This window comes from Silene latifolia, chromosome 7 (genome assembly GCF_048544455.1).
Source record: "Silene latifolia isolate original U9 population chromosome 7, ASM4854445v1, whole genome shotgun sequence".
In the NCBI taxonomy this organism is placed as follows: domain Eukaryota; kingdom Viridiplantae; phylum Streptophyta; class Magnoliopsida; order Caryophyllales; family Caryophyllaceae; genus Silene; species Silene latifolia.
Genome location: NC_133532.1, coordinates 34,933,770 through 34,986,271, shown reverse-complemented (window position 1 = coordinate 34,986,271; position 52,502 = coordinate 34,933,770). Strand labels below are relative to the sequence as shown.

Below are 52,502 nucleotides of genomic sequence, written 5' to 3'. Positions count from 1 at the left end.
ACTTCCCCAAACCGAGTTAGACATTATTGCTAATGTCCTAAGGATGGGTGTAGTTCATGCACACACTATGTAATGCATGAAATTAATTTGTCATTTTGGATTTTGAAAAATGGGAACAATAAAATGAGAACACCTCAATGGGGCCGAGGTGTTAGTCCTCTATGGTTCTGGGACTACTCGACCAATGATCAAGAAAAATAGTTAAAACAAAGAAAGAAGTAGAACAAACCTCAAGAAGGTAGGAGCCTCCAAAGCTTGCTAATCTTCCATCATATCATCACTATCATCATCTTCCTCATTAGAAGTGGACTCATCGCCACTTCCCTCTTCACTTTCTTCTTCACCTTGCTCATCATCCTCTTCTCCTTCTTCACTAGCTTCTTCATCAATGTTATCATCAACATCTTCATCACCAACAACCTCATTGTCACCCGGAAGCTCACCCCTAGATGCACTCGGAAAGAAGACTTCCCTATCCGCCCAACTAGGTAAAGCACATGAAGGATCAAGTAGTCCTTGCCTAGCTAAGTGTAGGAGGGGTGGATATTGAGCTAAGTAAGTATCTCTCCGGTCCTCGAAAGCTTGCTTGTGCATCTCTTGCATAAGAAGAGTCAAATAATCATTTTTTGCTTCAACACCTTCGGGCTTGAACTCTTGGTACTCAAAAGGATAGGGTGGTGTGACAATGGAAGAGGAGGGCATTTCAATTTCACCCTTTTGTTGTTGGATGATATACTCGGCCTCTTTTGATAGGGGAAGGAGATAATTGGTCCGGTGGACACTTAAACGACAAATCTTCGAAGGCAAAGTAAAAGATCTAGCCTCACTAGTGAGCCATCCATACTTGGTGTCAAGAGGGTTATGAGAGACCCACTTGTACTTGTGCATCATAGTATCAATATCAATGAGATGACCACCCTTCTTTGCCTCATACTTGTTATCCTTGTTGAAATTCCGATCAAAGTATTTAGCTAGAATAGTGACTAGACCGCCATTCACAATAACGGTAGTGCCTTGCTTCCCACAATCAATGTTTAGCCATCTATCCACCAAAAGCCTTAGAGAGTTGAAAGGCTTGGTGTGTTCCCTTCCAATGTTCAAAGCCGACTCAAGAAGAACAAAATCAAGTTTGGTGAAATGGTTGGTGTCTTTTCTTGCAATGATGGTGTTTTTTATGACCTTGTGCCATACTCTAATGCCCGGATGAAGGACTAATAAAGCACGACTAGCATGAAAGCTCTCAAATTTCCTTCCGGAAATCGCCTCCCAAAGAGGAGCGGGGTCATACTTGCCAACATTCTTAAAATAACTCGGTGAATCATCAAGACCCAAAGCTTCACCCATTTCCTTAAAGGAGATGCGCCTACTAACATTAGCTAGGCGGAACTCGATGTTTTCCATGGTCTCAACCTTGTTAACTTTCAAAGAACTCAAAAATTCTAAGGTAAGGGAGGGGTATGTCATTTCTTTTGACTCAAACAAATTTTCCAACCCCATGGCTTTAAAGAAGGCTCTAGTTTGCTCAAGGACACCCAAATTATCTAAGGCATCTTCACAAATAAACTTGGTGGATAAAAATGCTTTTCTAGCATACTTGGCAAAAGTGTCCCTATGGGATTTGGAAATGAAAATTACCTCCGGATAGTTCGAAAGTTGATCAATTTCCGGAGTAGTAGATGTTGTTGTTCCCATGGGAGGTTGTTGTTGTTGCACTTCCAAGTTTGGGCTAGCTACCACCATAGCCAATGCTTTCTTTGCTTGAAGACTCTTTTGCCTTGATGAGAGAGTCTTTGCCTTTGGTGCCTTTGCTTTTGTTGCTTTTGTTGCTCCCTTTGTCCTTGCCATTGATGATTAAACCAAGAAAAGAGTGAAAAATCTTCAATTTGTAGTGTACCCAAATCGATTCAAAGATGAAAGGCTTTGCCTTTATGAATTCAAAAATCGACTCAAAGGTTGAAGATTTTGTGCTTGGTTTTGATTTTTATTGAAAGAGGAGTGATTGATTTGTTGTTAAAAGGATGTTTTGATTTGATTTTGGTGAATGTTGTTGAGGAATCTTGTTTTTGTGATGGAGAGGATGAGGGTTTTGGGGTTTATGAGTAGTGTTATGAATGAAGGAATGAAGAAATGAATGTGTGAGGGGGTTTATAAAACCCAAAAAATTTGAAATGCAGGGGAAGACGGCCGGTTTTTGCTCGGGACGCCCGGATTTGGCCTGTTCTGGGTTGGGAAAAACTCGCCTAAAGACGGGCGTCTTTCAGTGAAGACGTTCGGATTTGAAAACACGGACGGGCGTCTTTTACAGAAGACGGGCGGATTCCTTTACAGGGATTTTTCTTGTTTTCCTCAGCCAAAAAGACGGGCGTCTTTCAGTGAAGACGGGCGACTTTCTGAAGACGGGCGGATTCCTTTGCAGGACGCCCGGATTTGTTTACAGTCAAAAATTTCAAAAATTCAGCTTAGTGCAGGACGGGCGTCTTCTACCCAATATGCCCGGATTGTCTGAAGACGGACGGATTCTCCTGAATCCGCTCAGATTCTGCCCCTTTTACCCGGATTCAGTTCCATCCGTGTACTATGCATATCCCTTGTCATTCTTCCATTCTTCTTCATATCTCGTGTTCTTCATTGTGGGGGCACTACTAAGGCATGGATAGCCTAGGCAATTGCTATCCCCACACTAAGCTAAAGCACTACACATCAATTGAAATCATTAGTCCCTCCCTCACTTCTCTCAATCTAACAATTATCTTGATCAAAGTATAAAAATCCAAAAATAACAAGAATGCAATACAAGAATTGAAATGCGAGTTAGGGAGTTAGAAATATTTACAAATGGTGGTTTAAGGAGGACTCCACCAAACTCTCATTTTTGATGAGATGTCAAGGGGGCATGTCCAAGGTGTTGTTGATGTTGCTCAACACCTTGAAGAAATAATCAAAAGCTTGTTCATTATCGTGATAAAGATCTTTAATAGACCTTGGCCCTTGTTGTCGGTCTTGATCAATAGCATTGCCAATGTAGGGATTAAAAATCCCTTCAAACTCGTCGTCCCAAAGACCACATACTTCATCCACTTGATCACTAAAGAACTCTTGAGTTGATAGAGACAACTCTCCCAATTTCTTGTCTTGGCCAATGAGGCCATCCTCTTCTTCTTTGCTTGACTTTGATGAGCTTTGCAAGCTCTCCTTGTTACAATTCACTTGCTCTTTGAATGGAGCATCTTCAATTTTCTTCTTCCATTGGAGTTCCGACTTCTTCCTATCATCCTTCCGGCTATAATGATCAATCATGAAACACGGTTCATGCAAACGTGGAGCTCTCATAGTCTTGTCAAGATTAAAGGTTATACTCGCATCTCCCACTTCTAGAGTGAGCTCTCCATGTTTCACATCAATCACCGCACCCGCGGTGTGTAAGAAAGGTCTTCCTAACATGATTGGAATGTTGGAGTCTTCTTCCATGTCAACAATGACAAAGTCCACCGGGATGAAAAATTTCCCAATTCGTACGGGAACATCTTCCCATATCCCTAATGGTGTCTTCGTCGATCTATCGGCCATTTGGAGTGTGATATTGGTGCATTTAAGCTCTCCCATCCCCATCCTTTTACTCACCGAGTACGGCATAACACTCACACTAGCCCCTAGATCACATAAGGCTTTGTTGATCGTGGTGTCGCCAATGGTACACGGTATTGAGAAGCTTCCCGGATCCTTGAGTTTTGGAGGTGAACTCCCTTGAAGTATTTCACTACTCACCTTAGTGAAGGCGATAGTCTCAAGTTTCCGAATCGACTTCTTCTTTGTGAGGATGTCTTTCATGTATTTCGTATAGGCCGGCACGTGATTGATTAATTCCGTGAAAGGAATCGAGACTTCCAAATTCTTCACAATTTCCATAAACTTTCCAAGTTGGTCATCAAATTTGGGCTTGGCTTGACGACTTGGAAAAGGAAGTCTAATCACAATGGGCTCCTTCTCCTTGACCTTGTCTTCATTTTTCTTTGAAATTTATTCTTTTGATGATTCTCCAACCTTGGAGTTTTGCACAATTTCTTCCTTATCACTAGCTTCCACAACTTCATCCTCAACTTGCTTCCTCGGTGCTTCATACCTTGTACCACTTCTCAAGTGAATGGCACTAACCGTTTCATGTCTTGGGGGATTACTTTGAGGTGGTAATTGCCCCTTTTGTCTTTGTGAGCTTGAAGATGCTAGTTGAGTCAATTGGGTTTCCAACATTTTGGTGTGAGCTAGGATGTTGTTGATGGTGGTTTCCTTTGCTTGACTATCTTTTTGCATTTGAGTGAAAAATTCTTGTTGATTCTTTTGCATTTGGAGGACTGCTTTTTGAACATCAAAGCCTTGGTCATTTTGTTGATTGTATTGAGATTGATTTTGGTAACCTTGGTTTTGATTGTAAAAGGGTCTTTGATTTTGGTTTCTCATGGGTGGTGGGGTGTATGTTGTTTGAGGATTTTGAACATTTTGGCTTTTGTATGAGAGATTTGGATGGAATTTGGTGTTTTCATTGTAATAGTTGGAATAAGGGGTACCACTCTTGTATGCTTGGAAAGCATTCACTTGTTCATTTGTTCCCCTATATTCACCTTGGTCATGTCCCAAAGTTCCACAATTCTCACATATCCCACTTGGGATTGATGAAGATGCCGTCATGGCATTAACATGATGCTTTGGTGATTTTGAGACTTCTTCAAGTCTAGCCATTGCTTTCTCAAACTTCAAGTTGATAGTATCGATATGGGAGCTAAGTTGAGCACCTAATTGAGTAACGGCGTCCACTTCGTGCTTTCCTCCTCTAGTAGCCTTGCGAGGCCTACTATATTGTGAGTTATGGATTGCCATCTCTTCAATTTTGCTCCAAGTTTGGTTGTCATCAACCTCGGTGAACATCTCATTCGATCCCATATTAAGGATATTTCTTGAATCTTCATAAAGACCATTCCAAAATTGTTGTACCAAGAACCATTCGCTAAGTCCATGGTGAGGACATGAGCGACAAATTCCCTTGAATCGCTCCCAAGCTTCATACATAGATTCTTCATCCCTTTGCTTAAAACCCGTAATTTGAGCTCTTAGCATGTTAGTCTTTTCCGGTGGATAAAACTTTTTGTAGAAAGCTAGAGCCAACTTCTTCCAAGAATCAATTCCGAGAGTAGCCTTATCAAGGCCTTTCAACCATTGTTTGGCGGTGCCAATTAGAGAAAAAGGAAATAAGACCCATCGAATTTAGTCTTGAGTTACACCGGTTTGTGAAATCGCATCACAATAGTCGCAAAAAGCCTCCATATGAGAATGAGGATCTTCACTAGGCATCCCCCCAAATTGGCTCCTTTCAACTAATTGGATAAATGCGGATTTGGCAATGAAATTTCCGGTTAGATGTTGTGGTGTGGGAGTACCGTTGGGTAGGTTCTCCTCGGTGGGTACGGAATGTGATGAAAACTTAGGCATTGTGGGTTGATTTTGTGGTTGATTTTGTGTTGGGTTCTCCTCGCCTTCTCTTGCAAAAGGGTTGATGAACTCAATAGTTGGTTGAATATCTACAACCTCACTAATACCTCTCAAATTTCTCCTAGCAAGTCTTCTATTGATTGTCAAAGGTCTTTCAATTTCACGATCAAAAGGTAACAAATCACCTTGTGACCTTCTAGACATGCAAAATATCAAACAACTCGAAAACAATTGGAGCAAACCTTGAGGAGTTTTACTTCCCCAAGGCAAAGAAAGACACAACTAATAACAATATAAGGAAATCTAAATCAAGTTAACACCGTCCCCGGCAACGGCGCCATTTTGATACGGACAAGAGTTGGTCGTCACACATCCAATCAAACACAATTTATAGCTTCACAAACAACTCTACAATTAGTAAAGAGGCAAGTAAAGGTCGGATCCCAAGGGACGGGAATTGAGATGAGATTTCTATCGTAACTAGTGGTGTCTTAGGGGTGTCACAATTTGGGTTGATGTAGAAGGTCACTAAACTAAGTATTAATGAAAGTAAATAAGCAAGATGAATTGAAAGGGTTGTAAACAATTGATAAAAAGCACTAGGGTGTCATGGGGTCATAGGGGAATCATGGGAATTGATCATACAAACATGTTCTCAAATTATAAGCAAGCAATTATTGTTGTGATGGATTGAGTTGGGTTATATCTTACAATCCTAGGAAAGTTTGGGTCCCGGAGCCGAATCGATTAGATTGTACAACACCTACAAGTCGACTTAGTCTTCCCTACTCAACAACATGCATGGTCTAATGATACTCGAGTTGGTTTATGTCTTACAAGTCTCATTGAAAAGATAGGTGATGGGTAAAAAATGCAAGGATTCATAGGCTCGCATTTCATCAAACATAACATGTGCATGAGTCGAGATCAAAACAAGCAAGCAAATAAACCATGAAAGCATATTAATTTAAGCATGAATCATTCCCTATGTTGGTTTCCCCTAATTACCCATTAACCCTCGCTAGGTGACTACTCACTCATTATCATGTTGATCATGCTAGCAAGGTTGTCAATCATACCAACAAAGTAAAACATGATGAATAAATGAAAGTAATTAACAATAATTAAAAAGGGATTAAGAGAATTATACCTACTAATGATCCAATAATAAAGCAAAGATAAAAGAAGTACTTGATGCTTGATTGAGAGGTTGTCAATCTCCCAATAATAACCCAAATAATCTTCAATTACCCAAAATAAAGGATGAACAAATGAGAGATTAAGGAAATAAAACTTGTATTAGAACTTGATTAATTGTTGATTACAAAACTAAAGAGAGATTTGATTGATATTTACTACACTAAAGATTGCTAAGAAGAACATGCTCTTCTAATTAGACTAATGGGGTATTTATAGTGGAAATTAGGTGGATGCATTAGGGTTAACTAAGGGCTAAACTAGTAATTACACTTTTTAGATTTGAGCAGGGAAACGCCGGTATATTTCGAAGGAAGGGCATCTTTCACGGAGGCTTGAAGAAGACGAAATTGTGCTGGACTGGAATCCGTGCGTCTTAGGCTCGGGACGGGCGGATTCAGGGTCTGGAGGACAGGCGTCTTTGGGAGAAGACGGCCGTCTTCTGGTGGTTGCTGCCCGGGCGTCTTTTTAGGAAGACGGCCGGATTGTGGAGTGGAGGACGGGCGGATTCAGGGCAATCCGCTCGGATTGTAGCTCAGCAATGTTTCTTCTTCTTTTCTTCCCTTTTCTTCATAAAATCCTTGGGGATTTCCTCGGGGATGCAAGGATCTTTCCTCAACATTGCCCATCTACTATAATATGTACAAAGGCCTTCTAATCTTGTCTCTCCTTGATGCTTGGTCATTGAATTCAATCAATTTAGTCTCTTTTTGCCATGAAAATGCAAGATTCTTACTCCTTTCCTACTAAGGGATCAAAATCTCAAAGAATATGCAAAACAAAGAACTAAAGACAATAAATGACCCAAATATGCACTAAAAAGCATGGGAACAAGGCTAATTCGGGGGCTAAATATGCGCTAATTATGGTCACATCAGTGAGGTAAACAACCTAGTCCTAAACCTGCGCAGACCTAGCGACATGCGGAAAACTACCGCATCCAAGACCCATGATAACAACACATGAGTACCCCTAAGGAGTCCACCAAAGGGTTGGCTAGTATTTAAGCTGGCCACATACTTCTAAGAGTACGTCAGGAGGTCATGCCCTAACTTGGATAAAGCTGACCACATACTTCTAAGAGTACGTCAGGAGGTCACGCCCTAACTTGGATAAAGCTGACCACATACTTCTAAGAGTACGTTAGGAAGTCATGCCCTATCTTGGATATAAACCCACCAAGCTCGGACACAGAGGCTATTAAGCCGCAAACATACACTCGTCAAAGACTATAATGTCCTATCTATGACGAAGGCCGAAATACTCACCTAGGACCTAGTCCCAGCTTGAATACTTTAGCCCACGCCACACAAGACAAGTAGGACACCCAATTAACCATAAGAGGGGCAAAGAGTCCAAACTTGCACACACAAATGATCATACACACCCAAGCATATGAAAGGCTACACAAGAGCATATTCAGCTGACAATCCAACAATATCTCCAATATCAATAATAATCCAAATTCCAGCTAACCAACAGTACCATAATCCATGAGAAAAAGCTAAAATGGCAAAGAGGCAACAAGACTCAAGCATAAGGCATCCAAAACATCCAACAACCAACATGTGAAATAATAATCACAAATATCAAGGCATCAACATAAAACATCCAATAACAACCAATCTCACCTCAAAGACAAACCCTCGACCCGAGTCCCGCGACGGGTCATCGGTCAAATCGAGGCTGAACGGTTTAAACCTAGTTTGACCAAACTCGTTCGGTCAATCTGGCCTAGCTCAGAGTCTTGGCCTACTTTGGCCCAAATCACAAAATTCATCACAATATCATTCTCATGCCATTTCCAATTTCTATCATGTGAACACTATCAACATCAAGAAAACATTCCAACTTACAAAATAACTAATTCCACAAGATTCTCGCATAATAAAATAGCATAAATAACTGTCTCACACAAGGGTAAAATTTTCTATAAATTTTAATCCATAAAACGACGCCATTTACTCATACGGACTCTGATTGAGTGATTCAAGTGGCTAAACCACCTAATTTTTCGATGCCGTTCAATCTGTAATATTTTTGGAAACATTGGAAATCATCTCGGTCCAAGATCTTGACGTTTCCGGCCAAAACACGGACTTGTCACAACACATAATTCCTCATCCAAATTTGTTCCAAACAATAATATACAAATGGGTAACATAAATTAAACATAAGCATACTCATCTTACTCCATTCATTCATTTATCAACAAGATCGTCTCAAACAACAACAAACAACAACAAACGACAACAAACAACAACAAACAACAAATACAACTACTAATGTGACATTAATTCGTAGAGTGACTCGGAATAGTTACCTTAAGCTAGAAAGAGAGAACAATAACACTTGAGAAAGAGCCCTAGAAACCGAAATCACTCATCATCTTCTACAATATATGAGTCTCCTAACTCATCTTCAAATTCTTTACCTATAAGAACAACAAAAACACAATTATTAAGCTTAAATTCGAAAACCCTAAAAGATGAGCCTTAAAACAAAATTGGGGGAAATGAACATAAAGCTTAATAGTAGATGAGGATTGAAGAGAGGATTCCAAATATATAATTTTTATGAGATTTGGTGGAGAAATGAAGGATTTATGGATTGTAAGGAGGTTATTTTGATAGATTTTTGGTGTTTGATGAAAGGAAGAGAGAGTGTGAATTATGGAGGAAATGAGAATTGAAAGAGGGGACAATGGAGGGTAGGTGGCCAGCCAAAAGGCATGGGGAGATGGGTCATTTGTTTACGTTTTGGGGTTTATTTCGACGGTAATTAGAAATATTCGTCGAACGCGATTTCCGAGAATATTAAAGTTCTTAAACACGATTTTACTAAAAGATTAAGTACTCATATGCCCAATATCCAAACTCGTTTACCCAACGACCGTAAGAAATGGGAAAATCCCAATTTTACGACTTTTATCCGAAATCTATTTTATCAAAGGAAAAGGTTTAAATATAGTTTAAATCACTTTTAAACATTTCTAAACTATCAAAAATAATTACATTTCTTCAAAATAAAATAAGATTATATTTTATCAAATAAATTTTATTTCAAATAAATTAATATTAAATTAAAATAGATTAAAATATTACTTTTAAAATATAATAAAGGTCTTCAAATTTACGGGGTGTTACAATCATCCCTCCTTTTAAGAAGTTTCGTCCTCGAAACTTGCAAGTAGAAAACGAAAATATAATAAGGACGAACTCAATTTTCCAAGGGCGAAAATCAAAACATTCAAAACAAATTGGAATTTCAAAAGATGATCCTTCAAAAGGGCTTAAGAAAACTTTCAAAAGCACGATGTCCATATCAAGGGAATGAGAGAACTCTTGATGCATGCAAGCGCGCTATCATTCCGAATCAAGGACAAATCAAAATACGAAATCATTCGCCGATAAGTGCAGAACTAGCTATCAGACGTCTCCAATAACGAATCCTGACAACGAATCAACGCCAAAACAAAATGAAAGCGAAAGGTCAAATGCAATTGTTATAGAAAAATGTTAAATCATTTTTCAAACTTGACCAGAAGTCATGTTTTCCAAATATAATACAAATTTTAACAATGAATCGAAAAGTTAACTCACATTGGTCCGAAATTACACAAAACGAGAAATAGCTTAGGTATCAAATCGAACACCAAGGTTGAAAGAGAGTGAGAAATCATTTTCAAATGTTATAGAAAGAGGTCAATTTGTAGATTTAACTCCAAATTTAAAATAATGAACCAAAAGTTTACTCAAACTAGATAGAATCTATGCAAGATGGAAAACAACTCGGGAACGAGAAGTGCAAGTCGCGATAGGGAACTCACACCCAACAGACAAGAAGGAATTGAACTCTTAAAGGTGGAATTTTGGGATGAAGTCAATAAAGATGTCAACGAACAAGAAGCTTTACTCAAAAGGTCAAATGAGTTCCAAAAAGGCGAACTCAACGGAACAAGCCAGAATAGCAAGAATGACAATTGTCGGAGATCGGAATTAGGAAGATCGGTACATCGAGAAAGGTTACTCACTCAATTTTCCAACCACAGAGTCATCCTACTAGGTCCTCCGAACATCAACAGGGCAACAATCAGAGGCCACACTAATCCAAAGAGCCATCTGAACCACTCATCAACAAGTCTACTTATAAGCTAATCCTTGAGACAATCCTATCCTCTACAATTATAACTAACAATTTCCCAATCAAAATGTTTCCACCAATATCCTCCACCGAACCAAATCAAAATCCAAAGTCGAAACTAGTAACAATATTATACCCTTACCAAGATTCAATATTCCCAAACGCATTCATGCTTGAAACCAACCCACAAGCAACAAGTTGCACTATCCAATCCATAATTAGCACTAACTATAAGATAAATGGGTTCATCACACAAATCATCTGATCGGTTTACTCAAGATTCACTATCCTACTTCCCAACAATATTCCAATTCCAATAGAAAGATTCCTCAAAGGATTAAATATAAGGTCCAAACTTACAATAACATTCCACAAACTTAGCTATCAATCCCCAATACCGTAAAGTAAGGCTCAAATGACAAACGAACAATCCCCGAACGAACAATGCCCAAAACAAATCCAAAATAACCATAGAAATACTCCACCAAGGTAAACTAATCCCATTAGTCTCATCATCAAATCGAAACCAAAGTGAGTCTTATACCACCAAATTACGCGAACCTCAAATCGCAAGGAGACTACAACATTGCCATCATAAGAATTCCATCAAAAATCTAACTCTCATATCACATGGTCAAATACAAATACAAACTCCTACACCAATTCCCGGCAAAAATCAAAATACAAAAATCCTCAAATCACATCCCACTAACTCTGTAAACATGGTCAACAAGGTACCAACTATACTAAGGAGGTAAGGAGTGATAACGGGATTGAGAAACGGTAAAATATTTTTGAAGGGTGCATGAGCATGACAAGTTAGGCAACTAAGTAGTCAGACCGTAAAGATAACGGTTGACAAAAATAAGAGGTACTCGAGTTAAGAAGATATCTCGGGCAAGAAGAAGATACGTAAACTTCGGCATAAAAACAGGGTACAACGAACGCTAAAGAGAAGGAGGGGAGAACAGAAGCGGCATAATGAAAGGGTTACCGCTTAACCAAACACTCCTCAAAGCTTATGATCGCTATGATAAGGTTACATCACTAAGGTGCTCAACAAAGCCTCAAAAGTCTACCAAATCATAGGACTAACAAGGACTCCACAATGGTAGGTATTCCTCAACTCAATTGGTTCCAAGAGCCAAAATCAATTCACCACACAAATTCATTTGTTACCATCCAAGTCCCAAAGTATCTCCTTTACAATTCTCGTCATCGAACTTCACTTGCTATGTCATCCCCAAGTACCATGGCTTGTTTACACTATCATCTCACCACTTCGTACTTCTAGTCTCCGATACCATAAATTAGAATCGCATCTTTGAACTCACGAACTACATCGAACAACTTTCCACCAAAGTTCCCAAATTCAGATATGATTAATAAGGTCAACCACGTGTTCTCAAATTTCAAAAGGTCAACAAGGGCTACTCTATACTAGATTTGGTCAACTCAAAAGGTTTAACAAACTAACTAATTCCAAAGTACGATACCAATCCATTAAGCAACGTCAATGTCCTATTGTATTCCTTTCGAGGCCTACAAAGATTGGGGCTAACTATCATTCCTTTAATTCTCCACAAGAAACATCGAGACTCTCAAACGAAGTAGCTTAGGTTCATTCCAACTTATGTGCTAAGGTAGTACCCATGCTCAATCACCTATAACAAACAAGCTCTCAATAGACATAAATCCCAAGGTGTTTCTCAACTCACTAGGCTCTCACATCAAGCACAACTAACAAGACTAACCAAAGGATCCCAAGTTATCTTCTCATATACAACTCAAACCTTAAACAATTAATTTCTCAACTCGTTCACGCCCTCCAATGATACATTCACTCACCCCAAGGTACGAGGCTCAGTTAAAAACATTCTCTCAAAACCGGGTTCTCTTGAACAAGGGGACTATCCCGCGGAATAAAAGGAAGGTGTCCACAAGTACTCTTATTATAAGAAGAAAACGAACCAAGGATGAATCGGGAGAAAGAATATAAGAGTAGTTACCAAGGCGAGAGAAGAGGAATTCGAAAGACGAATAAACTACGAGATTGAAAGATTAAGGTAAGGTACACTGAATACGAAAAGAAATATCGAGAAAGTGGAAGCATTCATCATTTGGCATAACCAATCTTCAACATTCGGCAACGGCCACTCAATCTTGGTCACCAACGAGTAAGATCACGGTCATAGCTTCAACGGCACGAAAATTAATAACTAACAATTAACAAACCTAGCTTGTAAGATTGCATTATCTACGTTTCTTGGAGGGGCCATCTTGCAAAAGAGAACATTGGTTAGCACCTAACAAATAGCAATCACAAAGAGGCTACAACATAAGGTCCTACGTCTACCATCCTACCCATCTCTCAAGTTTATTATTTTAAGGTCAAGTTATTTATATTGGGGTGCACAAACGTGCGTCGGGAGCAAGGTAGCTCTGATACCAACTGTGACACCCTCATTCATTGCGGAAAAGTAAACACGTAATTCTAGATAAAAACTGCATGGATATGTTTGTAATAGGTTCATTTGGGTAAAAACCTGTAATTTTTAAAACCGAAAACGAAACCTGAACCTGTTATAAAAATATCCAAATGGGAAGGTGTCAACCATGCAAGGTCCAAAATAAATCTCATACATAAAACATCGCTAGAGTCACGAAACAAAGTTATACAACCCAAATATGAAAAAAGGGAGACATAAGTCCCTAAAAAGTATATGACATAAAAGTGTTTAAGGGTCACAATAATATAAAGCCAATCTAGGTCCCAAGGTTACTTTGCTCGCTAGCTCGTCCATGTACCCCATATATGCATCACCTACCTGTCAATCGCATTTTATACAAATACGAAAGCCACAGTCAGTGGGGAGTAACTCCGAGTCCTCCCAGCCACGAAATGTCATAATTAATATAACATGTAAACATAAGAATATGAATATGGATAACACATAGCCTTAGCATATAGATGCTAGACAATCGTGCTTATCATGTGAACAAGAATATAAACAACACATAGTCCTAGCATGTGAATACTAGACTGACTCATACTACACTATCATGTGAATCACATAACATCCAGGAATCCAAACTCTATCAACCATAGCCGGCTTGCATCTCACCTTCTATGATTCATAGAATCATCAAACAAGAAAGGACAATATATCTAGAGACAGGCATAAGTTCTTAGGACGGTCAATAGTCACTCTGTAACTCGAGTCTATACCACGAGGTAAGGTAAACGCCCTAGTCCTAAACCTGCGCAGACCTAGCGACATGCGGAAAACTACCGCTTCCAAGACCCATGATAACAACACATGAGTACCCCTAAGGAGTCCACCAAAGGGTTGGCTAGTACTTAAGCTGACCACATACTTCTAAGAGTACGTTAGGAGGTCATGCCCTAACTTGGATAAAGCTGACCACATACTTCTAAGAGTACGTCAGGAGGTCACGCCCTAACTTGGATAAAGCTGACCACATACTTCTAAGAGTACGTCAGGAGGTCATGCCCTATCTTGGATATAAACCCACCAAGCTCGGACACAGAGGCTATTAAGCCGCAAACATACACTCGTCAAAGACTATAGTGGCCTATCTATGACGAAGGCCGAAATACTCACCTAGGACCTAGTCCCAGCTTGAATACTTTAGCCCACGCCACACAAGACAAGTAGGACACCCAATTAACCATAAGAGGGGCAAAGAGTCCAAACTTGCACACACAAATGATCATACACACCCTAGCATATGAAAGGCTACGCAAGAGCATATTCAGCTGACAATCCAAAAATATCTCCAATCTTAATAATAATCCAAATTTCAGCTAACCAACAGTACCATAATCCATGAGAACAAGCTAAAATGGCAAAGAGGCAACAAGACTCAAGCATAAGGCATCCAAAACATCCAACAACCAACATGTGAAATGATAATCACAAATATCAATGCATCAACATAAAACATCCAATAACAACCAATCTCACCTCAAAGACAACCTAGTTTAACCAAACTCATTCGGTCAATCTGGCCCAGCTCAGAGTCTTGGCCTACTTTGGCCCAAATCACAAAATTCATCACAATATCATTCTCATGCCATTTCCAATTTCTATCATGTGAACACTATCAACATAAAGAAAACATTCCAACTTACAAAATAACTAATTCCACAAGATTCTCGCATAATAAAATAGCATAAATAACCGTCTCACACAAGGGTAAACTTTTCTATAAATTTTAATCGATAAAACGACGCCATTTACTCATACGAACTCCGAATTGAGTGATTCAAGTGGCTAAACCACCTAATTTTTCGATGCCGTTCAATCTGTCATATTTTTGGAAACATTGGAAACCGTCTCGGTCCGGTACTGACGCGTTCCAGCCAAAACACGGACTTGTCACAACACATAATTCCTCATCCAAATTTGTTCCAAACAATAATATACAAATGGGTAACATAAATTAAACATAAGCATACTCATCTTGCTCCATTCATTCATTTATCAACAAGATCGTCTCAAACAAGAACAAACAACAACAAACAACAACAAACGACAACAAACAACAACAAACAACAAATACAACTACTAATGTGACATTAATTCGTCGAGTGACTCGGAATAGTTACCTTAAGCTAGAAAAAGAGAACAATAACACTTGAGAAAGAGCCCTAGAAACCGAAATCACTCATCATCTTCTACAATATATGAGTCTCCTAACTCATCTTCAAATTCTTCACCTATAAGAACAACAAAAACACAATTATTAAGCTTAAATTCGAAAACCCTAAAAGATCAGCCTTAAAAGAAAATTGGGGGAAATGAGAATAAAGCTTACTAGTAGATGAGGATTGAAGAGAGGATTCAAAATATATAATTTTTATGAGATTTGGTGGAGAAATGAAGGATTTATGAAGGATTTAGGGATTGTAAGGAGGTTATTTTGATAGATTTTTGGTGTTTGATGAAAGGAAGAGAGAGAGTGAATTATGGAGGAAATGAGAATTGAAAGAGGAGACAATGGAGGGTAGGTGGCCAGCCAAAAGGCATGGGGAGATGGGTCATTTGTTTACGTTTTGGGGTTTGCTTCGACGGTAATTAGAAATATTCGTCGAACGCGTTTTCCGAGAATATTAAAGTTCTTAAACACGATTTTACTAAAAGATTAAGTACTCATATGCCAAATATCCAAACTCGTTTACCCAACGACCGTAAGAAATGGGAAAATCCCAATTTTACGACTTTTATCCGAAATCTATTTTATCAAAGGAAAAGGTTTAAATATAGTTTAAATCACTTTTAAACATTTCTAAACTATCAAAAATAATTACATTTCTTCAAAATAAAATAAGATTATATTTTATCAAATAAATTTTATTTCAAATAAATTAATATTAAATTAAAATAGATTAAAATATTACTTTTAAAATATAATAAAGGTCTTCAAATTTACGGGGTGTTACAATTATTCTCAATAACTTTACTTTTAACATTACCTTGTATCAATTCCATTCTAATTTTACCTTTTTAAAACCTTATCCTTTTCTTAACGGTTTAAGAGAATGCTCCCACTCATTTCAATGAGTCTTTGCTAAGAGAAGCAAAATTGAAATTCATGAAGACTACTCTTCATTCTTTTGTTTAGTCTTAAAATTTCATTGAAGTGGTTGCGGTATTTTGGTCAATTTTGATTTCAAACAAATCTAGTTACCAAAATGATGTAACGTTTCAAAGTACTTAACTCAATTAAGCATATGAGAAACAATTCATTGTAAGTATATATGTTAGTCAAGAATCAAAAACCCTTTTGATCACGAATAACTTTTATCTATACTCTTCACAAGAGATCCTTAGCAATGGTTCATATGAGGTTTTAGAAGCAAATTCATATTTGTCTTTAGTTACGATGTTTTAATGGAGATTTGAATTAAAATCGAAATGATATCGTATAATTTGAGGTCAAGAAAATAGAACAATATGATTAACGGAATAATGAAAACAAAACATTTATCGTTATAATGATACTTGTAAATAACAAGTAAAGCATTTACATAGTGACCTCTACCCAACTATGATAAATGATTCCAAGATCCAAATTCATATTAACTTGGGCATCGGTAAAGCCGAATACAACCCTCATCAATATAACTCGGTGGATTAACTCTTTAATCGATTCTACTTTTAGAACTCTTGGTCGATAAAATTACATTAATATTTATCTTTAGCTCAAACACATCCGAATCACGAGAATACTTTCGTTGAGTTCAACCCAAATTTCGAATAAATGTGTCCATGATCCAAATTTACATCAACTTGGGCATCGGTAAAGCCGAATACAACCCTTATCTTTATAAATTCGGTGGGTAGACATTTATCACCCACTTCCCCTACGTAGCAAGGTTTGTACCCCGGTAAGGCCGAACGCACTCCCACACGAAATAGGTTTTCATGGTTTCTAATTTTTGGTAAGGCTAAGTCTCAATTGTTTATTTAGCGAGAGGTCATGTCAATTTATTATCTATCACGTTTTAAGTGAACTAAAGCGGTGAACTACGATAATTATAATTGACACGGTCGATTTACTCGATTAAATAAAATGCATGTTTTAGTTATGGCGATTTAGCGATGCATGCAACATATAAATAAAATGCAAAGCATAAAAAAAAATCCTAGTATGGCCTTCCTAAAATAGTAAATCTAATAAACTATTACAAATTCGGAAACCAACTCCTTTGGTCCCTTGAACTTCGGTCTTGGCACGCATTTCAAGGCAACGCTTTCTTTAATGGATCGCCTTCTCGAGTGGCACCGTCTTCAAGGTACTCCGGAATAAATAAATTACAAAATGAATTACATAATTTCCTATTATACATTTGTAATAAAAATAAATCTATTAAATTACAAAACGGTGATACGAGATCACAATAACTACAACCGAATCGATATTCCCATACATTTTGGGTAATATCAATTAAAAGTAAGGCCATACTAAGTAAAATTACATAATTCAAAAATTACATAAAATTAAAATATGACAATCATAAATAAAATGCAGCATTATAATATGTATGAGCATGCCAAAGTTTATGCTAAATCGCCTTTAAGAGCCAATATCGAATATTAATCGGTTTTTACGGATTTGTGTGATTTAACTTATTAAAATCACAATAATTACATAAATTCATATTTATGTACAAGTTAATTACCCTAACCATCTTAGGACTCAAAATTAGTCTCCACTAACATTTGACAATAATTAAACTTGATTTCTTAAAATTGTTCATAAATGGACCCAAAAATACAAAATTTATGCTATAAACCTCAAATTAAATCATAAAAATTTCAAATAATTTCAAAATTTGAAATTTAAACTCATGAACATTCTGGAAAAATTCCATGACACTCATAATGTTCAAAACTTAGGTTAAAAATTTCGCAAATTTATCGAGAAAAACAATGTTGCGGTTTATCGGTTTTAACAATTATGACTATAAAAAAATGAGAAAAATTATATTCATCAACTTTTCACTTTTAGATCTGAAATATATGATAAAATGCAATATGTGACGTTTTTCCTTAGTCATGAAGTATGTTTTAGCATTATTACTAATTATAGTCACTATTTATGTGATTTTTCATCAAAAATTCATAAATCATGCAAAATGATTTCATTATAGCCAAATATTTTACACACATCTTGTAAAATTGCATGTGACAACATACTAAATTTCCATGCTAGATTCGAAATATAACTCATATTAACCTATTTACCCATTTAAATACGATTTTAACTTGAAAAATACATATTTCGAGCAAAACACCTCATTTTATCATGAAAATTTACAGGCCATCAGTAGATAATATATGTGAAAACATATCCAAAAACCACTAAAAAATTAGAAGTCTAGCTATTTTTCGTCCAAAAATGACATTTTTATCATAAAAATCACATTTTAATGCCAATAATATATAAAATGAACAATAAAATCCATAAATTAACCAAAATGTCCTAAAAATCACTTAGGACCAGAAACTTTTAACATGCAAAGTTATTTTAAGGTTTATCTTCATAAAACCAAATTAATTAGTTTTGTATGTTAATCATATAACTCGGAAAAACTATGAACCGATTTGCATGCAAACAACCTAAGGCTCATGATACCTCTTGTTAGAATTATTTAATCTCATTAATATACATATTCACATATGTTCAAATATTTATGCATGCAAACTAAAAACAAGATTAGAGAAGAAATCATTAATCTTACTATATGATTTCGGATTAATGGACACCAACAAATTCACGTATTTGTTAGTTCTTGAGCTTTCCTTAAAATGGATGAACCAGGTTCAAAGTAGAACCTCTCCCAAAAGTGAATACCCAAGGAAACCTCTTAATAACCAATATTATTTTGTACTAGAAATAATACAAGTCTTACTATAAAATTGACACAAAAATATTTTGTATTTCCTCTTGAATAATTTCGGTCAAGAGGAGAGATTTGTGAGTTTTATTTCTCTAAGTTTTCACAAAAATGGTAGAGAGAAAATTTTCTTACACTAGAAAAATGTTATGAAAAATGAATGAATAATTAGAGAATAACCCTTGGCTTCTTGTGGGGAAAAACCGGTTAGAGGGAGTAAGAGTGCCCAATGCATGGACTAGTTTTTCTACCCAAGAAATCATAGGCATGTAAGGCTACAAGCAAGGTCTTATCATTGTGTTTTCCACTTAAAAATAATTAACACAATTTTAAAGACCCTAACCCTCCCATTTCGGTACACTTAATAAAATGGGAGGTCCATTTTATTTTTTGTCATTTGTCAATTGTGACATATGTGGAATGTTACTTGACATGTGAAATTGTAATGTATTTTTAACATATTAAAAATCAACATACTCATAAAATATGTCATTTACAAAATCGACAAGTAATTTGTAATTGCTTGTACCAAAACGGTTTATCAAATTATAAATTACAACGTCTTGTATTTATAATAAATTATTCATTCAATTTCAATTCCAAATTGTTTCGTAAACAATAATTTTATCTAAGTAATAAAACAATTCAATTACTTAGACCGTATCTAATTTAATCGAATTACAATAACACACGTTAACTTTACTCACAAAATCATCCGTCAATTTTAAGCAATTTAATTAACTCGTATCGGCATACGATTAATTAAATAATCAATTAAGAGTATTTCCCTATAGGTATGACCTAAGGGGATCAACTGATCACCACCGTCACGCACGACGCAATGTCAAACTCTAGACAGCCCAATCATTACCGATATGTGTGGACCAGTTGACTGTAAAATATTACATCCCACATGTATTCTTAAAATGAGATTTAAACATGTGATCATTTTGATCAACAGTTGTGATCGCATTATTGTCGGAGGACACATATTCCAACAATGCTAATCCAGGTAGTACTAAGGGGTATTTATACTAGAGATTAGGTACAAAGATTAGGGTTACTAAGGGCTTAAATGACTATTAAGACCCTTAAGAAAAGTTGAGGAAGTGCTCCTCTCCAAGGAGATGCTCATCTCCGTTTTGGTGGTCTCCAAGAAATATGCTCGTCCCGAGCGTCTAGGCAGCATGGACGGTTGGTTCTGCAGGGCAATCCGAGCGGATTGTGGGAGGGACGCTCGGATCATTTGGCCTCAAGATGAGCGTCTTGACATCGGGACGCTCGGATTGTAGCAGGGCGACGCTCGTTCTGAGCAGGGAGACGCTCAGATTCCTTTACAGTCACTTCTCTTCTTTTCTTTCCTCAACAATCCTCGGGGATCTTGTTGGAGATGCAAGGATCCTTTCATCATTGCCCAAGCTACTTTATTTCATACATAGGCCTTCTAGCATTGTCTTCCCTTTGATGCTTGGTCATTGAATTTGATCAATTTAGCTCCATTTTGCCATGAAAATGCAAGGTTTGCACTCCTTTCCTACCAAGGGAACAAAACCTCAAAGAATATGCAAAACGGGAAACTAAAGGTAGTAAATAACCTAATTATGCACTAAAAAGCATAGGAATGAGCCTAATTCGGGGACTAAATGTTCTCAAATATGAGTCACATCAATTGACGAAGTATATCTCTCATCCATGTAAAAATTCTCGAAAAAGCCTTGCCATTGTCATCATATTTGATTGGAAAATTGTGTATAATACAGGTAATAGGATGGACATAGCGGGTATTTGATTGTGATTCGGCTGGTGTTGAAGACGACGACGACATGGTGATCGAAGTGTAATATTTTTAATTAAATTATAGGCTATGATTAATTGAACTTCGAATTGGTGAATATGGTTAATTGATCACATTATATAAGTGATATTTATAGGAAAATATGTATGCATGTGTGAGTATAATAATGGACGGATAGTAATAATGCTCAAACAAAACAATGCATGCAACAGTTCATTATTTATCATACATGCATTGGTTGAATATTAAACATTGAAAAAAGTATATAACGGTTATTTTTAACCCGTAAATGATAAAAAAACAACAGGTACAGAGGAACCGTTTTTTAATAATAGAAAATGATAACAGTTACAAGAAACCACTAGCTATAACATAACAGCGGGTACCAAAAAACGGTGTTAGTGTTAATTTAGTAACGGTTTTCGAAACACCGTTTTCTTAAACTGGTAACGGTTGTCTAACAATCGTTGATAAGGGTGACTCTATAACGAGTTTTCGGAAACCGTTAAACGTTTTTGATAACGGTTTGTTAAACAACCGTTGTCACATTATAATAAGAACGGTTTTCGACGGAAACCGCTATTCTTATTAGCGCGGTCAATGTTTCTGCCAATATTTTGAAAACGGTAATCTAAGTGTCGTTATTAAATGCATTAAACCGTTGTGATACGCTCATTATTGATGGTCAGATTTGGCGTAGTGCATCCAACCGGGTCCATTGCCGAACATCATGTCTCAACTACACAAGTCCCTTCGTACTTAAGTCATTAATGTGCACATCCCACTTGGAGTGGGAAGCTCTAAGAGGCGACCCGAGCGTGAGACGGTCTCCCAACCGCCTCACGTCTCCTCAACAACAAGTAACCAACAAAGTACAAATCGTCATATCCTCCAATATGCATGATAAACACCATAAATGTAAGATAATACACAATATGCTAATTACCGACTAATCATGATACACATTCCCAAATACGATATGTAATACGACTCATCATATAATGCAAGAATGACAAACATACAACACATTATTGAAATTGAGTAGGATAAACCTACCTTTTAGCAAATCTCCATAAACTACTCGACACAAGCAAGATCTATCTCATAAAACCGTCTCAGAAAACCGTCACCTAAGTAAATATAAATAATTAGTAACTAATCTAATTACTAATTAATCTAAATAAATTAAATACGAATTCAATTAAACAAAACCCGTCTTAAACTACCCAAACACTCAACCTATGCCTATCAACCACGACCAAATAGCTACCACTGTGGGCCACCACCACCACATTGGTCACGGCTTGGCGCCACCGAGCCCACACGCCACTCATTGCCACCAGCAGCGACGGCAACCGCAGCAGCAACAACAACACGACAGAACAACACCAACACAAACACACACACCCATACCAAACACCACCAACACCCAACCAAAAACCACCAACGTGGTCTTCCTTGACCATGGTGCGCCCAGCAACCCGTGACCACAACAATGACACACGACCAACGAAGACCAACAACAACATATGACAATAACACCACACGACACCCTCCCCAAAACATCGCATTTCCGACCACCTAGCGCCACCCATTCCACCACCCATGACCACGACCATAACCCCCACTCAACCCATGACACAACCACCCCACTACCACTCTAGGTCAGTCACGGTAAAAGGGGTAAAAACCTGTCTTAAGACGGTTTCACAACAACAACCAAAACCCTAGATCTAGTTCGGGCAACTCGTTTTTGGGCGGTCAACGGTAGTCCCATGGTGGTCAACGACGGTCCTAGGGCGGGTCAAGGTCGAGGCGGGTCAACGGTATTAATTAAATAATAAATAAACTAGTGTAGGACGGTCTTACCTTTCCATCTCGAGGCGGAGGGACAAAATCTCCCTTGAAATCTCCGTCTTTTCTCTCCTCTCATTTGTGTGGATTGTGTTGAGATTTTGTGGTGAGGTGAATGGATTAGATGGGTGGATAAGGGATAGGGTGGGTGTATATATATGGGTAGTTATTATGGTAGTATACGTATATATACATGTATCGTATATTATTATTATTATTATTATTATTATTATTATTATTATTATTATTATTATTAGGGTAGAGTTCCGGTGAGAACGGGGCTTATCGTGGGAACCGTGAGAACAGCTCTCAACCGTCCATCAAATAAGACTGACGGCTGAGATTAGACGCGCGCTTCTCTTAGAATTTCACGCAATACAAAAAATAAGATTGTACATGTCAGCAATATCAAGCCTACGTAACAAAATCAAACCACACGAAGCAAAATCAATCGATTTCATCATTAATCCTTCCTTAATTTGTAAATTTTTGTCTTTCGATATCAAATTTAGTGATCTAAAATCGTTTATTCATCATCAATTGCTGTGTTCGAAGCGCAAATCAGAGTCAATTTGTTCAAACTTTTGCATTCATCAGCTATTCAGTTATTTCAAGATCAAAACTTTGTAAGGAAAATCGGAATTGATTTCGTCATTCATCTGGAATTATTGTTTTCTACAGTCAATATTGAGGTATGTTCATTCAATGTTATTTAATTCCTTTCTGAATCGTTGTTGAATTGATTTTATGATGATGTTAAAGTTGAATTTGATTAAATTCAACTTAATTTCGGATTTGATTAAATTTAGTTAACTAGATTTAATGTACAGAACCACAAAAACATTAATTTTATAATGAAAAGAGTTAAATTAGGGTTTATAGTTTGTTTGTTGATTTTAGGAGGATGATAAATGCAAATGTACTTTGTGGTGAGAAAAAATGTACTAAAAATAATGAGAAAGGAAAAGTTTGCAATTTGAAGTAACTGAAAAGTAATTTTGCATGTAAAAATAATGTGTTGTGTTGTGTTGTACACGTTTCATAAGGAAATGTCCAATCAGTCTTAGTGAAATGTGCATTATATATAATAAGGATGTGCAAGTAATTATTACCTTTTGCAAGTGGTCTTGCAACTGTTCAATATGTCAAATGACGGTTTGTAACTTGCTTAAGTGGTGAAAAGACACAACTATTCACATTAATTTGAATATTAATTCTAAATGTACATTATATTAATTATAAAAAAACATGTTCCATCAAATAAATTGTCCACTATCTATATTCATAATTTGCATTTTTTGATAATTAGGTGCAACTAAAATATCATTAAGCACTGTTTGGAAAATGTACATTATATTATATTTAAAGGTACATTAAATTATTTAAAAAAGAGCATGGAACATTATTTGGAAAATAAATGTGCTTTCAGTTTAATTCAAATGTCCATTACGTATTTTTATAGTGTGCATATACTGTTTTATGCAAGAGATTTAACTAACATAGTTAACTTCACCCAATTTATTAATTACCATAATTATGTTTGTGGCAGTTGAAAAGACACAACTGTTCACAGAATTTAATCTTTTATACTGAATTAATCCACTATATAAACCAAGGAGTACATAATTACTTTTCCATCTTACCTTCATTTCTAAAACCTTTTCCAATAACCAAAACTTTTAATCTCTTCAGAAAAGTATTTAATTTTCTTAAAAAAAAAAAACAATGGACTACTCAAAATGCACGATAGTTGCCTACAAGAATGATACTCACAAACAAAATTTCATGGACCATTATAGGGAATGGAAAGTAAGCCAGTTTTCTTCAAACTGGTTTGATGGAGATGACATTCCTGTGGAGATGGATGTACCATCTCCCAGTAGTCCTTTACATTATTTCCTTACTACTCAGCCTTTGCTCCGAATTTTGTTTGAGCGACTTGGGAGGGAGGAAAAGAAAAACATGGCAATGGTGTGCAAGGGCTGGTCAAGTGGTTCCTTATAGGGACGGAGCCACGAGGTAAAGGAAAGGGATTATTACCGAGGGTGGTTCGGGAACAAAGAAAATGGTATAATCACATCACACAAAGGATCATCGGCTCCTTGAAAGATTCTCGCTTTGCACGACTATGTCTAGTCGTGCAGAAATAATTAGACATCATAAACAACAAGCACGATAATTTAAAAACCGAAGAGAAGAATATGAAATTGAGGAGCATCAACATGAGGGTTATTATGACTCTAGATTGTTAGATTGGTTAAGAAATATATTAAGTTAGTTTTCTAGTTTATTGTTATTTTGTATTATCTTGTGTTTTTTTTTCAGTATAAGCCTTAGTAGGCTTTATCATTTTGAAAGCCTTAAATGGCTTTTGTAAATATTTTACTAATATTAATGAAATAGTATTGTGTCTATTTGTTTGTTTACTGTCATTAGCATTCAATACATTTTATATATGCTCTATTAAAATGGACAACAATATTTCCTATGAACATTAGCAGTAAAATAAATGTTCCTTTAAAGGCATGATAATGGACATTCGAAGGAATACATTATATATGAACCTTTATTGGTACGAAATAACTTGCTTATGTGGTGAAAAGACGCAATTATTCACATTAATTTGAATATTACTTCTAAATGTACATTATATTAATTATAAAAAAACATGTTCCATAAAATAAATTGTCAACTATCTATATTTGTAATTTGCATTTTCTAATAATTAGGTACAACTAAAATATTATTAAGCACTGTTTGGAAAATGTACATTATATTATATTTAAAGGTACATTAAATTATTTAAAAAAGAACATGGAACATTATTTGGAAAAAAATGTGCTTTCAGTTTAATTCAAATGTCCATTACGTATATTTATAGTGTGCATATACTGTTTTATGCAATAGATTAAACTAACATAGACAACTTCACCCAATTTATTAATTACCATAATTATGTTTGTGGCAGTTGAAAAGACACAACTGTTCACAGAATTTAATCTTTTATACTGAATTAATCCACTATATAAACCAAGGAGTACACAATTACTTTTCCATCTTACCTTCATTTCTAAAACCTTTTCCAATAACCAAAACTTTTAATCTCTTCAGAAAAGTATTTAATTTTCTTAAAAAAAAAAACAATGGACTACTCAAAATGCACGATAGTTGCCTACAAGAATGATGCTCACAAACAAAATTTCATGGACCATTATAGGGAATGGAAAGTAAGCCAGTTTTCTTCAAACTGGTTTGATGGAGATGACATTCCTGTGGAGATGGATGTACCATCTCCCAGTAGTCCTTTACATTATTTCCTTACTACTCAGCCTTTGCTCCGAATTTTGTTTGAGCGACTTGGGAGGGAGGAAAAGAAAAACATGGCAATGGTGTGCAAGGGCTGGTCGAAGTGGTTCCTTATAGGGACGGAGCCACAGGTAAAGGAAAGGGATTATTACCGAGGGGTGGCTCGGGAACAGCAAAATGGTATAATCACTGTCACAAAGGATCATCGGCTCCTTGAAAGATTCTGCCTTTGCACGACTATGTCTAGTCGTGCAGAAATAATTAGACATCATAAACAACAAGCACGACAATTTAAAAACCGAAGAGAAGAATATGAAATTGAGGAGCAGTCTGGTGATGAGGGTTATTATGACTCCGACTGTTAGATTGGTTAAGAAATATATTAAGTTAGTTTTCTAGTTTATTGTTATTTTGTATTATCTTGTGTTTTTTTTTTCAGTATAAGCCTTAGTAGGCTTTATCATTTTGAAAGCCTTAAATGGCTTTTGTAAATATTTTACTAATATTAATGAAATAGTATTGTGTCTATTTGTTTGTTTACTGTCATTAGCATTCAATACATTTTATATATGCTCTATTAAAATGGACAACAATATTTCCTATGAACATTAGCAGTAAAATAAATGTTCCTTTAAAGTCATGATAATGGACATTCGAAGGAATACATTATATATGAACCTTTATTGGTACGAAATAACTTGCTTATGTGGTGAAAAGACGCAATTATTCACATTAATTTGAATATTTCTTCTAAATGTACATTATATTAATTATAAAAAAACATGTTCCATAAAATAAATTGTCAACTATCTATATTTGTAATTTGCATTTTCTGATAATTAGGTACAACTAAAATATTATTAAGCACTGTTTGGAAAATGTACATTATATTATATTTAAAGGTACATTAAATTATTTAAAAAAGAACATGGAACATTATTTGGAAAAAAATGTGAATTCAGTTTAATTCAAATGTCCATTACGTATTTTCATAATGTGCATATACTGTTTTATGCAATAGATTAAAGTAACATAGATAACTTCACCCAATTTATTAATTACCATGATTATGTTTGTGTCGTTGAAAAGACACAACTGTTCCTGTAATTTAATTTCTTATAATCAATTAATCCACTATATAAACCCAAGAGTACACAACTAGTTTTCCATCCTACCTTTTCCAATAACCAAAATTTTTAATCTCTTCAGAAAAGTACTTAATTTTCTTAAAAAAAAAAAACAATGGACTACTCAAAATGCCTGATAGTTCCCTACAAGAATGATGCTTACAAACAAAATTTCATAGCCCATTATAGGGAATGGAAAGTAAGCGCTTTTTCTTCAAACTGGTTTGATGGAGATGACATTCTGTGGAGATGGATGTACCATCTCCCAGTCGTCGTTTACATAATTTCCTTACTAATGAGGCATTCCTCCGGATTTTTTTTAATCGACTTGGGAGGGAAGAAAAGAAAAACATGGCCATGGTGTGCAAGGGCTGGTCAAAGTGGTTCCTTATAGGAAACAAGCCAGAGGTAAAGGAGAGGGATTATTACCGAGGCGCGGTTCACGGAAATGAAAATGGTTTAATAACTATCATAAAGAATAATCGGGTCCTTGACAGATTCTGCATCTGCACGACTATGTCTAGTCGTGCAGAAATAATTAGACATCACAAAAAACAAGAACGACAATTTTTAAAGGAAAGAGAAGAAGAATATGAAATTGAGGAACAGTCTGGGGATGAGGGTTATTATGACTCCGACTGTTAGATTAGTTTAGAAATATGTTGTGTTATCTTTTGTTTATTGTTATTAGGTATTATTTTGTGTTTTTTTTTTCAGTATAAGCCTTAGTAGGCTTTACCATTTTGAAAGCCTGAAATGGCTTTTGTAAATATTTTTCTAATATTAATGAAATAATATTATGACTATTTCTTTGTTTAATGTCATTAGCATTCAATACATTATATATATGCTATATCAAAATGGACAACAATATTTCCTATGAACATTAGCAGTAAAATAAATGTTCCTTTAAAGACATGATAATGGACATTCGCAGGAATACATTATATATGAACCTTTATTTGTACGAAATAAATTGCCAATCTTTGTAGAGCATATTAGAATTGGATTACTGCATTATTGATGCAATAATATTCAATATACTTACTTACTTAACTACTGTTGAACCAGACAATGAGTACAAGTGATGCAACTACGTCTTCTTCTACAAATAACAGCTTTAAAACACCAAGGGCAAGAATTGAAACATTAAATGCACTCCAGTACATTCCATTCTGTCCAGAGGAAAAGAAACCTAAAGTAGGACAAGTATTTGAAACGCTAGAATCAGCAGAGTTATTCTACAAAGAATATTGTACAATCTGTGGGTTTACGCCAAGGCTTGCAACAACAAAAAGGATTAAAGGCAATGAGTTACCAAACAGTTTTGCATTAAGGAATGTTGTCTGTAATAGGCAAGGTGTAAAGGAAAGTAGGAAAAGGAAGAGGACTGATACTGATACCGATCTCGCCGAGAATGATGCGAACGGTGTGACATGACATAAGCCGTGTGAGGCCGATTACAAGAATTGACTGTCGTGCATTAGTGCGGTTTAAATACCAAGAAAATGGAACTTATATTGTTACCAGATTCGATGAAGCGCATAACCATCCACTTGCTTCGCCCGAATCTACAATATTCTTGAAAGGAAACCGAAAAATGACAGAGGTACAGAAGCAATTTGTCACAAAGATAAAGGTGCTAAAACTAGGTGGTGTGAAAGCCTATAGAGGTTGGAAGGAGCTGTGTGGAGGTTACGACAACATTGGGGCTACTGAGGTTGATTTCAAAAACTTTGTCGTGGACATAAAAACCTACATTGGTAATTTTGATGCACAAATGTTTGTTGAAAATCTTATTGGGAGAAAAGACACATGCAATTCATTTTACTTTGATTTTATAGTAGATGAAAACAAGTGTCCGTGGCCGGAGTGTTTTGGGCGATCCGATCTGCATAAAGAACTACATGTCTTTTTCGGTGAGGTTTTATCAGCAGATGCTACATATGGAACAAACAAATACGATATGGTGTTTGTGCCTTTCACAGGAGTTGATCACCACAAAAGGTGCATAACGTTTGGAGCTGGGTTGATAGGTGATGAAAGTATTGAATGTTATACATGGCTGTTTAAGATATTTTTGGAAGCAATGGGCGGGTGGCAACCGAGAATTATAATTATTGATCAGGACAAATCAATGAAGTCGGTAGTCCCGGAAGTGTTTAAGGAGTCAACACACAGACTGTGCATGTGGCACATAATGAAGAAACTAAGAGAGAAAGTCAGTTATCAACTGTTTCAAGATGAGGATTTTAAGACCAGGCTCAATAGGTGTGTTTGGAACAACCAACTTTAGCCTGATGAATTCGAAGAACAATGGGGGAAGATAATGACTGATTATCAACTTGTAGAACACGAGTGGTTTTCAGATTTGTACGATCTCAGGGAACAGTGGATCCCTGCCTATTTTAAAGATGTTTCAATGTCTGGCTTGATGAGGGTTACTTCTAGGTCTGAGAGTGAAAACAGTTTCTTTGACAGGTTCCTCACACCTCATTTGACCCTTGTTGAGTTTTGGGTGTGCTATGAGAGTGCCTTGGAAGCACAGAGACACAAGCATCCAAATTGAACAAAGTGACAACAAACACTCTTAAATCCCACGGAAAACAAAGTCAAACCTTGAAGTCCATGCTTCTGAAATGTACTCGCACAACATTTTCAAAGACTTCCAAACAGAATTGGTTGCGCTTTGTCGATTGCCGTTTTAAAGATGTGGAGAAGATTGATGAGACAAAAATATATATTCTAACAGACTTGCAGATGCCAAATAAGTCATGGAACGTAGCATATTCACCGATAACATGGAGATTACTTGTTCTGTTCTATGTTTCGAGAGAATGGGCTTCTTGTGCGAGCACGCCTTTGGATTCTACACAACCAAGATTTTCGAAAATACCGTAACAGTAAGACATAACGCAAAGATGGACAAAAGCTGCAATGACTAAGCCTGTCTTTGACAAAGATGGCAAACGATAGATGTCTCTCAAAAGTTTTCTCGACCGGAAAAGTTTGAGTACCGAGCCGTGGCAAGAGGTTTATTCTTGTGTCGGGCCGTAGCCGAGTGTGATGATAACGACATGAAGCTTTTGATTGAAAAACATAGAGATATTAGATTGGATATGATTAGTAATGTAGTGTACCAGAAAGAAGAAAGACAAGATGAAAGAAATAGAAAAGTACGTGGGCTGCAAAATACCTGAGAAGTTGGTGATTCATGTTCCTAAAAAATCTAAAAACAAGGGTAGGACCAAGGGCAAGAGAATTGAATCACAAATGTTAAAAGCCCTAAAGAAGAGAGGAAAAGAGAAGAGGTACTGCAAAACATGTGGCCGCCAAGGACACAACTCTAGGACTTGCAAAGAAACAAACCATCTGACAGGTAGTATAATTTGGTTTCTTGTTAAAGCATATTACATTAATGTTAAATAATTATTAAATTATACATGCATATCGCATAGTGTTTACCTTCCAAAATAATCAATCTTATATGGAGGCACATAAGCTCTTTGTGCAATGAACATTATGGTTGTTCTAGAGGAACAGATGAGAATTTCAGCAATGTATATTTGGTTAACATTAAATCTATTATCAATTTAGTTGTTCATTTTGGCCATTTTCTCCTTATAAAATCTGATATTTAATTTACATTTTGTTGCATATTCACCAAATACTACCATGAAGATGACGACGATGAAGGAGATGAATCTGATGATGTGGAGGACGACGATGAAGAAGATGAATCTGATAACGAAGTGGAAGGTGCAAATTTTTGATTCAAGGATAGACATCCATAATATATACTACGAGAACATTCTTAAAGGCTTGTATGCACAATTCTATTTTACTGCCAATGTACATTACTCTTATAGGGAAACTATATTACATTTGTATTAAAGGATCATTATTCTTGTTCTGCAAGGAACATTCTTAAAGGCTTGTATATACATTACTCTTATAGCCAAAGTACATTACTCTTATAGCCAAAGTATATTACATTTGAATTAAAGGTTCATTATTGTTGTTCTGCAAGGAACATTCTTAAAGGCTTGTATGTACATTACTCTTATAGCCAAAGTACATTACTCTTATAGCCAAAGTATATTACATTTGTATTAAAGGTTCATTATTGTTGTTCTGCAGGGACATCATCAACTTGATTCGAATTGTTTTCCAAGAGTACAATAATTTTAAGGCGTTTTGCACAATAAACATTATTGTTGTTCAGCAAGAACATAATAAACTTTATTGAAATTTGTTTCCGCAATATAACACTCTCTTGAATTAAATTTTTTTCAAACTTCAGGTTGTACGTCTCGCAGCTTCCTCTATATATGTTACATTTCTCACACAAATGTCACAAACGAAACTAAAAAAAGTTTTTACAGCTTCAATTCAGCATCTTCCTCATCTTCATCGTCATATTCTTCCCATGGCAGTGGGTTTGAACGGAAATCCATTGCCTTCTTTAGTACAGCATCAAAACATACATTGCCTTCTGTTGAAATCATATATGAAATGTATTTCTTCCGCAGAATCAGTAGGGGAGCATCCTAGCAAAATAAAGAAAACAAGGGGTTAGAACATGTACAAATGTGTACTGAATTATGTATTAAAAATAATTGTATTACTTCTGAAACTCACATCGCCTTTTTTAAGCCCACAAGTCCAATTTAGATTACCCTTAAATGTCTCCATATGTCTCATAACGTAAACACCACAATCAGTCTTGTTAGTGTTGTTTCTCCACTTCATCTTTGCAAGAATAGGCTGCAGTTTTTTAATGCGATCAACTTTTACCTTTGAAACACCGATGTCTTTCAAGTATTCTGCTAGAACATTACGCTGGCGAAGAAGGGGTGCAAGAAAACATTAGGACACTAATAATTATGAGGTACAATATCACAAAAAATAGAAAATTAAGACAGACACAAAATTTTTGGGGAAGGTACACTCTATGTAAAGTCATTGTACATTCACAATAATGAATAAGAACAAGATGTAGTGTCTTTGTTAAGCAAAAGAGAGCATAGAATCTTACAAAAGACAGTGGTCTATCGTGGAAAAATTCTTCTGGTTTTCCGTCACGATGCACATTATCAATGATGATGAACTTATACTTGTTGCTGTCAATGACTAGTAAATTGTAATGCCTTTTATATATAACTGGGAAGAAGAACTGTAGATTTTAAAAGATTTAATTAGGCAACAAGCAAATTAAATATAACATGCAGAAAGAGTGTATATTGTCAATGCTAACCAAATCAATTCTATCTGGGTTAACCGAGAATTGGGTAAACTCTTCTTTCATTATATCCCTAATCACGATAAAATTTTCAACAAAGTGTCCAGCTTCTCCATGAAGCATCATCTCGATGCAAGACAAGTAAAGTTTTTGATGTTAATCAAGGGAAAAACATTACAAAATTTACTTGTTGAAATAAGTTTATATAAATATTTGACTTACGTATTACACTGTGGTGAAAAAAATCGATAAGGCTCGGAAGAGTTTCTTCTAGATTCCTTGGCATTCAAAAGTTTTGCCCAACAATCGATCACATCACTCGTTAAATATTTAGACTGTCGTAGCGTTGCCATTTCAATACGCCGAAGAGAAATTTCACCCACATGCACAAGAAGTTCCCTAGTTCAGACTACCAGTGTTAACTCAAAACAGATACGAACATTTTAAATTTAAATATTGTACATTAGTAGAGATATATATATATATATATACCTGGCTAAATCGGTATGTTTTCCTCTACTATACGACACATAATCAGCAATGCAATTCGAAACTCGCAAGAGGAGTAATAATGCATGTATCTGTGCTTAGTAAATTACGATTTGCAAGGACGCTAAGAGACTCTGTTTGACTTCTTTCATGTTCATGAACATTTTCATTGTTGATGAGTTCGCCCTTGGTAGTGTCACCACTGTCAACCAGATTATGCTCATTTATACTCTTGTCGTTTGTATTACTCACATCTGTCATGTTCTCATTCTTCTCAGAAGCATCATAGCCATCTGGTATAATATTCCCTTCTGTACAACCTACCTCCATTCTTCTTTTCTTAACCCTAACAGTCTCATTGTTGTCAGGGACACCAATATCATCGGTACTCTTCTCTTTGTTTCCAACTACCTCATCTTCTATCTTCACATCCCCAACAGTCTCATCACCCTCGTAGAATTCTTCATCAGACGAATCCAGTTTCTTTGGGAAGGGCTTCTCTTGATACTGCTTCACCTTTGTTAAAACGTCATCACAAACAATGTTGCACTTGGATGAAACCAAAGTGCAAAGATATTTGATTCTCAATATTCGAAGTCCATCCATCTACAAAAGTTAAAATATCTTGAGGATAGGTAACTTATAAACAAGAATGTGCTTTTAATACTTTAAGAAAGATCATTTAATTAAACCAAAAGTACATTTACAATTATTGGATATAAATTGTTTAGAAACTTACGTTGTTTTTTGTCAACCCATAAGTCCAATACTGACCCCCCTTGTACGTTTCCATGTGTTTCATTGTGTAAATACCACAGTCAACAACATTTTGATGGTTTCTCCAAGGCATTTTCAATACAGCAGGCTCCATTGCTCTTACTCTTTCCTTCAAATCACCAATGTCATTGAAATATTCTGCCAAAGCATTACGCTGCATGGAAAAATTCAAATCAAACTGTATAGAGAGAGACCGTGCAAAAAATATGATATTGTAAAAGAAAAAATAACCAATGAAAGGGAACTGAACAATTACCATATTCCAAGGTTTGTTTCCATAACGAGTTTTTGGGGTTTCATCATGCTGTTGATTATCAAGAATGACAAACTTGTTCTTCTCCATATTGAATACGAACAGGTAAAAATGCTTGTCGGATATTATTGGGAAAAAAAACTGTTTTATATAAGAAATGATTAGAAGATACAACAGACATAAAATTTGTTACGAGAGTAAATTAGCAGCAGAAAACACTTTGTATTGACTATATATATTGTTTGAGCTAACCATATCAACTTTTGTCACATCAATAATCCCAGGATGATTTACATCATTTCTAAAATGCCTCTTGAATACTTCCAATTCTCTTTCAAATTTGAATTCTTTCCTTTGCCCTTGAAATGCTTGCTGCACACACAGAACATAATATTCTTCTATTAATATACACTTGTATAACATAAAATTATTGTAATATAGAATGAAATAAAATTTTACATACAAATACGAGGGTTGAAGCAAAGAATCGACGTGGTGTTGAAGATTTTCTTTCAAGTTCATTGAAATTCAAGTAAGTTGACCAACAATCAACCACAGCATCTGCTATATACCGAGGTGGTTTTAGATATGCAAAAAGATATCGGGTACCCACGACATTCTTAAACACAAAGAGCTTCTCACTTGTTCAGACGTTACACAAAACAAGTCAATTAATTACACATATGTACATTATCTTTATTAATAATGCAGATAATACCCAAACGAAATGTACAGAATGATTAAATAAAAGAAACATAATGAGTAGAATAAAATATACCTAGCAAGAACAGTGCCTTTTCCCTTGGTGTAGTAGACGTAGTCAGCAATATATGCTGAAACTTAGATGGCTCTGTACATGGGTCAGTGTCTCCTCTTAGTAGACGTAGTCAGCAATATAGTGATACGGTTTTAATGACAACAGTTGATCCCAACCAAGGACATTATTTTTGAACTCAAATAACGTATTACTGCACAAAAAACAGTAATAGAATTATGATTAGCAGCAGATATGTAAAGATGAACTATGTAAATGAATATAAAATATTAAATCTTCTGTATGTAATTACCAACTGTTATCCACAGAGCTGTGGCCAGTGAAAACATAATTTGAAATCTGATATTGCATTGATGTCAAAGGTATGAAGGGATTCGTGTCGTCAATAGCATCAAGGAGAGGTTCACAAGAAGGACTCTTACTAAAATGATATTGATTCCCTGTTTTCGGATATAAAGATGGACGATCAGCAGACAATTTCTTTCTTTTTTTACCCCGCTCTGGTGCTGCATAAACAGAAGAGTCCTCATCTTCTGGGAACACACCTAAACTGAATGACACAAAGAAATGCGTTTGTAGGCGCATCCTTATTCCTTTCAAAGAATTAATTTTCTCACTTTACGAAGAGCCGCTATGTGTTTGCTAGCAGAAGTGGGTTGTTTGTTGAAAACCTGGTCTGTTTGATATGACGTTTGAATTGGTGTTTCAGTTAAATGAGCAAGAATTTCTATCGGTGGCACTTCTGCACAGCTTGTTCCTAAGGTAGCCCTAACAATGTCATGTTTGTCCCTCACAGTCTGTTTAATGCGTGGCCAGTTACAAGATGGATCAACAATCCCATCTTCAATGGGGCTGTCAGGAACATCAATCAACAAAGGATAAGAGGAGTTTTTTAAGATGCTACACGAAGTGCGGCGAACTCTAGGACGATTAACAATCTCGTCTATTGTAGGGCTGTCGGGAACATCAATTATCGCAACAGAAGAATATTTTTTGTCAACTGTTTGTAAAGTATGACAAATGCTAGAATGATGTACTACTCCTATTGTAGGACTGTCAGAAACTTCAATTATCTCAGCAGAAGAAGAGTCTGTGGTGAATCTTGATGGAGGTTGACAAACAGTAGGTGAATCAGGACTGATTTGCACAACCATAGTGAGATATGTGTTCTTCAGTTTTAAATGTTGTTTTTTTAAAAAATTAAAAAGAAAAAAAAACATATAAGACATAAACATAAATCCTTTAAAAATACAGATATCCATAAAGAACATGCTAAACATTAAGAAAGTACATGAACAAAATACATCCTAAATATTAAGCCACAGCAAAGAACAACAAAACTATTAGGAAATAATGTGTACAAATTCCGACATATTAATATGAAGCACAGGTATCCAGAAAGTAAATGCTAAACATTAGTAACAAACTACATCAAAATCATTAGCAAACAATTCGTATAAATTCCGACATATTGATATGAAGGACACGTATCCAGAAAGTAAATGCTAAACATTAAAAAAGTACATGAAGAAAATACATCCTAAACATTTAAAAATATTAAGCCATAGCAAAGTACATCAAAATCATTAGGAAACAATGCGTATAAATTTAGACATATTGATGCACCTGAGAAATAATATTAGGACTGATTTATAATGAACATCTTCGAACATTAACAGCTAAGGAAACTATGTAAAATTCGAAGCAGGTGAAAAGTAAACACAGTTGTTTTTAGCAAATAATTAAAGGCAAAGAGTATAACCTTCATTCCGATAGAGAGCGATAAGAGTAAATGAACGATCTGAGAATGAGAAAACGTGTCTGTGTACAATTTAATTGACAGGTTTATCAAAAAGTAATAAGATATTAAAGAGAAGAAGTTTAAAGTGGCGGTTTTTTTTAAAAAAATTGGGTCATACTATAATTCCACAAGTCCATTTTTTATTTTATTTTTCTTTTTTTGTTTATTCCAACTACTAGAACCATTTGAAACTGTACTTTTATATACCCATTTTATAATTTAAAACTTCAGATTAGGTCAAATTAGGATATATGGCCATTTAACACAATGGTAATGTTATAATTTGTCAATGTATTTTTTAAAAGTTCTAAATGTACTTTTTCGACATTCATAATGTACAAATTAGATCAAGTTGTTGGATTACGAACGGCCACAAGATCAAAAGACACCATAGAGGGGCCGAGTGAACGCTTGTTGGGGCGGGATTAAAACTAGGGGACCAAGTATCCTAGAACGGCATGTGAAAGGGTTTACGGTTGGATTATGAACGGCCGCAAGACCAAAAGACACCCTAGAGGGGGCGACTGAACCCTTGTTGGGGACGGGATTAAATCTAGGGGGTCAGGTATCCTAAAATGGAACGGGAAAGCGTTTAGGGTTGCATTAGGCAGACCGCTACCGCGAATCCACCTAATCCAACTCTAAACCCTTTCCCTTATGTGTGGTTTGTATAGCCGCAAGACCAAAAGACACCCAACAAGGGGCGAGTGAATCCAGTTTTTGGGAAGGGATTAAAAATAGATCTTTGACAGTTTATTAAACAGGTTTTCCTGTTTACACTCTATATATTATGTAATTTATCAAAACAGTTTAATTAAAATGTCCATTATCTATATTCATAATGTGCATGTTTTGATAATTAGGTGCAAATAAAATATCATTAAGCACTGTTTGGAAAATGTACATTATATTATATTTAAAGGTACATTAAATTATTTTAAAAAGAACATGAAATATTAATTAAATTGTAATGCATGTGATCGTTTAATAAGATAGAAAACTTCAAAAGTTCATTCATATACTTAGATTATGATGTCGCTATAGATAGATCTTTGACGTGATTTTAGACCTATTTCCCTGTTTTCAATGTATAATAGAAATAAATGTGCTTTCAATTTAATTCAAATGTCCATTATGTATGTTTATAATGTGCATGTACTGTTTTACAAAAGAGATTTAAAAGCAGACCTGAAATGTACATTATATTATTTTGCTAATTCAGTACATCATAAGTCGCTATTCAAGGAGATAATAACGTTCAAGTAAATAGCACACCAAAAATAGACAAAAAAGTACTTTAATTAAGTGCAACAAAACATTGGTACACAAATTCAACATTTTGCTTATGCAATTACAAATCATTACACATACTAATGTACACTAGAATTTAAAACATCATACTACATGAACATGGATGTCATCAGACAAATTCTAACATACTGCGTAGATAATATCTGAACATTAAATGTAATCACTAGCTTTAGAGAAATGACCCTTCTTCGCATGATCAACAACAGTTTCATGGCAATCGTTGTGCTCGAACATAAGTAATGTGCATAGATATTTGTATCGTAACACTTTAAGCACGCTCCGCTGCAAAACAGAAGCCAACAATTAACAAGATAGGCAAAACACAATGAACATGAATTTCTTTAAAATAAGAACCAACACTCACATCATTTTTCATCAGGCCACATTTCCAAGAGATTAATCCCATAAATGTTTCCATGTGTCTCATTGTGTATATACCACAGTCATCAACATTGTAGTTATTTCTCCAACTAAGCTTTGCAACAATGGGATCCATAGCCAACACAATGTTGCTAGAGTCAGAAGTTTTTGGGTTCTCACCCAAAAACCTTCCAAAAGCATCAATCTATGACAAAACATTGTAAACCAGTGTTAAGCGTGACTAATAGTCAAAAGTCAATAGAATAACAAAAATGTGTCAAATTCAAACATACTCATTAACAAAGGAGATACACCATATTTCTTGATGGCATCTTCATCTGAGAGTGAGTTGTCAAGAATGACGAAACGCTTCCTCACCAGGTCAACCACGTATAAGAAAAAGTGTTTCTCGTGTACAATTGGGAAAAAAAAATGAAATTACAAAACAAATGACGTACAACCATAAGTACAATCAAACTCTTCAAAGGGTAAATTTTAACTAATCATGAGGCACATGTAAAAAATGAGAACAAAGACATTGCAATATAAAGTGACCTTATTTAATACAAATGCAAAGAAAATTCCCTTTGACAACAAGCAAGCGGTTGAAATAAAACAAAAGCAGAATGCAGACATGGAATGATAGTATGACTCATGGTCTATGTTCCCAACGTGTGCATATAGTTGCAACTCCTCATGCATATTAGATATTCCCCACATTGAGAAATTACAACATTAACATTGTAAATGTTTAAAAAGTACATTTAGTACGTTTAGAAAGTACATTGAGAAATTATAGCATTAACATTGTGTTAAATGGCCATTTATCCTACTTTGGCCTAATCTGAATTTTTTTAATATAAAATGGGTATATACACGTTGAGGTTCAAATGAGTTTAGTAGTTGGAATTAATCAAAAAAAGAAAGGACTTATGCGATAATAGTATGTCTCAATTTTTAAAAAATGCAATACAACAATGGCAAAGAAAATTGCAAAGTATGTCAAGCAAACAATAACAACTTACGAGTGCGATTGAAGCTATGTCTATTCCCGAGAAAAGCTGCAACTCCATTTTTACACGAGCCTCGAATAATTTATAAATTTTTTCATCACTTAAACCTGGGCTGGGTTTCGCTAATACAGACTGCATGGGAAAGTAACGAAAGATGGAAGTACAATATTTCAAAATACATATTACACACAGCATTTAAGAGTGTATGTAAATGTACTTACATGCACAAGCGTGGTAAAAAAGAACCGCTTCGGAGTACGAAGATTGTTTTATTCCTCTTTACAATTCAAATATGATGACCAACAATCAATTACAACAACATAAACATGTTCGTACGGCTTTAATGACCACAAATGCATTCGCGTTGCAAAATAAGTCTTGTACGAATATAAGTGCTCACTAGAGCAAAAAATATAACAAATTACTTGTCGGTGTGTGAAACACTGAAAATGACATACACAAAATGGTAATTTAGGCAAGACACATTTTAGATTACCTGCAACGACGATTGTTAGTGCCCCGGTCATTGAAAACATAATCAGCCACTTGAAGGTGCACCGCAGTAAGAGGTGTTAACACATTGGTGTCATCTTGGATAGCAGAAAACAACGGATCAAAACGAGATGACTGTTGCTTGTTGCTGGATAGAGTTTTATAAGAAGGACTTGCCATGAAATGAACCCTTTTGGTAGCTGAAGAAGATTCACCAGTGACACGGCGATCCCGTTTAACCCCTTTAGCTACGGCTAACCTTGCCTCACTCTGAGCAAAGTCTTTCTCCACCCCTAAATCGAATGAAAATTCACCAAAGGATGTGTACAAATGAATTTCTCCACTTAGCACATTGTTCTCTGTGTTTAGCACGAGCAAGTTTCAATTTGTACGCTTTCTCAGCTGCATTTGCTACAGCAATAAACTATTCATCCTCATCTAGTGTGCTGGATTCCCACGGTGGTGCACACGACACATCTTCGGTACCACCACCATATGTCAAATATACAAATTCAGTTGCCGAATGGGCCTGTTTGACACACTCTTCGCCTGGGAAACATTGCAAACCAACCGTGTATTTCTCATCTAACACAACCATATCTTCCATAACTCTCTTTGCTGAAGCAGTGTAGTCATCTGCAAACTCCTGGATAAGGCACAGTATGAAGGTACATATTTAGTACTATGAAGGTACATCTTTAGTACTATGAAGGTACAAAGAAAATATTTCAAAGTGAATCTTGAAAAGGAATAGTGAATACTTCGAGAATCAATGGATATACCTCCGGAGACGAGTATGAAATTGGAGATTTTGTATCAGTACTAACATCCCTCGACACTCTCCGTACTTTTTCAACCACTTGTCTACATGGATTAGAAAATCTAATTCTTTCCATCAATCGACCTTTTACACGACCAAGCCCAAACTGACCAGCTTCCATCTCCTGCTTTTCCCTTGAGAAAAGTGCAGCAGATGTCCAATTCAAAAGAGTATAGTAATCTCTTTCTACGAATCGTTTTTCATGGACAACACGGTCAACATAAACAAGTGCAAGTAAGTGAAAACAGGATTATGATCGAAAATGGCAGGTTTTTAAAACCATAATAAATAACAATAAATGTAACCAGGAAGATTTGTACCATTAGAAACAGGAGAGGTCCACCAAAGTGATTCTTCTTCCCCTTCTTGACCCAATCCTTTGTGTTATACCGCAAACTCTCCATGACAAATTGACACCAATCAAGCCGACCAATGGCGGACACATTCCTCGGCGATTTTAGTACATGGTGATTGACGAACGACTTCTGATTGTTGCGCATTAACAAAGACACATCAAGCACCACAAAATTAATCTTAAATTGATCACTGTAATCATCATGACAAATAATATGCTCTGCAAGGGTCTTGATATCCACTTGACCATCAACATGAAATTGAGCTTTCCAATGCGCGTAAAACGCATCACATTCTCGCATCTTCATCACTACAAAGATGAAAGTAAAACAGGTTTTCCTCCAATTGGGAGGCCAACAAAGATCATGAATACAAGAAGCGAAAACACGAAAGCGCTGTTTATCAGGTAGAATGATGAAATCCGAATACGGGTTGTAGTTCTCAATTAACCAATAACCAAGGCGTAAAGGAAGCCTTGTAACCCTTAGCCAAAACAATGAAGAAAAACCAATCTCTTCCAGAGCACACCATTGATTGTAATCAAGGTATCGAAGGACATCAACAAAACTTTTAGGTGACATCCGGGTGGTAATACGGGAGAACGTTGGAGTAGGATCATCAACAGTAGGACTGAGGTTGTTCAACCTCGGAGAAATACGGCGTGTAACAGTTCCAAGATCGCCTTTGCGCTTCAATAACTGAAAGTAGTTTTGCATGTAATATTAATCAGTTCTGTTGTGTTGTACACGTTTCACGAAGAAATGTCCTATCAGTTTTATTGAAATGTACAGGATCTACAACAATAATGTGCACGCAATTATGACCTTTTGCATGTGGTCTTAAATTGATGCTACTTACGTTAAAAGTACTTAAAATTCAACAAAAATTCAAAAAAGCACAAATTAGATCAAACTAAAAAACAACAAACAAATCGAAATGTATAAGAAAGTTACGAAATCAACAAACAATGTGACAAATACAAATTCCGATAGCATGCAAATGAAAACACAAATTTCGATTTTAAAAACAATACTGAACTCAAAATTCATCAATAAAATGAATAATCCGGCAAAATGAACATAAGAAACATTAATTTAGATTACAATAGAATTACATAAATTAAGGACGAAATCGAGAAAAGCTTGAAGCTAAACAGTACTCACCTTCATGACGAAATAGGTAAGAGAAAATCCAACAGAAAGACGAAAATGCAACTCCACAGAGAATAAGGAGAGAGAAATAGTTGAAAGCTTAACAAAGAAGGTCGGAATCCATGGTTGAATAACGAAGAAGCGCGAGGTAAATTTCAGTGAAAAAGAAAGACAAAGCCCTCAAGTTTTGGTAAAGCAAAAATACGTTATAGGCCCTTAGATTAGCCGCGTCAGACAAGATACAACGACTGACGCGCGTTCTCACGGTTCTCACGCTTGTGTCATTCTCATATGATCCGAAATCTTATTATTATTATTATTATTATTATTATTATTATTATTATTATTATTATTATTATTATTATTATTATTATTATTATTATTATTATTATTATTATTATTATTATTATTATTATTATTATTATTATTATTATTATTATTATTATTATTATTATTATTATTATTATTATTATTATTATTATTATTATTATTATTATTATTATTATTATTATTATTATTATTATTATTATTATTATTATTATTATTATTATTATTATTATTATTATTATTATTATTATTATTATTATTATTATTATTAAGAATAATCAAAATGTTTACAAGAAATTAATGGGCAACCGAGATACAATCTGGGCCCCCACTCCCTCAGCAATAACAAAGCTAAGTCTAGTAAAAATATAAGCGGCCGCGCGAGCCCCTGCATCCTGAGAAACAAAGAATTTCTGGATCCGCTTGAGCAAAGCCACAACATCCGTATCAAGCTCTCCCAGCGAAGAAAAAGAGAAGGGTAGGAAACCATAACCAACCGTCGTGCACAAATCCCGATACTTGGCACACTTTCGCTGAGCAGCATCAGCAACAACCCGACCCGACACAAAACCGGACAACCCAGTCTAAGACAAGTGTAATACTACGGTTTTATTTGTCTTTGGGTACTCTATCGAGTGGGGCTTACTCTGTCGAGTAAGTAGTTTTTGACGCAAAACAGTAGACTGTCTGTAGGGTACTCGATCGAGTAAGCTTGGCACTCGATCGAGTAAGGGTCACTCGATCGAGTAAGTGACTTACTCGATCGAGTAAATGAGTTTTAGGGGCTGAGTTTGACGGGTTTTGTTAATGACGCGAGATTAATATAAAAGGGTTTGTTATTATTTCTTAAACACTTTTCAACATCATAAACTTTTCAAGTGACGATTAGAAGTTACGTACTTTGCTTCTCTCGCATCATTGGCAAATCCCTAAGCTACGTTCGTCGGATCATCTTGTTCTTTACATCGTTGCAGTCGTCATGTCGAGGGTAAGTTTCTTGTATATTTTATGTTGGGTTTCGTTGAGTTTCTTTAAAACCCTAATATGGTGATATTGGGGGTTTTGGGTGATTTGTATGGTTGTGGTAGTAATTGAATGTATGCATGTTATAGGAGGAGGATTTGTTGAGGAAAGATTCTGATTAGCTGCTAGACCGTCTGTGGTGTTTGCCTTTCAGGTAGGGTTTCCCTACTCAGTATTGGCTACATAATGTGTTGGTGATTGTTGTTGTGATTGTTGATTAACTATAATATTGGATTGGTCTTGGTGATTGTTGATAGTATAATGTTGATTGATTGTGTAACTGTCTGTGATCTTCAGGGTGCGTCCCTGGGTGAGTGCAGTCACTTGCGGGAGTCGCTTCACGCCCTTGATTCGCCTTCTGTGGAACCCGCCACAGAAGGGATGTGCACATTAATGAACATGGGTTTATCGCTCGATGGAGATGAGCGGGGTTTAGGAGGGAATGGTTGCGGTCCCCCACTGGCAGCGAGGAGTACTTGTTGCGATGGGTACTCTGGCAGGGCTACACACTTCAGTGTGTAGTCAGATATGTGGAGATAGGGTAGAGTTGTGGAGATTGAGATTGTGTGTTTGAGTTGTTTACGTTGTTGTTTCTTATCAGATGTTGTTTTTATGTAATTAGTACTGACCCCGTTTAAATGTTTTAAAAACTGTGGTGATCCATCCGGGGATGGTGAGCAGTTATTGAGCAGGTGTGAGACAATGCGCATGGGTTAGCTTGGATGAGTCACCACGCTGCAGTTTTAGAAGTCTTCCGCTGTGTTGAACCCTTTTTGTTGTTTAGTAGTTGACAGTTTTGAGAACCTTGTATTTTCTTTTAACAGTTTTGGAGTTTGGTTGTATCACTTAAAACGTTATTATCATTTAAGTATGTTTCGTTATTGTCTATTTGAGTATCATTGCCTCGGGAAACCGGGTTGGTGGCGTTCTCATACCTTAAGTGGTCCTGGTAAGGCACTTGGAGTATGGGGGTGTCACAACAAGGGAGAAGACCCCATCAGATCGATAAACACATCACACCCCCTGTCCCAGGAATAAACAATAAGGTGTCGCAACTAGGTTATCCCGATGCTTAACGCCCACAGTACCTATAACACCCCCATATACCAACGAGCCTTAACAAAATCTTCCCTAGCATATAAGGGCGTTACCATCTCTGTTGCCCGAGGACAGTAATAATCAAATGTCGATAAAAGAACAATTAAGTTATGTTACAAGTGATTAACAAAACTACTGATATAAAAAATACAACTCAAAACCACTATGTGAACTACTTCCGTCGTTACTCGTGAAAGACTCATCCCGCCAAGCACCCAGCTAATATCCAGATCACAACCTGCTAAGACTGACTGCTCACCATAAGGGATCACGGCAGACACAACAGAAACAAACAACAAGACAAAACCACACACGATCAATAACTGAAGAAACACACCAACAACCACATATACAACACGGGCACAACAAAACATACACACATCACATCTCCTCCAACCAATCACCGTCACCGACTGTCCACTGGACCAGCCCTGCCAGTGGGGGGCCGCAACCGTTCCCACCTAAGCCCCGCTCATCAAACTGAGCGATAAACCCATGTCCATTAATGTGCACATCCCCTCCCGTGGTGGGTTCCACGCAGGGCGAACTATGGGCGTGAAGCCACTCTCGCAAGTGACTCCACTCAGCCGAGGACGCACCTCGAGAACCATAGCAAACAATCACAATCAGCTGCACCACAACAACGATAAACAAAATAACACAACACCAACAAACTATCACAATCAGTCAATCACATCGACACTACAACAGCCAAACCACATCAAAAGAAACTCTAGACAACCAACAGTACTGAGTAGGCGAACCTACCTTCAGCGCACCGCAGTGATCCCGCTTCCAATCACGAGACACCAATCAACCAAGCAATACACCTATACAAACAGTATAACCATCTATCACTATCGCTACAACCCTAACAGAAATCAACGATGACGATGATGATGACGATAACATACCTAAGCATAGCAATCCAGCGTCAAGACCTCTACCCGACTCAAGCAACCCATCCCCATGGCATAAGCATCTTCAAGGACTCCTATGGAAGGAACTATGGTGAAAGGGAGAAGAAGAGATGGCATCTAGGTTTAGGAAATGAAGTGCGGAAGTGATTTGAGGTTTCACGAAACACGATTTATAATTCCTCGCTGCAAACCCGTTACTCGATCGAGTAACTGACTTACTCAATCGAGCTCCCTAGCTACTCGATCGAGTAGCCTCCGCTAGATCGAGTAACTCACAAACTAAGGCTCACACCGTCACCAGTCATCGCTCATAAGGTTTCCGAAGGTCAAGATATGTGTCTAAGGTCGGTCAACGTCTGTCAACGGGTCCCTAAAAGGGCGGGTATTACAGTACCAGCACCGGACACATCACGATCGCTATAAACATCCCCATCAAAAACTCGAGAACAAGCAGGACATGGCCTAGACATCGTGAACAACGGGACGCCGAGTCGATAGCTAAGCACACTACGATAGGTCCTCCCATTTATAGTCTGGCCTAACCCAGAAATCGAAACCACACACAACCAAGCAGAAGAGTCAAACCAAGGTAATTATTATTATTGTTATTGTTGTTATTATTATTATTATTATTATTATTATTATTATTATTATTATTATTATTATTATTATTATTATTATTATTATTATTATTATTATTATTATTATTATTATTATTATTATTATTATTATTAGGGTTATTTAATAGAAATACTCTAAACTATTGGGGTGCTACTCAAAATACTCTAAGTTGTAATTTAACTACTAATATACCCAACTATTGCACTCTTTTCTTTCACTAAAACAGGTGGAAGGGCTACCTGTCGAACTGGTTTCTTTTTCTTTTTACCCTTCTCTTTCTTTATCTTGTTCCCTTTACTTTTACAAAACACAATTGCTCTCCTCCAAAAGGCCATTACCCATCTGATTCAAGACACCCTAATTTAACTTTGGCAAAGTAGGTTTTCCGTATCAGCTATATAAACTTATTTGATGGCTTTACATGTATTGTCTCACACCATTAGTCCAAAAAAAATCTCCGGAATGGAGTTTGCTTCATAATTGGATGAAGAACTAGCTCAAATATCTTCAATGGTACAATAAGAAGACCAAAACGTAGCATTCTAAAGAGACATCAAAATTGACAAAATCAAAGTTTATTCATAAACGATTTTATATGAAATTAAATATATCCCAGAATCGGATTTGCAGCTCAACTGAAAACCAAAAACATTAAGTTCAAAAACCAGAAAACAAATTCAAATTGGAAATGTCATTAGAAGAAAACCATTTAATTTGCTAAACAGTAATATTTGTGGTGATAATGATATGTGTAATGGCTAAGGTTCTAGTCTTAATGGTTAAAGTTTTATTCTTTTCTTGAAAAAAAAAGTAAGCATATCAAAGTGAAACAATAAGAGTGAAATTTGCCAAAAAAAAAAATTAATAAAGAAACCCCCAATTTAAATTTGAAAAAGAAAACTAGAATTCATTATTCATTCCTAGATCCAATATTTGACAACAGCTTGCGAAGAACTGAGTTTAATATCACTCTTTCAAGTAGATATGAAAATTCTTAGCCAATATTTGACAATATCACTGTTGTTTGATTGATTGTGTTGTTTATTCGATTATCTGGGTGAAATTGGTGATTTGTTATGTAATTAAGTGTTAATTGGGTATTTGTGTGCTTTTTGATTGATTTTTGGGTAATTTGAATTGGGGTTTTTCTGAGTTTTAGCAAGGAAGCCAATGTTCAGTGCTTTGTACAGGAAGGGGGGAAGATGAAGATCATAGGGAGCAGAGATGGACCCGTACTTGAATTTACCTGCTATTACAAGTTAATAAAGAACTAATTCTATTCAAAGCGCAGGGGTGTAATAGTTGAGTATATTGATAGTTAAATTATGGTTTGTAGTATTTTGAGAAGCACCCCAATAGTTTGGAGTATTTTCATTAAATAACCCTTATTATTATCATTATTATTATTATTATTATTATTATTATTATTATTATTGTTCTTATTAATAATAATATTATTGTTATTGTTATTGTTACTGTTATTGTTATTGTTATTGTTAATGTTATTATTATTATTATTATTTATTATAAGGATGCGCGCAGCTTTCATTAAATGAAAAATAAAAGTTTACATGAATTTGGTGGGGAGCCGAGAGACAATCTGGGCTCCCACACCCTTAGCAACAGCAAAGCTAAGTCTAGTAAAAATGTAAGCGGCCACCCGAGCCCTCGCATCCTGAGATACCGAGAATTTATGGATTCGCTTGAGCAAGGCAACAGCATCCGAACCCAGCTCCCCAAGTGAAGAGAAAGAGAAAGGAAGGAAACCATAGCCCGCTGCCGCGCACAAATCCCCATACTTAGCACACTTTTTCGCCGAGCAAGATCGGCCGACAACCCGGCCAGGCACAAAATCCGTCATCCCAGTCTGAGTCAAAGGAGAAGAACTTGTCAAGTCAACGCACACATCACGCCCCCTGTCCCAAGAATAAAGCAACAAATCCGCAGGACGAAGAGAGCCACCATGTCCATCAACCAAACCGATATCAACCTTCTTTCCCACAGTAATACCAGATCTATAACAGATGTCGAAAAGAGTGTCCCGGACGAGGTTATGCCGATGTTTAACGCTCACAGTATTAGTACAAGAAACAGCGTGGTCCCCAAAAACATCCTCAGCAAAAACCCGAGAGCAAGCAGGACAGGGCCTAGATACCGTGAATAACGGAACACCCAGACGATACCCAAGCACACTACGGTAAGTCCTCCCGTTCATAGTCTAACCCAACCCCGAGATAGGAACCGCACGTAACCAATCAGAGAAGTGAGAACCCTGCTGAGACTGCTATAAAGCAAGCTGGCGTGGTGTCAAAGAGAAAACAGACTCTGAGGCAGCAACAACCGTCGCGAAATAAATGTCTGCCAATTTCTTCATATTATTCTTATTATTCTTATTATTATTATTATTATTATTATTATTATTATTATTATTATTATTATTATTATTATTATTATTATTATTATTATTATTATTATTATTATTATTATTATTATTATTATTATTATTATTATTATTATTATTATTATTATTATTATTATTATTATTATTATTATTATTATTATTATTATTATTATTATTATTATTATTATTATTATTATTATTATTACTATTATTATTATTATTATTATTATTATTATTATTATTATTATTATCATTATTCGTATTCTTATTATTGTTATTGTTATTGTTATTGTTATTGTTATTGTTATTGTTATTGTTATTGTTATTGTTATTGTTATTGTTATTGTTATTGTTATTGTTGTTATTATTATTATTATTATTATTATTATTATTATTATTATTATTATTATTATTATTATTATTATTATTATTATTATTATTTTATTATTATTCCGTGTCAGACATAACTCGTATATATGCAATATAATATAATTTTATAAAGGGTAATTTGATAACTTATACCTTGAATAAGTCACTTTTTCAAATCTTATACCTAAGATAATTTTCTTTAAAATCTTATACCTAAAATAACATTTTCTTCTAAACTTGATACCAAATCTTAAAAAAATCCCTAAATTAACGATTTTGCCTTTACTAATTTGATGGTTTTTAGTGGTGGTAATGGTGGATATGTGTGTTAATAGATGAGGCAAATGATGACAGTGTTTAATTAGTAAGGGTAAGATTGTCAATTCAAGGCCTTTTTTCATATTTGGTATCAAGTTTGGAAGAAAATGTTATTTTAGGTATAAGATTTTAAAGAAAGTTATCTTAGGTATAAGATTTGAAAAAGTGACTTATTTATGGTATAAGTTATCAAATTACCCTTTTATAAAATATATTTACCTATTTACGGTTAACTAGCCTTTGATCAAGGTAATAAAATACTGGGTATTACAGTCTCCCACCTTTAAAATGAACTTCGTCCCCGAAATTCGCCCCACTCTCTCCTTTACTCAAGTCTCATCACTGATTCTCATGCACTGTCTCCTTTATAAACATCACACTTGTAACACTCCCATTTATCCAAGAGCCTTAACTAGGCCTTCCTAGATAAAAGGAACTGTTACCATCTCGGTTGCCCGAGGTAAATGATACAAATTAAAACAAACCAAAGTACTTTAATAACTTTAACTAAAATAACGGTTTTATTACATTGCCAACCGTTTAAATTTAATTCTTAACATTACAATTTACTATGCAGCGGAAAAAACACAAATAAAGTTGTATAAGTCAACTAAGTGATCTAGACAGCAACTATGGTCCAACTCGAGCTCACGTCCCAATGCTCCCAAGTCATCAAGTCTCAAGCACCTGCAAGTCTGCTCCCTATTTATGGTTCATCACAGGTGTTCACGAATACACTGTCAACCACGAGGTTGAGTAGGATAATCACACAACATTATATTAAAATACAACATAACATATGCAATCACGTGGAATAAATACCACCACCAATTCTCCCATCATATTCACCCAAGTCGTCCCGGTCCTTAACCGAGGCTCCACCACACCGTCGTCCCGCCAACTCCTGGCCCGGGGATAAACACAAATTTCGTCCCAGTCCGAGACTGAGGATACCTCATAACTCATTGTCATCCCAGTCCGAGGCTGAGGATATCCAATAAAATAATATGTCAATACGAATATTCTCGTCCAATAATAAACAACCACAATAATCCAACAGTAATAATAATTTATGCATCCATTAATCCATTCAATTACACAAAAGAAAACGAGTTGAGTAGTTATCCTACCTCGCAGCAAATATAATCTGATAGCAAATCCAATTAAGCAGCTCAAGCACGACTCAGAAACACTTCACCTCAAAACCGTCACCTAATAGCAATTATAATAATAATTACAATTACTAACTAAACTAATTATAAAATAATTAAACTAATTATAAACTACTTATATTAATTATATTACTCCCTCCTATTCTATATATTCTTCCCTATTTCCTAAAACGGATTATTCAGGTTTTTTTCGCCTTTCTTATTTTTGAAACTTTTACTCTTATTTTATTCATTTCTCTCTCCTATCACCAAACCCCACCCAACTCTTTTACTCATATTTTATTACTTTCCTTAATGTTTTGGCCCCACCATTTCTTATTTAACTCATAATTATTCATCCCTCTCTCCAACTACCAAACCCCACCCAACTTTTTTACTCTTATTTTATTATTCTCCTTAATTCCCGTGCCCACAAACAAGGGGAAGAATACATAGAATTGGAGGGAGTATTACGTAATTTAATAATTATAAACTCGTCTTAAATCAAACCAAATCCGTGAATTCCCGACATCCAAAACCCGTTCTACACTAATTCAACCAACTAATAATAAAATATCTCAAAGTCACATATATCATCCTATACATACATGGCAACGCAGCCACCACCCTAGCCCCCAACGTGAGCCACCTACTAGCACGGCAGCCACCACCCAGCCACGCACCATCCACCGCAGTAACACCCACATGTTGCCCATTCCTTACCTTAGCAACTACAACCCACGACACCAACAACAATGCTAAATATACAACAACCAAAACCCGACACCCAAAGCTACACGGTAACAGCAACCCCACTATTTATGTATTAGTTAAGTCATAAACTAAAAGGATCTTATGCATGCACAACATAAAAATACAAAGGAAGAAGAAATCGATTAATCTTACATTGAGGGCCGAAATGGATTATACTAATTGGTCTCCTACAAAGTTAGTCTTCTTAATGAAAAATCCAAATGCCCAACGAAACCCTAGATCCAATGATGGGATCTACTCCTTAAGGATTGTACCAAGGTATCCAACCTTAATCAAAGTATTAATTTTGATACTAGAAACTAGTATTTGTATCCTTAAATTATTACTAATATTATAAGATTACTACTTCTAGTAACAGAGGAATAATATTAGAGATTTGTGAGATTTTTCTAGTGTGTTCACAACCAAAAACTAGAGAGATAAGTTCTTCTCAAGGCAAAAACTTATATAAAATGAATTGTGTGAATTAGAAGAGAAAAACTCTCCTAATTCACAAGGGTGGCCGGGTAGGTTGGGGGCAAGAGTGCCCAATGCATTTGCTAGTTTCTATTCTCAAGAGTTTAGGCATGCAAACCTATCATTAGTAGGTTATCATTATGCCTTCCACTAATTAAAAGAACAAATCACAATTTATTCTAATACCCTCCATTTACACGGCTCACATAGGTTAAAATGGGTCCATTTTAAGTTTGTCAAATGTCAATTTGTGTAGTGTGACATTTTGGACATGTTACTAGACATGTAATTTAAATAATGCATTTTTAACTTATTAAAAATCATTATATAAATAAAATAAATCACATACAAAAATTAACTAGTAATTCTCAATTACAATTACTTAAAATGGTCATAGAATTATAAATCACAACAACTTGTATTTATAATAAACCATTCATTCTTATTAAATTGTTTCATAAACAATAAATAAACCTTAAGTAATAAAACAAATTAATTACTTAGTACGAATCTTATTTAATTGAATTACAATAAGATACGCATTATCACTCACAAAATCATTTGTTCAAATTTAAGGAATTAATTAACTTGTATCAACATACAATCAATTAGTTAATCAATTAAGAGTGTTACCCTAGAGGTATGACCTTAAGGGATCAACTGATCACCACCGTCATACGACAGTAATGTCAAACTCTAGTCAGCCAATCATTACCGATTAATGTGGATCAGTTGACAATAAAATATTACATTCCCTTTAGCATTCTTAATATGAGATTTAAATATGTGATCGCATTATTGTCGAGGACACATATTCCAACAATAGTAACTCAAAATAATTTTAGTATCACTATCGACCCCCCTAAAAATAAACT

At 35.7% G+C, this 52,502-nt stretch overlaps 1 protein-coding gene and 1 non-coding gene across 2 annotated transcripts; both read left to right on the top strand.

Moving 5' to 3' along the window:
* The first annotated feature begins 5,002 nt into the window (after positions 1 to 5,002).
* LOC141593555 (small nucleolar RNA R71) lies at positions 5,003 to 5,109 on the top strand. The gene has a single exon (XR_012521630.1). It is a non-coding gene; the product is annotated as a small nucleolar RNA R71 (small nucleolar RNA).
* Positions 5,110 to 28,931: 23,822 nt separating this feature from the next.
* LOC141589948 (protein FAR1-RELATED SEQUENCE 5-like) lies at positions 28,932 to 29,900 on the top strand. The gene is made up of 2 exons (XM_074410568.1): positions 28,932 to 29,602; positions 29,717 to 29,900. The coding sequence occupies exons 1-2, from the start codon at positions 28,932 to 28,934 to the stop codon at positions 29,898 to 29,900; spliced, it is 855 nt and encodes a 284-aa protein (XP_074266669.1).
* Positions 29,901 to 52,502: the final 22,602 nt, after the last annotated feature.

Coding starts and splice junctions, on each gene's coding strand:
- LOC141589948 (XM_074410568.1), top strand. CDS start 28,932: ATGACAGAGGTACAGAAGCAATTTGTCACAAAGATAAAGGTGCTAAAA. Junction 29,603..29,716: donor TTTAAGACCAGGCTCAATAG/GTGTGTTTGGAA, acceptor GTACGATCTCAG/GGAACAGTGGATCCCTGCCT.